This window comes from Sciurus carolinensis, chromosome 2, assembly GCF_902686445.1.
Source record: "Sciurus carolinensis chromosome 2, mSciCar1.2, whole genome shotgun sequence".
In the NCBI taxonomy this organism is placed as follows: Eukaryota; Metazoa; Chordata; class Mammalia; order Rodentia; family Sciuridae; genus Sciurus; species Sciurus carolinensis.
In genome coordinates, this window is record NC_062214.1 from 26,372,576 (window position 1) to 26,441,860 (window position 69,285).

At 58.2% G+C, this 69,285-nt stretch overlaps 1 protein-coding gene across 2 annotated transcripts; it reads right to left on the reverse strand.

Moving 5' to 3' along the window:
* Positions 1-22,585: 22,585 nt before the first annotated feature.
* On the reverse strand, positions 22,586-59,891 carry Angpt4 (angiopoietin 4). Of its 2 annotated transcripts, XM_047541077.1 has the most exons (9): positions 59,396-59,891; positions 40,331-40,477; positions 39,164-39,285; positions 35,937-36,181; positions 32,918-33,033; positions 30,699-30,800; positions 28,995-29,161; positions 24,101-24,231; positions 22,586-23,020 (listed from the first exon to the last, which is right to left on the reverse strand). In XM_047541077.1, the coding sequence occupies exons 1-9, from the start codon at positions 59,702-59,704 to the stop codon at positions 22,860-22,862; spliced, it is 1,500 nt and encodes a 499-aa protein (XP_047397033.1). In that variant the 5' UTR covers positions 59,705-59,891; the 3' UTR covers positions 22,586-22,859. The 2 variants fall into 2 exon arrangements, with proteins under 2 accessions (XP_047397033.1, XP_047397034.1); XM_047541078.1 differs by lacking the exon at positions 40,331-40,477.
* Between the last annotated feature and the right edge of the window lie 9,394 nt (positions 59,892-69,285).

Below are 69,285 nucleotides of genomic sequence, written 5' to 3' on the forward strand. Positions count from 1 at the left end.
ACAGCTGTGCAGGCAGTGCTGGAGGCTCTGGGGACAAGCAGGCCTGCTGGCCGCCCGGCCGCCCCGTCCTCTCCCGAGTGATGGACGTGGACGGACTAATCCCTTAATCCCCACACACTGCACGCCAGCAGCCTTTGCCTGAGTGGATTTCACCCCGCAGGGCAGCCACCTTACTGGTGGGGACCCTGAGGCTCAGGAGGCCAGCTGGCCCCTGAGGCGGCATGGCCAGGGTGGATGCAGTTTCCTTGGAGTCCAGGTGGGACCTGGCCCTGTCCGTGTGCGTCGCACTGCCCGTGTCCCCTTGCTGGGCCTCTGCTGGGCACTGTTGGTCCTGAGAATGTGGAGCGGGTCTGCCCGGGTTCGAATCTCGCCTGGCCACTTCCAAGCCTGATGCGCTGCCCCGCCCCCCGCAACTACCCCAAGGACAAACCCTTAATCCCGGACACTGGCAGGACCCACATGTGCTGCACAGGTGTTTAGAAAATTTCGTCTGTTCCGATATTTAAACATTTACGCCTTCAAAGAAAGACGTTTCCAAACCAACTAAGGAGCCGCTCTCAAGCCACAAGCACCTACTGGGTGCTGGTAGGGAGCCAGGGGCTCCAGGGTGGGAGCTGTTCGCCTCTCTTCCAGCTGCTCTGAAAGGGGAAGCTGTTTGCTCAAGGTCACACCAGGGAGGGCAGAACCCAGCACGCAGCCTCCCAGGCCCAAGACCCTGTGGCATTTGAGCGTCCGCAGGCAGGTGTGCCGCTCTGTGTCTGGGTCTCACGTTCCTCTTGACACACTGGGGGTGGGAACAGAAAGGCCCTGACACAGCCCACCGTCACCACCCAGGAGCATGGGCTCATCCGGGCCGGAGCTGCCAGTTCTCCTGAGAAGCAAGGCCGGGACACGGTTGGGAGGCGCTGTGCCCATTGTTTCCAGCGAACGATGCTGTTTATCACGCTGTTGTTTGTAAGAGCCTCATGTTTGTAAGAGATGTTCATCTGTGGGAAATGGTTAGGTAAACTGGGGCCCAGCCTTGCCCTGGAATTCTATGCAGCCATCAAAAATGCATCCTGCACAGTCGGGATGTGAGATCACAGGGTACCCAGGTCAGTGAGCAAAGCACAGCGTGGAGCCATTGCGGTGTCTGCTGTTTGTGGAAACAGGACCACGCGCCCATAAGCCCCAGGACTGGCACGGAATCTCCCCGGAGAGTCCGTGACACAGGGAACCCCACACTCCAGCGGCCCCTGGGGAGGGGACCCGCCTGGCTGGGGTCGGGACACTACTTACTTTTTAGCTTTTGTTCCTTTTGAATTTTGAATCATGTGCATGACTCTTTATGCAGAAAAACTAAAAATGGATTTAAAACAAAGTGAAAGAAAGTAGCCAAGAAAACTGACCCCGGTGGACCAGCACCAGGCCTGGAGACCAGCGGGCCACCTCCGGGGCTCTGCCCAGCTTGGGTTGAGGCTCCACCCTCTGCAGGGGTGTTCTGGTTTCCACAGACCCAGCACCACGGGAAACCCCGGCGATGCGTCAGGTCGTGGGCTGGGCCGCCCGCCAGGGCCGGCGGTGGGCACGACGCGGCCCGGAGTGGCGTGTCCAGATGCCTGAGCAGTGAGGCACCAGGCACAGGCCACGCCCCAGAGTCCGCCGCCGCCCGTCCTGATGTGGGCAGCCTCCCCTGGGCACAGGGGCAGCTCAGTGCTGCAGGATGGACTCGTTCTCATTCATGGGGTCCCTCCAGTACCCAGGGACCAAGTGACCCTCTAGGTCCTGAAGACACAGCAGAGGACAAGACAAATAAAATGCCTGCCCTGCGGAGCTGGCATTCCAGGGGACCCGGATGACACCCACCAGAGTGGACGTCCCGGGGACAGGAAGCGGAAGGGCAGAGGAGACCCAGGGTTTTTCCTTTCAAGGGACAGACGTCGACATGCAGCAAGCCGGGGTCACGCAGGGCCAGTGCGGCCGAGACTCCCCACCGTCTCCGCCGGTCCCTGAGGTTCCCTCCCACCCCTTTCCAGTGACTCCCGGCTCCCGCCCGGCTCCCCGCCTAGGAAGCCTCCCGAGTCCCTCTGCCGAGGGACCATGACCGGAGTCCACGTAAATGCCCCCGCCTCCTTCAGGCGGCCTCCTTGGCCTGACCTGCAGCCAGTTCCCCGGCAGAGCTGAGTGGCCCGTGGGGTGGACGCCTCGGTCCGTGTGTGCGTCCAGCCCTCGGGAAACTTCTGGCCCGTTTCCTCTTTGGGGCTGATAGGAGACAGCCGCTGCGGACGCCTGTGACTCCCCGTGTGGACCTGGGCTTCCATTTCTCTGGAGTAAATACCGAGGGGAGGAGCCGCTGGGCCGGGTGTATGTTCAACTTCTAGAACTGAGGACGGTGCTTTTGACTTAGGTGGGCAGGGCGGGCTTTGCCAAGGAGGTGACATTTCAGTGGGGGGGGATGTCCACAGGGAAGAGTGTTCTAGGCACAGGGAAGTCAGAGGAGCATCTGAGGAACAGCATGGGGGCTGGTGTGGAGGGCGGGGTGGGCAAGGGGACGGGGAGGGGAAGGGGCTCCATGGTGCCAGGCCTCACGAGGACCTGGGCTTGTTCTGTGGGAACAGTGGGGAGGTTTCTGAGCAGGGGTGGGCAGGATCCGGCTTGTCATTTAGTCCCCTGGTTGCCAAGTGGAGAAGGGCTGCAGGGTAGCCAGGGGGTCTCAGGGTACTGCACCCGTCCTTGCAGGAGACAAAGGAGCTGGACTGGGAGGAGAGGAAAGGGCGTTGGATTCTAGATCCACCCAGAAAGGTGGGCCACCAGGTGCTGTACTGAAGGTGGACGTGAGAGAAATCTGGAGGAGGATGGGTAGGGACTGTGGTGGCCTCGGGGGCTGAGAGGGGCTTCCAACCAACCCACAGCCAGCACACAGACAGGCACTCGGATGGGGAAACCCGCAGACCTGGGCTTGCCCACGACCTGAAGGAGCTGGCAGCGGTCCCTGGGCCTCCACCAAGGACAGCGGCCCGCCAAAGCCTTCTTTCCGCCTGGCAAGACCCTGCAGAGGCTGCCAGCAACCTCTGGCCTGCGGAGACGGTGACGGGCTACGTGGGAGTTGTTACTGAGTTTGCAGCAGCAGATGGCCATTACACGCGTCCCCAGAGCCCACGGTGCCAGAGCTGAAGGGCTCCTTAGCAACACTCCCGTCACCCTCTCTGAGCATAGGGAAACTGAGGCCCAGAGGACCGACAGGATTGGCGGCTTGGTTGTTGCGGGAGGGTCACCCCCAGGAGCCCAGGAGGTGCAGCCAGGCCGGCTGCTGGTCTCCTCTCAGGCTGTACACCTGTCCCTCTGCCAGCCCCTCCTCCGGCAGGGCACTGGCCACCCCCGACACTCAGCTCAGAGGCAGGAGGGAGGTGGACTGCGGCTCCACAGCAGAGCTCGGCCGGGTGCAGGAGCCCGGCTGAGGTTGGGACCCCAGAGGAGGGAGAGTCACGGGTTCTGGTCAGCGGCCCCTGGACAGAACCCTGCTCTGCCACTCCCGGCCGTGGGACCCTGGGCAAGGGACTCCCTTTGCTGAGTCCCAGTGGCTACAGCTGCGCAGCTGGGATGGTGCTGCTTTGCTCCAGTTGGTCTGGGAGCTCATGTGCGTGAGCCTCGTGGCAGGGGCTCCACAAAGGCCCGTGCCCACCTCTTCCTCTCCACCAGCCTTCGGGTCCCCTCTGTAAGCCGCCTTGCACCCTAGCCCTGTTCCGGGCCACGCTGCTCCAACGGTTGGTCATTGGAGGATCCAAATCCTGGCTCCGCTATGCCACTAGCTGGGTATCCTTGGAAAAGGCATGTAAGCTCCCTGAGCCCCAGTCTTCGGGAAGTGGGGCTCTTAACAATACCCACCTTCCGTGAGGGCTGCGGGCCAGATTCCTAGCAGGGTGCTCCGAAAAATGTCGGCTAAAGCCAGGGGTGGTGGCGCATGCCAGCCATCCCAGCCACCCAGGAGGCTGAGGCAGGAGGATGGCAAGTTTGAGATCAGCCTCTGCAATTTAGTGAGGCCCAAGAGGCTTAGCAAGGTCCTGTCTCAAAATAAAACATAAAAAAAAAAAAAAGGTTACGAGATGTGGCCCAGTGGTTACGCACCTGGGTTCAACCCCTGGTACCAAAAATAAAAAAAAAAGAAGTCAGCTGGTTGTGTCATCGTCTTCATTATCATTTTATGTCACCTTGCTTGCTGGAAGGGACAGACCTTCCCAGGGAGGGGAAGTGGTTTCCTGGGAGACCAATGTGGGCTGGGCAGCGAGTGCCTTTCAGGGGAGACCTACCCAGCTTGTTGTCCCCCAAGGCTCCTGGGCCGGCCTCCGCCCAGGACCAGGCCTGAGGGTCACAGTGTGGAAGCCGCGGCCCGGGCAGGTTTGGGGAAGGAAACTGCATTCCTCTCTGTTCCCAGATGTGGGAAGTACCTTCACTTCCCTCCAGGACGGTGGCCATCCCTGGCGCAGGTGTGGGCGTGGGAACGTGCGTCACGGACAGCGTGGCCCTGGACGTGGGCACCATGCCCCGCGGCCGAGCGCCCTCCTCCGACCCCAGCTGGTGGCGCATGTGGCAGCCCTGCATTCCTGCTGGGCAGCCAGGCGTCCAGAGGGAACCCGGGTGGAGACCCATCACCCCTGGTCAGGGCCCAGGAGGGGGCCCGGCTCCCCTCAGGTTCCCAGGGGCCTCCCGGCCCTTCCTGAGGGGCACCTGCCTTCCCATCAAGCCACCCTGGGCTCTGGGCTGGTCATTTCTGGAGCTGCCAAGTCCCCTTGGCCAATAGGCTGATCGGGGAGACCACACTGTGGGGCCGGGGCAGCCTCGGGTGAGCGGTGGCCCTCGGTCGCATGCCGCAGCTATCGGGGCCTCTGGGCAGAGAGAGCACTGGACTCGGGGTCTGGCTCTTCATGATCAGTGCCGCTAGCCGGCTGTGGGCAGGCCGCCTGGCCTCTCCGTGAGGGATGGGGCGGAGGTGAGGCGAAGGCAGGCCTCAGTGAGCAGATGGGAAACAGAGGACCAGAGAGGGGAGGCGCTTTACCTAGAGCCACACAGCAGATGTAGGACAGACCCGGGAGAGCTGAGCCTGGAAGTCCCAGCCCGGGAAGGGGCAGTTCCGGGGTCAGGAGGCTTTTTTCTAACTACCTGCAGGGTCTGTTTACCCCAGATGGGCTCGGGTCCCCCAGTGCTCCACGGCTCACCTGCCCTTCCCTCACGGTGCCACATCTGTCCAGGCAGCAGTATCACTGTGCCACTGGAGGGCCGGCAAGCCAAGTCCAGGAGGGGCAGTGACTGTCCAAGGTCACACCGCGAGTTCAAGTTCATGACTGCATCAGAGCAGAGCCAGACCTGAAGAGCTGGTGCTCTTTGCTGTCACTCAGGCTGGGAGCAGGGAAGGGAAGGGGGTGGTGGTAATGGGATCCCCACAGGCACTGTTTAGTGTTTTCTTCTTCCACTGTGAATAGGATCCGAAACGGTAACGCAAAGGTACGTAAATCATCTGCATGGCCACACGTGAGTTCTCCCTGACCTTGAATTTGAACTCGGGAGCACCCTGTCCCCAAAGACAAACGTTTGCTGAGAACTGACGGTGGGCCGGGCACTGTTTCCCATTGAAACCTCATTCGACCCTATAAGAGAGGTAGTATTAGCTTCCTCTTTCATAGATTCAGGCTCTGCACAGAGAGGTTGAGTAACTGGCAACAAGGTCAACAGCCAAGATTCGAAGCAAGAACTTATGGTCATGACTGGGCTGGGTTATGGGGAAAGGGCAGAGGGTCTTTGACATGTGACGATGACTTCCTGCTGAGTGAAGGCCAAGTCACGCACAGACAGAGGGTGGGAAGGGATTTCTGTGTGGCGCAACACGGCCACGTGTGGGGACAGTCATCCGCCCAGAGCTGGGAGAAGTACAGGGGGACCCAAGGCAATGGCCTCGCCCTCCAGGGTCTCCATGGGCTGCCAGTGGCAGTTCAGGCTCGGCAGAGCAGCCTCTCCCATATCTCACAATCAGCCTCCCTGCTTGATGATAAGGTGGCATAGCCTAATGGTTAGGGCCACAGGCTTGAGAGTTGTGATTTCTGACTTCAAGTTCATCTTCCAGAAATTCTTGCCTGGTCCTCAGGCTATGGGCAAGCACTCAACTCTCTGAGCCTCAGCATGCTTATCTGTAAAATGGAATTTATATCAGCCCTGAGAGGGTGCGAGTTGCCTATGCAATTCCTTTCTTTCCTTTTTTCTTTCTTGACCAAAACCTGATTTTATTCCTGGTGGTAAATTCCCGCTCCAAGACTATATTCCCAACCTCTCCTGAAGCTACTTGTTAGGGGATACTTCTGGGTAATATCCTTCGATGATTTTGATACAACTTGGAGGAAAGCCCAGTTTCCCTTATTTCTCTTTCTTCCTATATGGGACTCAGATATTATGACTGGAGCCCCAGCAACCTCTTGGATCAAGAGGTAACCTTGAGGATAAAGCAACATGAAGAAGGTAGATGGAAGCTGGGACATTGATGACACCATGGGAACGGTACCAGCCCTGGACTATAAAGGTTTATTTATTTTTTATTTATTTTATTTTTGTTAAAACACTCAGTCTTTGTTTTTTTGGGCTTGGCCTATTTCACTTAGCATGATATTTTCCAACTTCATCCATTTACCAGCAAATGCCTTAATTTTATTCTTTATGGCCAAATAATATTCCATTGTGTATATATACCACAGTTTCTTTATCCATTCATCAATTGAAGGGCGTCTCAGTTGGTTCCACAACCTAGCTGTTGTGAATTGAGCTGCTGTGAACATTGATGTGGCTGCGTCACTGTAGTGTGCTGGTTTTAAGTCCTTTGGGTATAAACTGAGGAGTAGGATGACTGGGTCAAATGGTGGGTTCATTCCAAGCTTTCTGAGGAATCTCCACACTGCTTTCCAGCGTGGCTGTACCAATTTGCAACTCTACCAGCAATGTACAAGTGTGCCTTTTCCCCACATCCACGCCAACACTTATTATTGCTTGTGTTCTTGATAACAGCCATTCTAATTGGAGTTAGATGAAATCTTAGGGTGGTTTTAATTTGCATTCCTCTAATTACTAGGGATGATGAGCACTTTTCATATATTTGTTGATCACCTGTATTCTTCTTCTGTGAAGTGTCTGCCCAGTTCCTTAGCCCATTTATTGATTGGGTTCTTTGTATTTTGGGTGTAAAGTTTTTTAAGTTCATTCATTTGTTTTTTAACAGTTCTTTTTTGAATTTTAGAAATGTTTTAGCTCTAAGAACTACAGTGAAGGTAGCACAGCGCTCCTTGTGGGGCCACCCGTTTCCGTCGTTAGCAGCTTAGGTCGCGTAGCACACATGCCCCACTCGGCGAGCCCACACCAGGGCGTCCCTAACTGCAGAAAGTCCACACTCCTTTCGGGTCTCCTGGGCTTCTCTCTGATGTCCCTCTGCTGCCCCGGGAGTCTCTCCAGGACACCACACTAAATTTAGCAACCACGTGTCCTGAGGATCTGATCGGGTATGGCAAGTTCTTAGGCTTTCCTTGCTTTTGATGAACTTGACAGTTCTGAGGATTACTGGTCAAGTGTTTGATAACGTGTCCCTTGACTGGGATTTTTCGGATCATTCCTTCTGGGCCGATGGGTGACGTGTTTGGGAGGCAGAGTGCAGAGGCGAGGGCCCCTCTCCCCTCGGCATCCGGCACATTCCCTGCGGTGCCAACCTGAGCGCTGGCCCATTTCTCCTCTGACGGTGACTCTTTTCTTCCTTCCTGACTGTGCTTTTGGGAAGAAAACCTCCTGCAGCCTAACTTGAGGAGTGGGGATTACCGTCCACCTCCTTAGGGATGGAGAGTCTTCATGGATTATTTGGAACTCTTCAGCGTGGAGAAGATATTTCTCTCTTCTCACGATTTATTCACTTGCTCATCATTGATACTGGCGCAGACTCATGGGTGTTCTGTATCTGGGCGGCTACAGTCCAGCACTACTTTATTTTCTTGCACAAACCGCCCCACCTGGGGTCTTCGGGAGCGCTTTGAGTTGGCTCCCAGACTTCTCCATGAGAGAAACCAAACCAAAGAGGCTGTTCTGCAGGACCAGATCCAACTCCTCCACTGAGAGTCCGCCCGGCGCCGCAGGACCTCACAGATTCTCCCGTGAAACTCGCCCTTCCTCCATCCCTCGGGCTGGGCTCCGTGACCTGCTTTGGTCAGCAGGAAGTTTGAAGAGGGCTGGTACCTGGAGCTGGGCTCTCCGGGCCCCGCTGGGAGCTGCATCTGCCGGTGAGCCAGCCCGAGCTCGCCTGCTGGAGCACGGGAGGCCGCACAGCCCAGCCACCTCCATTCTCCTGCCGACAGCCAGCCAGGGCCGAGCTGGTGCAGATGCGTGGGGACCACATAGGTAAGCTGTCCCCAGTGAGCCCAGTCGGAACTGTCAACGCACAGAATCATGAGCGTCAGTGGCTTTGTGTTTGCCGTCCTGGGGATTCAACCCTGGGGCTACATGGTACAAACAGGCTCTGCCACTGAGCTGTGCCCCTCAGCCCCCTCCGTGGCTGTTTTAAGTCACTAAGTTTTGGGGGCAGCTTGTGATGTAGCAAAACCTAACTTAAAACAAACCCCGTTCTTATGTATGTGTCTCTTGAATTGCCTGTCACATGCAGTCAACCCTAAACGGCGACAGCACCCCAATACGTAATTTTCTGCTGGGGACCTGCAGCCTGAGCCCACCTGTGGTTAAACGAGAGGGTTCATGACTCAGAAGCAAGAGGTTGCCTGCCGGGGCCCTGGAGGCCATCAGCAAGGGAGCTGGAAGCCTCTCATTATGGGATTTGGGCTGTGCGGGTGGCTTCGAGGTGGGCTGAGCTCTTTGCTCTGCCGGGCTGATGCGCGGGGTAATGATCCGTCTAGAAGGCAGACGGGAGCCAGGCCGTCCAGTCCCTCCTGAGGTCTGCCGCGTTTGGGGCCTGGGTCTGTCACGTCTTGCCTATGGTCACCTCGATGGCAGCGTGGGCTAGTTTTTATCTTGATCTGTCACTCAGAGGGCCTTGTCTGATGGTGTCCCATGATGTCCACAGGACAGGGCCAAGGCTGTGAGCCTCAGGCCGCAGCATCGCCCGGCCTGGCCAGTGCCCTTCCTGCTGCCCAGCTCCGGGAACTCGGGCGCTTTGCCTGTCTCGGCTGACGTCGGCACGGAGGCTGGAGGGCCTCCTTCCCTGCTCCAGGCTCCGAGTTCCCACTGAGGTGGGAGCCAAGAGCCCAGGCCTGCGCCAGCCGGGCAGCGGCCTGGGAGGCGCCTCATCTCCTGGAAGCTTTCCTTTCCTGTCTGTTGGATCTGCAGCTGGTCTCTGGAGGGCGCAGTGGAGCCAAGGGGTCCTTGGGGAGGTCCTGGGAGAGGAGGGATTTCAGGATTCCTGAAGGCCAGGGGCGCCAGGGTGCCCTGCCCAAGCCTCCATTATCCAGATGGGGAAGCTGAGGCCCAGGAGGGAGGGAAGGGCCTTGGGTCTGGGTCCCAAGAAGTCACTCCAGTTATCAGCCCCTCCCCACCCGACTAGAAGAATGTGTTGCTGCCAGTTTTCCAGAAAATACTGTCTGGATATTGATATATATATATATATATATATATATATATATATATATATATTTTTTTTTTTTTTTTTTTTTGAATGGAGCGTAGAAAGTTAGGGAGAAGCAAGAAACCTGACATTTTACACTCAGCATCCCAAGCCAGTTCTTGTGGTGGAAGAAACAGAAAAGGGAGAAAGGGGCCGGGTGCAACGGTGCAGCCCAGCAGCTCAGGAGGCTGAGGCAGGAGAGTGGTGAGTTCAAAGCCAGCCTCAGCAAAATCGAGGCCCTAAGCAACTCAGTGAGACCCTGTCTCGTGGGATCAATCCCTGGTACCCCAAAACAGCAACAGCAACAGCGAGAAAGGGGACAGAAAACACCCGGGGGCTCCGGTCATTCCAGATCCCCGGGCCCCACCGGCGCTCCGGTTGAGCCCGGGTCTGCGTAACTTCCGGGTCCCTGCGTACAGACGGGGACACTGAGCAGGGGCCACCCGGAGGAAAGCCAAACGCCACACTGCACCTGTTGGCGATTTGCAGCTGGAAGAAGGAGGAAAGGTTTCGGTGGGTATTTGGGGAGACAGAAGGTCTGGGAGCAAGCTGGCCCTCTGAGGTCGGCTCTCTGGGCTGGGAACGGCCTGGCCTCAGGTGGGGCGGAGTCCAGTGAGGCCCGAGGGGGGCGGGCAGTGCTGCAGTCGCCGCCCCCGTGAGCCAGGGACGACCAGCCCGCACGGGCCACCGGAGGAGGCTTCCTAGCCAGGGCGGGGCAGCCGCGGGAGGGCTTCACCTCAGGAGTCACCAGTGCCCCAGGCCCCTTCTGACCCTCCGCTTGGTGACCCACTCTTGGTGACCCAGCCTTGTCAGAATGTCCCGAATTGGTCCCCTGTGGCCTCGGGCATGGTCCTTCAGCAGGAGCGAGCGGGCGCTCCCGCATCCACCTCAGTCTCCCTCTTTAGTGGGGTGAACCGACTCATCTCACCTGGCCAGCCCGGCAGTCGGGGCCCTGGCCTGCGGCCCAGCAAGTGCTAGCTGCTCCGTGTCTGGGGAATGGGCTTGCTGGGCCCCTCAGACCAGAGGTCCAGCCCCGAGTGGGGCCAGCAACGGGAAAGGGGAAGGGTGGGCATGCGGTGTGTCCCTTGCTGCCCAGGGTCTTGCTGCGCGGGAGATGTTCCAAGGCGTGGGCTCAGAAGGGTGCTGATCCTCACTAGGAAGGACCCGGCTAGTGACACACCTGTCAGGACAGGGCTTGCACTGATGTCCCACAGCCTTCTGGGGTTCAGCTCTAAGGTCCCACGGGCAGTCCTGAGCTGAGTGGCAGCGTCTCCCCTCTGTGGACCTGCTCTCTGCTCCAAGCACTGTGTGCACAGGGGAGGGCCACTGGGATCTGGGGGTGCACACGTGTACAGGCATAAGCCACTGCACCTGGCAGGATGGTTTGACAGAGAATTTTCGACTTTACAATGATGTGAAAGGGATTCAGAGTCAGCAGAAACCACACTTCAGATGGTGAATTTTGGCTGGGCATGGGGGCACACACCTGTAATCCAGCAATTTGGGAGGCCGAGGTAGGAGGTTCACAAGTTTGAGGCCAGCCTTAGCAATTTAGTGAGACCCTGTCTCAAAATAAAAAATAAAAAGGGCAGGGATGTAGCTCAGCGGGAGAGGTCCCTGAGTTCCAGGGCAAAAAAAGAAAAAGAAAAACCAAGAACAAAAAAATAAAACCCATGATCAGCAGGAGGCTTAGGAAAAGCTAGGCGCACACCTGCAATCCCAGCAACCTGGGAGGCGGAGGTTGGAGGATTGCCAGTTCATGTCTAGCCTGGGCAACTTTGGAAGACCCGGTTCGAAAATAAAAAATAAAAAGGGCTGGGAATGTAGCTCAGTGGGAGTGCACCCCTGGGTTTAATCCCCAGTACTGAAAAAAAATTATAAATTTTGATCTTTTTCCAAATATGTGGTAGGATACTCTCTCACGATGCTGAGCCTCAATCATGAGGGAAAGATACCATCCCATGTGCCATTGCTAAGCTAGGGTCCCGCTTAGTAGGTCAGGTGTATTAAATGCAGATTCCATATTGTCAAGTTATGATGGGTCTGTTGGGAGGTAGCCTCTCAAGTCAAGTAACATCTGCGTCAGACACATTATTACCTTAATAATGATATTTGGCAAGTACCTGCTGTGTGCTGGGCACCGTTCCGAGCATTCTGTGTTTAATAATTCCAAGATTCCTAGCCAGGATCTTCCTGGGGTCCATGGATGGAATTCAACTTCATTCACTTTTAATCGAACGCAGCTTCACTTCCTTCAATTGTGATCCGAGGACACAAGCCACAGCCGAATCAGCGTGCCTGGAACTCCACCGGGAGGAGCCGGGCTGTCTTCGTATCAGGTCGTGGCTGGGGACATCGCGAGGCAGGTTAACCCTCATTGGTTCTTTGAAATCGCAGGGAATCCCGCTAGGTCTCATTATTTGAATTTGCTTTTGTCGCAGGGCTGGGGATGGAACCAAGGGCCTCCCACGTGCCAGGCAGGTGCCCTCCCCGGAGCCCCAGCCGCTGTCCTGGTTCCTCGGGATGTTAGCCAAGAAGCACCTTGAGGATGGTGGCGCCGTTTTGCTCTTTAAAAATATGCTGGTGGCTGCATTTCAAGTATAATTTGTTACTCTAATAATCCAGTGAGAAGCCATCATTCTGAAGAGGGGTCTTTTGCTCACCAGAGGCCAAAGGGGTCTGTGCTGCCATGAAGAGGTCATGGTTCAGTCCTTGATGCCACACGAGGCAAGTGGCATTAGGGTCCCTCTTCATCAGAGGGGTCAAGTCCCGAGACCCCCGGGACGCCGTGTGCCTAGATACAGTATTTTCCCTATGCCAACATGCCCACAGTCAAGTTCAGTGTACAAATCAGGCACCGTAGAAGGTGAACGAGTGTAACGGGAGAACGTGAGAATCATAACGCGCCGTAACGCAAGTCTTGTGAATGTGGTCTCCCTTTAGAAAGAGTCCAGGCAAAACTCGGTGGTTTTCAACTGGGGCTGACCTTAGGGAACTGAAGCTGAGAAACTCAAAGCCACGGGTAAGAGGGTCTTACTGCATTACTGACTTACAGAGGGGGACCTGAGGCACAGAGAGGTTGTGCAGTTCACTTAAGGTCACACAGACCCCGGGGGGATGTGCATTATTGGATCTGTTCCTGTCCTGTGTAGCCCGTGGCTGCTGTGGCTGGCCCTCTGCGTCATACCAGAGCAGGTCGGGTCAACTGCTTTCTTCACTAAGCTGAAGTGATAGTGATAAAGAAGCATTTGTATCGCGTGGCTCATTTGCTGAACCTCACACCTTGCAGGTTGGCCCGATCACCGCAGCTTTGCCAGGTCCTTTCCTGAGGAGGGTGGCGATGGGCACGCGGTGGCAAGTCACTTCCCCTCATTTACTCATTTAAGAAACACGGACTCGTTCTCGTCCTTGGTGAGGATGAAAGGAAACACCGCGTTTCCCAATTCCAAAGGTGGCCTCCCCGTCTGGGAGATGGGTGTCGAGGACCTCTGGACGTGGAGAGGAAACTGCACCTGGTGTTTTGTCAACTAATTGATTACCTTTGTGTTTTCTACAGCAGCTTTGAGGTGAAGCTGGTATTTGAGAAACGCACACACTTAAATAAATAATCTGGTACATTTGAACATATGTAGCCACCCGTGAAAATATCCCACCGTCTAGATAATAACCGTATCTAAGGGCCTACACGATTCCTCGGCTGTAATTTAGAGGACGGTGTCTCTGAGCTGGGCCCTGGGAGTGCTTTCTTGTCTGTGATTTACGGAAAAGATGATAACAGTGGTTCAGTGTACACTACCGTATCGTGGCTCGGCTGCTGAGCCTTGGGAGGACCCACGCCCTCAGACACCCCGCCATGCTCTGCCCACCTTGCTCTTATCTGTTTGGGCCTCTTTAAGCTGCAGGTGACACAAACCCAACTCCAAATTGTTTGGACAAAACAGGACGTATTAGTCCAAGGAGTGGAAAAGCTAAGCGAATTTGGCTTCAGGTACAGCTTGATCCAGGATCTAAGATAGCTCCAGGCATCATGGCCAGACCCTGCTTTTCTTCTCTGCACTGTTTTCACATACAACAGGTTCTCACCAGGATGCCAAATGGCAATGGTAGCACCAAGCCACTCATGGGATGAGGTTGGAGAGAGGGTGGGGCCCACTTCAGGCCTTTCTTTAATCTGAACCTGATTAAATTTGAGTTCAGAGATTATATCCACCGTGTGAAGCCGGAATGGTGATTTTTTTAATTTAAAAACTCCTTTCTTTTAAAAAAATCACAGCTGAGTTAGCCCCAGGCAGTATTCTGGGTCCCCTGTTTAAGATCTCATGTCTCTCACCAAGTCTCTGGGGAAAAAATACGTATCAGTTAAGATGTTAAGTCCCAAACCACAGTGGCTTAACCACAATAAAATTGGTTTCTCTCTTGTGTAAGGTGGGCCAGGGCTGGAAGGGCAGCACAACCCTCGAAAGAAATCCAAGCTTCTCTGCATTCTGTCCCATAGCCCAGTGTGGCTTCAGTCTTCAGTCTTGCCTCATGGTCCAAGCTGCTGGTGCTCCAACCATCAGGCTTGCATCTCATGCAAAAGGAAAAGGCGAGGACTCAGGACCTAGCCCCTTGTTGCCTGTTTCATGTGAGTAGCTTTCCCATTTTCTACTCATGTTCTTTCTTCTTCTATATCATCTCCAGAATCTAGTCACGTGCTGTACCTTAATAGCAAGGCATTCACGGAAACATGACCTTCATATCGTCACATCATCACCCACAATACTGAGTATGGGGGGGGGGTGTTTAAAGCGCTGCACACTCTTTGACACTCTTCTGAAGAGGTGGGATCTGCCAACTATCCCACTCCTCGGTTTATATCAAAAGATTTAAAATCAGCATACTGCAGTGATGCAGCCACATAAGTGTTTACAGCAGCTCAAGTCACAATAGCTGAACTATGGAGTCAACCTAGGTGCCCTTCAACAGATGAATGGATAAGGAAAATTTGATACATATACACAGTGGAATATTACTGAACCCTAAAGAAGGTCACTTTACAACATTTGCCGGTAAATGGATGGACCTGGAGACTATCATGCTAAGTAATAATAAGAAATAAGCCACTCCCCCCAAACCAAAGGTCGAATGTTTTCACTGATACGTGGAAGCTAACCCACAATAAATGGGGAGAGGGGAAGAATGGATATTCAGTAGAATAGACAAAGGGGAATGAAGGGAAGGGAGCGGGGATAGGAATGGGAAAGACACATAGAAATAATCTTCCTATGTACATAAAAGAATCCGCCACCGTGAAGCCCACGTGGTGTACCTCCACGAGAACCGGGTCCTGAGTAGACCGTGCGCGGACAATTAGAGCAGAATGAATTCTGTCGTGTACGACGAGAAAGAACCAATTAAAAAAGGGGGCGGGTTCCGTGACCACGCCTCCGTCTCCTCCCCTTGCTGGAATCCCGCCGGGCCCTGGGCGCTGTGGCCGCCTTGACCAGTGGAGTGGGTCAGTGACGCTGTGGGGGTGACTTACCGAGCCAGGTCATCAAAGGCCCGGCAACCCCTGCATGACTGGCCTGGAATGAGAGCCCTCTTCACGGGCGTGTGACCTGCTCCGGAGCTGGGGACCCTGTGCGCCCAAGGCCGTGCACTTGAAATGCTCTGCCCTGGTCCTTAAATGCTTCTGGTTTCACCCCTGAGCTTGTGTTTTGCAAGTGAAGCCTGATGGACAGGCGCCGGCGCCTCTGCAGCGGGCGTGCTCTCCGCGTGGGAGGCCGGGCGGGCCGGGCGGGCGCTCTCCTCCTCTCCCAGGGCCCTGCTGCCACCAGCTCGGAAATCTTTCCGTCCACATTTTGTATCGGTGTATTGACGTCCTTCAACTGGACTCTGGAAGTGGAGTCAGACGGGGCCATGGTTCCTGCAGGGGCAGAGACGCACACGATCTCCTGGGGCTTCAGGGCCGCCCTCCCTAAGCCAGCTCAGGTTGGGCCCGCTCTGGTGACCTGGGCGGAGGCCCAGCCGCGGGGGCAGAGGCAAGCCATCCCCAGGAGCACCGTAAAATGCCCGGCGGTTGATTTCGCTACCAAAGGTGGGGGCAGTTTGGTATCTAGAAATGAAGCTCCTGGGTTCCTTGGTGTGAGTTGACGCCCATCGTTTTTGGTCTTTTCCCTTTGGCGCTGGGGTGGAGGCCGGTCGCGCTACCCCTGGGCACCTCCCAGCCCTTTCGTCTTGAGCCAGGGCCTCCTGCCTGTGAGCCTCCTGCCTCAGCCTCCTGCGTAGCTTGGATGGCGGGCGCGTGGCCATTCCCATCTTTCCTTACTGCAGATGAAGCTTCAGGGACCGGCTGGTGCGCCCGCCACGGATCGGGCGGTTTCCAGCCCTAGGACAGGTGCGGGGAGGGAGGGAGAGGGCTGCAGGTTTAGCTGACCCTGGATTCCTCCCCAGGCCCTGCTTTGCCTTAAATGGCTTTAGTTTTGCTTCCAGTATATTCGTGTACACAGGGCCCCCCCCCCCAACGCTCCGCAGAGAAGAACCCCGACAATTTCTCATGAATCAGACACGCGCTGTGACCCTCACCCAGGCCCAGAGACCCCTCTCCAGTCCCTTACCCCCTCCTTCACCAGGATCCCCCACCGTGTTCCCACCACCGCCTCCTGCCAGGCGCCGAGAGGCTCTGTCCTCTTGGGCTTCCGTCCGGTCCCCAGGCACCGCTGCACAGACGTCAGGTTTGTTGGATAGTCCTTTAGCTGTCTGCTGGGCTACTTGTTCTCAAACTAGGTTCCCGGGGAACCCCGGGGTTCTTTCCTGAACTATAAGAAAAGAACAAATGCACAGACCGGCTCCTCAGTTTCAAATTTGCCCCCAAACCTTCGGGACAAACCCGCTTGTCTGCTACCAAGTTTCAACCATGACAAAAGGTCAAGAAACAGGACATCCCGGGAAACCCCGGAAGTGCCACAGGCTGCACAGAGATGGTCCCGTTATGCAGAGGCTCCTCGGGATAGGTCTCTGGTGCGCAGTCGAAAAGATCTTCTCCAGTCTTCAAAAGCCTTGGCAAAAGAGGTACCAGGGTGCCGACTTCCTGAGGAGTGAAGGCTGAGGTCTCGACAGGGACAGTGACTTGCTCTAGGTCACCCACTTGCACAGGGGGACAGGAAAGCTGACCAGAGCTCTGGCCACCCCTCCGCACAGGCCTCTTTCTGTTCAGGCTGCAGCCCCTGTTCTCTTCTGGCACACAAGGCCCTGCCCACCTGACCCCCGCCAGGGCCCAGCCGCCTCCCCTTCCTGCACTCTCTGAAGCCACCCCCGGACCTTTGCATGTGCTGGTCTCTCACCTGAAGCCTCCTTTTCCCTCTTCACCTCACCCCTCCTTGTCCTTCAGGCACACGTCCCCAGCTTCGCTGGTGCGCTTGCTCCAACAGTCATAGCTCCCTGTCACATTCGCTGGTTAAGTTCTGTCTCCTCCCGCCCACCTTGGACCTCAGAGCAGGTGTCCATCTGTCTTGCTCTTGGCCTCGTCCTCAGTGCCTGCCGCAGTCCCTGGCACACAGTTGGTACTCGACAGATGCTCGTTAAGGGAAGGATCTTATTTGAATCTCATTGTAACCCTGTGAGCCAGCAGAGCTGGGCGGCTCACTCCCATTTTACAGATGGGGAAGGCGAGGCCCAGAAAGGGAAGGGCTGCTCCCGTGTCCTGTGGGTGGTGGACACAGCCAGGCCTGGACAACGGTGGTCCTGACACCCTGCTAGACCTGGGAGTGGGGAGGGGCAGGAGCCAGTTCAGGGAAGGGGCCTCGGTCAGCCAGGGCTTCCAGGCCCCCACAGCCCTCCTGCTCCCAGATTAAGGTGGACACCCTTGACCTGTCCTTGCCTCCCCTGCCCAGGACCTGGCTGGGGAGGCTGGGAAGGTGGACAGGGATGACCTTAAGTTCTATGTAAGAAAGAGCAGGGCGGCCTGCTGGTCACATGTCAGGAAGGACAGTCAGGAGCCCAGAGGCCTGTGGGCTCCTGTCCCCCAGCGCGGCCCAGCAGGGACTTCGAGCCTTTAGCCTCCTAAACGCTTGCTCGGCGCCCTGGCCTGGCGGATCAGCCGCTGCTCAGGTATTTCCAACCCTGGTCACGAGGGACAACCATCAAGATAAAATGCGCCCTGGGGCAGGCAGTTTGGGTCCAGAGCCACTTCGGTAACTCACTGTGCGACTTGGGTCACGTGACCTCCCTTTTTTGGCTTCAGTGTCCCCACCTGTGAAAGGAGGTGGCGATGCTGACACGTGACCTGCAGCTGGGTGGGCGGGGCTGCCGCGGGTCCCTTCGGGGCAGCTCGTGGGCGGGGCGGCCCGAGAGACGCCTGGAGACACCCCGGGGGCTGCAGGGGGTCAACGTCCCTGCAAGGGGCAGGAACAGGGCTTGGACGGGCCACTGCAGAGGCCCCGGGCACTAGGAGGCTGGGCTGAGCGGAGCTGGGTGAGGAAGAGCCCCGCAGCAGAGTGTGGGTGGGCTCTGCCGCCGGTGCCCAGTTCCAGAGTCGCTGCTGACCACAGCGTTGGTGAGCTGGAGTGGCCGCGAGGGTAAAGCTCACTTTATTCTCCGGGCGCTTGGGAGCCACTAAGTCTCCTTGCGGGGGAAGTGACAGCATGAAAGCCCAGCAAGGAGAGGACTTGGAGAGCGACTGTCCGCAGGCTCCTGCCATCTTGCAGGAGAAGTGCTGAGGCTGGGTTTAGGAGGTGCTGGAGGTGGTCTGCGTCCCTTCCCTGGCGCTTTTGGGTACAGCTCCCCTGCCCCAGAGAGGCAGGCTGTGGTGGGGATGGTAGAGCGAGCCCCCAGCCCCCAGCCACAGCTGCTCAGTTGCAGATTCAAGCGGGAGGTAGATCTGACCTACTGAATTCTGGGGTATTTTTGCCACGTCAGCCTAGCCTGTTTCCTAACCCGCTGTGTGACCTCAGGCAGGCTCTGCACTTCTCTGAGTCTCAGTTTTCACATCTGTAAAATGGGGGCAATAAGAGAACCTACTAGAGAGATGGCCTGGAGTTAGAGAGTAGGGTTAGCCTGGGGCAGGCACAGGTGGATGCCGGCTATTCAAACCCAAGTCTCCCGGCGGCTGACCCCTGTGTAGGAGACACTCCTCTGTCCCCAGGAGCTGAAGGGCAAGCCACTTTGTATTCTCTCCCTTCTAGCTCCACCATTGGCACCCACTCAGGGTCGTGGACCTAACAGGCCCTTGACCCAAATTGCTACAGTGCCAGGATCTCAATGACTTTCAGATGGAGGTGACTGGTGCTCCTTCTCCTGCATCTTACAGATGGGAAACTGAATTTGCCCCAGAAAGAAACACAGCAAGTCAGGGAGAAAGGTGGCTGGATCCAGTTGTCAGTGGGCATGGAGGCAGTTCAGTCTCGGACGCAGGCCTTGGGAAGCACGCACCCACCCTGCTCACTGGGCCCCAGCCACACTGGTCTCCTCCCAGTTCTTCAAATTAATCAAATGTGTGGCTACCTCAGGGCCTTTGCACCTGCTTTTCCCTCTGTGGGCCCACAGCCTGGCTGCTCACCCACAACCGTTTAGCCCTCCATTTAAATATCTTCTGCTCAGGGGGGGTCTTTCCTGAACACCCAAGTTGGACCCTCCATAATTCTCTTATTTCTCCCTCCTGCATATTGTCTTCATTTGCAAAATGTTAATTTTGTATTTTAAGCTATTAAAAATCTTTTTGCCAGTCTCTGCCTTAGCCCGTGCAGCTCAGTGCATACACGCAGGATTGTGTACGTCTGTCTTGTTAAACGTCCATCTCTAGCCCCCTGCCGGCCTGGGGCCCAGGCCCCGCAGGCCCACCGTGTGTGACTGGTACGGGGCTGAATGCATGGAGGGCTAAATGTGGGAGCAAACAGGCCGCGCCTGGGTGCCCGTGGCTTCCCCAGGCCAGAACGCATCCTCTGGAGGGCTCTCCATCAAAAGATGCTGTGCTGCTGTTGCCAAGGCGACATTGCTGGTTTCCTGGAAGCATCTTTAAATGGGAGAGTTGAAGGGCCGGTCAGGCACGGCGGAGAAGGAAACCCCAGCAGAAGGGCTCAAACCCCGGCCACCGAGACAAGCCATTCAGATGCTGGTCCCACGCCCTACCCCTGCCAGGGCCTCCTTCCGCCCAGCCTGAGCTGCAGTCCGGGTGTGCACAGTGACCCTGCCCTGCTGGGGACCTGCAGAGACTCAGGAACGATGTGTTCTGCTTCTCTGGCTCCATTAGGATCTACCAGGTGCCAGTGGGAAAGACAGACTGGTCTTGAGGCCTTTCCAGAAAGTTCCTTCAGCCCTTGGTACAGGGAGAGGACCCCACTTGAACACTGTTGTGCTAAGGGCAAAGATGCCTCCAGAGAGCTCTGGAAGAAAGAGAGGGCTCATAGACGCAGGCGCACTGGCTGGGTTGCCTTGTGCGAAGTACTTTCCGTCTCTGAGCCCTGATTTCTTCATCACTAAAATGGGGAGATCCCCGTCTGCTGTAGGGAGAGGTGACATAGATTTTGCATAGGAACCTGTTGGTGCAAGAACCTTAGGGCTAGCTCTGCAAGCTCTGGCCCCCAGGCACCCCAGCGGGCCCACGGCCGCACGGCTGTGACCCCCTCAGGGCCAAGGGCTGCCAGGGCTCTGGCTGGGTTTGTCTGCACCTTTCGGGAGTCAGAGCCACTGTCAGAAGGTGCTTCTGCCCAGACGGAAAGCCAGGGACCGAGCCGGGACTCTGCACTGGGTCTGTCATCTCTGGGTAGGACACATTTGTGTTCTTGATCGTCTGAGGCAGCCGGGGATGAGCTGAGGCCTGCGACCAGGATTTGAGTGCAGGAAGGCAGGAGAGAGGCAGAGATGGGGAGAATTTCCAGAATCAGAGACAGGGAAGCACAGGACCCCCTCCTGCCGCCCCACCTTCGTGAAGCCAGGACTTGGGCACAGCCGATCCAACTCCCCGGAGCCAGGCATGATCCTGTGACCCAGGTCTGTCCAATCAGAGTCACATGTTAAGTGCAGGGATGAGCCCGGGACCATCGGCTGGAGAGAATCATTCTTTTGGTAGAACCACTGGGTCCCGGGGTTCCCTGGCTGGGGATGCTAAGCCGGGAGGGCTGAGCCAGGGCTGCTGTGGCCGTCTCCTCAGAAGAGGGCGCTACGGCCAGGAGGCGGAGGCAGACATCATTGGAGCCCCTAGAGCTAACCATGCCTGAAGCTTGCTCTAGTCTTTCCAGATATGTGAGTCAACCCATTCCTCGGCATAGAGATCCCACGCCTGCGCCCAAGAGTCCTGGCGTGGAGGAGGAAGGTGAGGACAATGTCAGAGGGGAACCTACGTCACCTTCCTGGCCTTTTTGGAAAACTGGAGCAAAGGCAGGAACTTGGGCCCTCACCCGCCCAGTCCCTGGGGCTCGCGGCTCCGACCTGGTCTCCCCTCCAGTGTGCAGCCAGCCTCCAGCTCTGCGGTACTAAAATAACGTGTTGGGTGTAAAATCGAAGCGACCCCTCCTTTCCTGGGCCTGGGAGAGGGGTGCGTGCTGGGGAGGAGCTGCCCCCTCGCTCCTCTCCCCCTTTCAGGAACCAGCACTTAGTGGGCACCTGCTTCATGCCAGGCTCTGCTGAGGGCTCACAGCCGTGGTCCCATGTCCCCTCGTCCCGGCCTGGTGAGGAGCAAGTACCACTGTCTCCATTTCACAGAACCTGAGAGCTGAGCCTGTGGCCTCCGGTCTCAGAGCTGGAGCGGGTTTGTCTGATGCCAAAGCCCCCCGCCCATGACATCACACCGTACACAGTGGGCGCTAAATAAAGGCCTGCCGGCAGGAGCCGTGCATGACTGTTGGAGCTTTCTGGGCAGCGGCCCAGATGGGGTACGCCCCCATCCTCTTGAGACGTCCGCTGAATCGTGGGGAAAAGTGCTGTTTCCTTTGAAGGGAATCAAAGGGGACCTTGCTGTGTCTCCTCGGGGTGGCCGTGGCACTCGGGGGCAGAGCCACGAGGGGACAGGTGACCATTCCTGCTGGCCTGGCCTCATCCAGGAGGAAGCCTGAACTCAGGTGCTTCCCAGCAACACTTAGTTGGGTCCCACCAGGATGATGTGACAGGGCTGGGGGCCTCATGGGGGCCGAGGAGGGGACACCGCCATGGGGTGGCCACTTCCTGATTCCAGGCCCTGGGTCCCCGAACTCAGGGGAAGGCCCAGCCCCCCGGCCCCTGCAGACCGCAGTACAGACTCGCTGGGGAGGGGGTGTCCTGCCCGGAGTCCCTGGACCTGAGCCCAGGGGCTGGGCTCACAGGGAGCCCTGAGGGCATTAGCTCGTGGCCTTGGCAGGGGCTTAGTCCTGACCTGCCTCGGGCTGGAGTGTGCGGGTTTTAATTTAGAGTTCCTTCCGTTGTCTTTAGAGACTGAGGTCCTTGTAGCCAAAAGGGTGAGCACGGCCGGGTGGGGGATGGGGCTCCGGGCTCCTCCTCCTAGGAGGGAGGAATGGCTTTCTGCACGGGCCTCGATAGCTCAAGGGTGGCACCAGCAAGGCCCATTTTCTAATAGGTGAAAGCCGCTCACTCCAGCCCTCTCACCGGCAGCCACCAGGTCAATGGCCACATCGAAGGCTCTGACAAGTCCTGCGGTTCGGAGTGCCTGTTCTCTGATTTAACCTGTTTGTCTCCTGCTTGACCATGCTCCTCGAGAGGGGAGCCCTGGCTCTTACTTATGGAGCACACTCTGGGACATGTTGGGGGCAAAGGAACCCCTCTCAGACCTCCTGAGACCCCTCAGAGACCAGGTCTGATCACCAGTGAAGTGTGGGGACAAAATAATGAGCACCGGGGGCAGCTTTCAAAATACAGCTGGAGGACATGTCAAGCTGGGTGTGCTTGGGACAGGAGCTTGGGGCGGGTGGAAGATGCCCTCCTGTCCCCCAAGAGTCCAGGCGGCTTCCTGAAAACTCCTTCCCGGTGGCCACCAATCCCATTAGCCAGGTTTTCCTTTGAGAAGCCCTTTAATCTGTCCTTTACTCATTCGGGAGGCTGTGACCCTCGAGCTGGCCAGGAGTCCCTGCAGAGGCAGGGGAGGATGAGGAGTGGGCATGCGGACAGGGACCCCCACGCCCACTGTGTCACAGGCAGGGGAGTCGGGAGGCAGTGGCTCGTCTGGATTTCTGGGGCCAGAGGCCCGGCTCAGGAGATCCGGGTACGGGGGAGAAGCCCCGGGCTCTGTGTCCCTCGCTGGGTCCACGCCGGCCCCTCCTGTGTGCTCCAGCGTCGGGTGCGGCCGCTCTTAGGCGCCCACGGGCCGGATCATCATGCGGGTGGCCCGCAGGGAGTAGCTGGGGCCGCGGAAGTAGTGCCAGCGGATGCCGTTCATCCTGCGCACGTGCTGGCCGTCCTCGTAGTAGACGCCGTTGAGGTTGGAGACGCCGCAGGCGTCAAACCACCACCCTGGTGGAGGAGGGAGAGCAGAGGCGTTGGGGCGGGGTCCTGCCGTGGGGTGAGCGCAGCCCCTGCACCCCAAAAGGACAAAGGTGGATCAGGGCTGCTCCTCTTGCTGGAGGTGGGCAGGCTGCGTGCGGGCAGGGGCCTGGGGCTCCGGAGGGCGCGAGGGCCTGGGCCACCCCCGGGCCCTCTGCTCTGCCCACCGCCGAAGCCCAGCCCTCTCCCCACCTCCCATCCGCTGGCCTCCTGAGGACCCCTCTCTTTGCCATTGGTTCCCAGCCGTCTTGGCCTCTCCCTGAGCCGTTCACACAGAGGGTCTGCCTCCCTCTCTGGCCTCCCTCCCCAGCTCTCCTCTTTCTCTGACAGGCTCTGGCTCTGGTCCCCGTCGCCCTATCTTTCCCTGACTCCTATGCTGCTCCCTCCACTTCTCCCCCTGACTTCGCTGTCCCTGCGTAACTCTTCCTACCTACCACCCTTGTTTCTGTCAGTCCTGGTGTCTCTCTCTGCCTCCCTCTGTCCCTGTCTCTGGACTCAGGTCTCTAAATCCTTCCCATTCCATCTCCTCCTCCTCCTCCTCCTCCTCCTCCTCCTCCTCCTTCTCTTCTTCTTCTTTTTGTATCAAGGATTGAACCCAGGGGTGCTTAACCACTGAATCTCACCCCCAGCCCATTCTATTTTTATTTTGAGACAAGTTCCTTTGGGTCTCACTAAGGTGCTGAGGCTGGCCTTCAACTTGTGATCCTCCTGCCTCAGCCTCCCGAGCTGCTGGGATTACAGGCGTGCGCCACTGCGCCTGACTCCCTCTCTGTCTCTTGCTCGTCCTGTTTCCTGCTCTCTGCCTTCTGCCCCTGCCAGGGAGCCCTGCCTGAGCGAGGGTGGGTGGGGGCTGCCCCTGCTCTCCCAGATCCTCTCCTGCCTGGCCTGGGGGGAGGGGAGTTCTCGGGCCTGGGGCTGGGGGCTGACCCTGCGCTGTGCCCGCCTCTGCGTTCCTCCAGCCGCCTTCTGAGGAGAGCTGGTGTGCCAGCCTTCGGAGGAGGTGCCAGCCTGGAGGGGCCCTGGGCGCGGCTGGGAGGCCTGCGCACTCACCTCCCGACATCAGGTGGGCACACTTGCAGAGGCAGTTGTCGTTGTCTGCGTCCCGGGTGCTGAAGTTGGTGCCCTGCAGGCGCAGGCTGGTCTGGCGCCCCGCTGAGCCGTTGTACCCAGTCAGGGAAAGGCTGGAGCCACCGAGGTGGTGTTGGCAGAAGGACCCAGAGTCAGGGTGGGGCTGTTGCGGCAGGGCCTCCGCGGGAGGCTGGGTGGAAGGGACCCGCCTGCTGCCACCCTCCCTCCTGGCTGCCTCCCTGCCTGGGGCCCCTGGCGGCAGTGCCTTCCGCAGGCAGGGATTCCTGTCCCACGGACCCCGGGGCTCGTCAGGAGTGAGAGGATCATCACAAGGGTGGTGGCTAACGGTCCTCTGAGCACCTACTATGTGCCAGGCCTTCTTCAAAGCACCCAAGCCTCAGAATCAACCAGGGCCGGTGCCAGATTCCAGCTGGCGTGGCCTGACTGGGCGCCTACGCACATGGCGCTTGCCAGTGACTGTCCGGCACCCCGGCCCTGACCCGCTGCTCGTGTCCCCCCCCTTCCAGGAGGCCTTCCCTGCCCCCACCAGCACACACAGACGTGTCCCCCAGCCCCGTGACTGTGACATCTGCAGCCAGGGCGGTGGGAGGGTTGGCACGTCTCTGCCAGACTCTGGAGGGCCAGGACTCTGTCGGGCACATCCCAGCCTGCACGGTGACAGTGGCCGTGAACTCTGGGGGACAGAATGCCTGGGTTCAAGACCCAGCAGTGCCGCTCGGAAGCCGCGTGCCTGGGGGAGACGGCTTCCCCTCTCCCGGCCTCAGTTCCTTCCTGGGCGCAAAGGTCATGAAATGCTGTTGGTCTGAGGTCTGGTGACATCTGCAGGCTGGCGCTGTGATCTGGAGTGGGTGGTGTGCAGGGCAGCGCCAGCACGTGGTGCTTGTCATCGCCGGTCCCTTGGCACAACCTGAGCCTGGCTGGAGAGTGTCAGGAAGGGGCCGTGGGGCGGCTGAGGGGAGGGGCTGGACAGGGAGCAACGGAGAAGCTCCTACGGGTGGTGGCAGTGGCGGGGCCTGAAGGGAGCTCCTCTCCCCGGGCAGTGGGACCCGAGGGAACGAGGGGCTGGGTCTGTGGCCGGCTCGGGCCTCTGCGTCCAGATGGCCGTGAGTCCCACAAGCCCTGACCGTGCCCTTGAGCGGCCGCCTGGGCTGGTGGGGCTGGTGTTGCCCAGAGGCCTGCCTGGCTGGGCTCCCGGGGGTGGGACTCACAGGCGCCCACCCACTCCTGTGGCTTTGGCTTCCCATGGTCACCGGGAGTCCCCGGAAGGGCTCAGTGATGTCAGCACCCCCCCCAGCCGGAATGAGGCTCTGTGACCCCTGGGGGCTCCTGCTCATGGCTCGGGCCCAAGGAAACCCAAACACATGAGCCTCTTGGGGACCCCAAGTGAGTCCCACGAGGTGTTTCCCATGACCACAGATCTCTGCAGACGCTGCGCGTCCCTTGTGTGGTCCGGGTTTGACTCTTCATGCCTGCGTGTTCGCGGGCGTGTGGCTGGTGTTCGTGCTGGAAGCTCCGTCGTGGGACCGAGCGCGCTCTGGAATCTGCCTCTGTACCCCGCTGGGGCAGCACGTGTGTGTGTGTCCCTGCAGGGGCATTTGGGAGGCCTGGTGGCACAACCGTCCCGGTGCGTCTGTGCTTGGGGTGTGCTCATTTGTCCAGCTATGTGTGCGTGTGCGTGTGTGCGTGTGTGTGTGTGTGTGTGTGTCCTACAGGGCTGTGGAGCGCCCCTCCACTGTCGGGGTGGTCGTGTGCTTCCTGCACTTGTATCTGGGTCTGGGTCTGGGGGTGCCTCTGGGGTCTGTGTGCCCTCACACGATGCCTCATGCCCACTACACCTTGTTTGTGCCCCCCACCCTCCTGGGGCCACTTCCTCTCCAAGCTCTGCATGACCCCCTGCTCAGCACCCCAGATGGGCTTCAGGAGGACCCCATGACTGCATCTGGCAGAGAAGAGTGCCCCTCCCAGCCTGGCGCCCCCTCCCCTTGCTGACCCCCCGAGCGGCCTGCCTCTGGGCTTCCTCGTGAGGACCCTCGCCTCCGCAGCAGCCCATTGACCCTGGAGGGTGGAGCCAGGGGCCAGCGCTGGTCGTCCTTCCCCTCCCCCGCTTCTGGCAGTTTCCAGGCCACCCTTTGGTTCCCTGTATCCCCAAGCCCAGTCCCCCAGGCTCTTCCTGAAGAGTGGACACCAGTTAGGAGCCCAGCAGCCCTTGCAAGAGTCTCCCTCTAGTGTGGGGCACGCGTGGCCCAGCTGGATGCCAACTCTGTCTCTTCTCAGAACATTCTCACTGCCTGGGGTGCTCTTGGAGCCCCCTCGGTCTGAAGAGCATACCCTCATTGCAGGGGTCACCTCCTCCTGGAGGGCTTCCCTGAATGCACACGGTACACCACCCCCTCAGCGGCTGCTGTCTCCCCAGGGGTATGGGTGGCCTGCGAATGTGCCCACACCCCCACCCAGGACTGCAGGGGCTGGCCCGGGTCTGATTCCTCCCCAAATGACCAGTGCCAGTGTATGCATGGCACAGAGTAAGTTTTCAATTCACTGTCATTTAGGGTTCTGCAAAGAGTCAGCCAGTGTGGGTCCTTTGTAGCCTGGGACCCTGAAGCTGTGGGCAGGGAGCTCCGTGGCTCAGATGAAAAGCCAGAGGGAGCGCGTCCAGTTCAAACAGGAGAGCAGGCAGGGGCCCAAACCCAACGCCCACGCTGGAATGGTGGACACAGACGCCTGGTGGAGACAGGCCTGGAACGTCATCTTCTCCCTCTGAATATGTTGTCTGCATATTTCCATCCTTTGTATTTTCCACTTCTCATATGCTAGGGGCCTTACTGCAGATTACATCAGTTATGACAGAGATGCTATGTTTTAAAACTGGGTAACTGCTGAGCATGGCGGCACACACCTATAATCCCAGTGCCTGGGGAGGCTGAGGCAGGAGGATCGCGAGTTCAAAGCCAGCCTCAGCAACACCCAGGCAGTAAGCAACTCAGTGAGACCCTGTCTCTAAATAAAGTACAAAGTAGGGCTGGGGATGTGGCTCAGTGGTCGAGTGCCCCGAGTTGAATCCCTGGTACCCCCCCCCCCCCAAAAAAAGGGGAAACTAGGGCACCAGGTTTTGTTTTTTGCTTTTTTAAAATAACCTTCTCTGGTTCTGGGGATTGAGCCCATGCTTGCCCGTGCTAGGCAAGCCCTCTCCCCTGAGCTCCATCTCCAGCTCTTAAATCACCTTTTTATCGTTATGAAGCTAATGAGTCCAGAAGTCAGGATTCAGACCCAGGTCATCTGGCTCCAAGGCCTGAGATCATTAGGGCAAGGAGACACTTCTCCTGATATTTCTTCCCCAAGGCAAATGGTCACAGAAGTCGCTGACCAACACCTGGGTCAGAAAGATGGGACTTAATTTCTATGCGTGCAGGAAAGATTTTGAAGGTTTCCTGCATGCTCTTACCATGTACCTGACCCGGAACGGGAACGTCAGTGAACAAGGTAAGCCTGGCCCACAGGGAGCGGGCCAGTGAGGGTGCCGCGGGCTCTCTCAGGGGCAGCAACGCTAATGCTGCTTGCTGAGCATATTTTGCATGCCAGGCCCTGGCCGACAACTTACGAGCTGCATCTTGTTCAAGCCACAACTTCCTGAATGAGGCAGGCATGCCTACGACAGCCATTGTACAGATGAGAAGCTGAAGGGACTTGTTCAGGGTTGCTCAGGGAGAAAGGGGTGGAGTTAAGACTTAAGTCTTTGCTTCAGGGGTCAGTGGCTTAAACAGGAGCCAGCAGGATGTGGTGGCTACACACTGTCCACTGAGCAGTGGGGGCACCCAGCTCAGCCCCATCCAGCCCAGACCCAGGGAGTGTTTCACCCAACTCTGCACCAGGCAGGAAGGTTATCATATCAGGGTGGGTCCCCTAGGGAGGGAAGCAGAGCATTTCATTGGAAGAAAGGGGCATGGGAACACACCCCTGGGAAGTCCCTAGAAGTAGCATTAGGCGTAAAGTGCAAGGGGGCAGAGAATCATTCAGAGATTCCCCATCTGTGGAATATTCCAGCATGCTGGAAGATGACTTTGGCTGTAGAGAAGATTCTAGAATCATCTGAAGAACCAGATGCCATGCCAGGTCCTTCGCAGCCCTGTTCCTGTGAGTCTGAATGGTTCTGTCTTGGTTCCAAGACAGCCAAGATCCTGGCTTATTGTCAAGACCTGCGAGTTTCTCAGAGGGCAACACCATGGCGTGGTCTGGCAGCAGGAAGGCCTGAGCCCAAGCTGGGTGCCTCAGTTTCCATACCACTAAAGTAGGCACTCTGAGGACGATTAAATAGAGTGCATGGAGCATAGTAGGTGCTCAATAAATGTTCCTTCCTTTTCTTAAACACACCAAGAACCAGGGATGGGAAAACCTGAAGATTTTACAATATCCTCACCTCCGAGCCCACGGAGGAAGCAGAGGCGCAGAGAAACCTGGCCTCGACTTGCCCAAGATCACAAAGAGGGACAGCAGTGCCAGAAAGGCCCGTTGTCACCCACTTCCCAGCACGGGGACCTTTCTACCTCACCCCGGGATGTAGGACTGGTGGGTCAATTCCCCGCTTCTGAGTCTCTGTAAAATGAGTGGCTTGGGGTGAGTGACCTTGAAAGTCCCCTTCCTGCTCCCGGGACAGCAGCATCAGTGATATTCTCCCCACCCTGCCCAGTGGCCAGGACGTGCTGAGTGCTAACTGACCGCCTCCAAGTCCCGTGACGTGTGCTCAAATGGGGGACAGATGGTAAGCATGGGAGAGGCCCAGGGACTGACCCCTGGTGCGGTCCCTGCGGCCACTAGCCCAGCGCCCCAGCCCACCCACGGGCCTGGGCCCCGAGCCCACCTGTACAGCTGTGCCTCGCTGCCCAGCTGGAAACGCTCGTACTGGGCATAGGTCTCATGGTCTTCCCAGTCTTCAAGCTCCACACGCAGAGAGTAGGTCCCCCTGCTGGTGAGCTGGTGTATGGCCTCGTTGCCTAGCCAGTATTCCCCGGCGGGGTCTCCGAAACCCTACGCGGAGGGAAGGAGAGGGTGGGCTGCTTGCCCAAGACAGCAGCCATGTCCCTGACTGAGTGGGTTCACAGGCGCAGTGTGGACAGGCCTGGGAGTGGGCGCCCCCACCTCCCTGAGGAAAAAGACCAGGACACTTGTCAATTGAGAGCTGGGCGTGGTGGCGCACGCCTGCGATCCCAGTGACTCAGGAGGCTGAGGCAGGAGGATCGCGAGTTCAAAGCCAGCCTCTGCAACTTAGCAGGGCCCTAAGCAACTCAGTGGAACTCTTTCTCTAATAAAATACCCAAAAGGGCTGGGGATGTGGCTCAGTGGTTGAGTGCCCCTGGGTTCAATCCCCAGAAACCTCCCCCCCCCCAAAAAAAATTGAGATCACATTTCTTTGAAGTTCAGAATAATACAAAAATAATTGGTGACCACAGGATAGTGACTATCTTTGGGGGAGTACTGACTGGGAGGGGGCACACGGGAGTTTCTGGGGTACTGGCAGGATTCTCTCTCTAGCTCTGAATGGTGGTCAGATGGGTGGATACATATCTGAAAATTAATTGGGATGTACACTTAATTACTTAAGCCTTGTGCACTTTGCTGCACGTATAGCAAACCTCAATAAAAATTTTAAAAACTTAATCAGCTACCTAGATGGCACAACAAACTTTGTTCAGCGACAGGGCCACCCTGCAAGACAGAAATGTAGAGCTAAGAGCGCATGGAGTGTCTTGTCCAGGGTGACAAGAAACCAGTGCCAGCAGCAGAAAGGTAATTCAGAATTCAGCACCAAGGACAGGGCACGCCCAAGCCCCGCCCCCCACGTAAGTCCAGTGGGGGGGGCGGCTAAGGGTAGATCCAACCTACTTGGGTGTATTTCTGCATCTTTAGCGTTTAAAAATTTTTTTTAAAACCTCTATGGATTCAAGACCATCGTAACTTAATTTGGTATTGATTCTTAAGTATTTATTAAATGAACAGACAAATAAGATATTCCTTTTGAAAACTTTAAGGGTTTTTAAGTCCGCTTGCCCCAAATCCTTTACTCAAAATTCAATTTAAAAAGATGGAAAGACAAGCAGACATGATGTCTCATCTTGCAAAATGCATGTGGCCTTCGAGCCAGCAATTCACATTAAAGACTTTATCATTCAGATGTGGCTACCAACAGCACAAAGACAAGGAAACTTATCTAAGCAATATAGTCAGGTGGGTGGAGAAGATTTTCTCTTGTCTCCCCCACTGCATCACTAAAGCAAGTTTTGAAGCAGTGTACATGTATTGCTTTTCTAAAAGTTGAAACAAAAATAAAGTTAAAATTTCAACCTTAGGACATATATCAGAAATTTCAAAAAGCGGGTTCAATTTCAGGGAATGGGGTCCAGAAAGTGAATATGCGCTGGGAAAATCTGTTTGGCTTTAGACGAGCTGATTCCTGCCCCCCACCCCCACTGGGAAGAGATGAAGGTGCACCGGTCCCCTGCCAGTCACCCAGTGCCTGCATCAGCCCCTCCAGCTGCAAAGCCCCTCCCCAGGGTGGCAATGTCACCTCTTTGTACTCCTTCCAGCCCCGCTGGAAATTCTCACTGCCATTCATACGGCGCTGGATGATGGTCCACCCGCCTCCGTTGGTCTCCATGTCACAGAACACCTGGGGAACAGGGAGAGCAGCTGGAATCCCACGGGGGTAGCCAGAAGCCCTTCCTGACCAGAGTAAAAGGTCAACCAGGCTGTCAAGGGCATCGGTCAGGTGCAGGCTGCAATTCCCACTGGCTGTCATCATTTTCTAAAGCGCTAGGTAAGCGAGACCTTCCCAGAACCTTCCTCTCCTCGTTTATAAAATGCGGCTGTTCGCACCTTCACTCTTCGGGTCTCTGTTTCTCCTCAGCATACTGGTATGAGGGTGAGAGTTAAATGAGGGGAGTTGAATCTGCAAAGTGTTCAGAACAGAGTCTGCACCCGGGAGGAGCCGAGCAAACGGAGTCTTTACCAGTGCTATTGTTGCAGGGTTGCTAACCAGACTCAATGCCAGTACCATCAAGTGCACGGATGCGGTGTGGACTCGGGGAAGGCGAGTACTACTGTCACGCCGTGGGAAGATGTTTTCTGAGCACCTACTGTGTGCCAGGCTCTGTTCCAGGCACTGGGGATGCTGATATTGATAAGATAAAACAGAATCTTTTCTCTCAAAGACAGAACTATCACAACTAAGCCTTCCAGGCTAACCTGGGTTCACATATTACTTTTGCAGCCAGTTCTGCACATGTTTAATGTTCAGTGAATACAGATCTGGACTGATAGGTCATCAAGGAATTGGAGATCAATCGGCCCTCAGGGCTGGCTCAGTGTGCAGGAGGCTATGGAAGCCCAGACAGACTACTAATTGTGAACATCCGGGTAACTACAAATTGGGGGTAGGTCCTACTTCTGGAAGGAGGTCCCAAGAAGGAGTCACTGGACAATCTTGGAAGGCGCTGGTGTCAGAACGAAGCACTGAATGATGATGAGCCTGCTGGAGAGTAACGGGTGGATGGCATTTCCAGGGGAGAATGAAACAGGACTAGGGGCCACAAGATGGGAAAGGCCCGAGAGAAGAGGTGGCACCTGTTCTGGGGGTAGCAGTGGGTACAAGAAGGGACACTGAGGCTCAGCAAGGGGAAGCAGCTGCTTCAGGCAAGTGAGTCAAGAGTAGAGCTCAGGTGTGAGCCCCGGTGTCTCATCTCCCAGGCCAGCTCTTCCCTGTCTGTCACTGTTCCCCAATCCCACCACAGTGGGATTCACTTACTTTCACACAGCATATTTACTTTAAAAAATAGCATCCTTTTATAAGAATTTAAATAAGCACTTAGGCTAAAAGAAAATCTTTCAGGTCCCTTAAAGAGAAAACTAGTTACACTTGCCTCTATTCAGATGATCTTAAAAATAAATCTATAAGTTGGGTGAGGTGGCCCAAGCCTGTAATCAGTGGCTCAGGAGGCTGAGGCAGGAGGATCAAGAGTTCAAAGCCAGCCTCAGCAACTTAGAGAGGACTTAAGCAAGTTCGTGAGACCCTATCTCAAAATAAAAAAATAAAAAGGGTTGGGGATGTGGCTCAGGGGCTCAACACTTCTGATTCAATCCCTAAACCAATCAATAAATCTACTGAAAAAAAAATAATGTTATGGAATTCTAGCTAGAAATTTATGCCAACACAGGACCCTGGGCTCGATCTCTCTTTTTAAGCAGGTGTGGAGGAAGTGCTAAAGACAGTCTGGGGACAATCTGGGCCACGGTCCTTCAGAGACTGCAGGGTCAGAAGGATCACGAAGGCTGGCCAGCTGTTCCCACACCTCCTCTTCTGGGCTGCCCCAGCCTCCCTCCTGACCCTCCCCACCTGAGGACTGGGCCTTAACGCTCAGGGCCACCTCAGAGCCACTGGTTGAAATGGGCGCCAGTTGCTAATTTCCCAGGGGAGCCGAGCCCAGCTCCTGCCTTCAGCGGGACTGCGTGTGAACTGGAAATACCCTTTGTGCTCCCCGGCACTTCCGGTTCTACTGGCTAGCATCACCTTTACCAACACACCACTGTTTCCCGCAGCAGGCGATGCTGGAGGATGCACTTCCGGCTCTGGGAACTGTTGCTCAACCTCGCCATCTGACCCCTGAGGGGGTGGGGGCTCCTGAAGGTCGGGCACCCCCACCTTCACTGGTAACTTGGAGGCTGAGGGGTCTGTGTGGGAAGCCCTCAGCTCTGCACCCTCCGATGCTCAGTCCCCGCAAGGCCCCCAACCTTCTTGGGCTCCGACATGTTGGCCACGTGGATGGTGTAGACGCCGCTGACTGTAGCTCCGAAGCGGTGGATCTCGGCACAGTCCTGGAACACCTGCCCAGCGGCCCTCATGGGGGCTACAGTGGGACAAAGCAGAAGTCAGTTGGAGGTGGGGAAGGAGAGGCAGGTGGGCCCAGCTCTGCAGGTTCTGAGCCGGGAGGGACGGGGGACAGGAGGTGGATCTAGAGGAGGCGATGGGGAACTGGACCTGGCCACGGCAGGCGCCATCCGGGCAGAGAAGGGGAGGTGCTCCGGACAGAGGGAACGGCAGCTGCAGAGGCCCTGGGTGGGAACAGTCCTGGTGTGTGCTGGGGACACCCGGGATGAGGCCGGGGAAGGACAGCGACTCACGCCCCAGGAACAGAGCTCTGGCATGTGGGGGGTGGGGTGAGGCTGGCACAGGGAGGGTGAGGAGCACAGAAAGCAGACTGAGTTTCCGCAGGGCCAGCCAGCCTTGAGTGGCAGGCTGAGGAAGAGCCCTGGGGTCAGAGTGGAGCAGGACTGGAGGAGCCAAGCCTCTGAGCAGCAAGGCCCCCGGGAAGGCTGCTCAGCTTTTTGGGAGAGGGACACAGGCACTGCCCTCCAGCGAGGTGCTTCCCAGTTTGCTTCCCTTCAGACCAGCACAGACCAGCTCACTGAGGCCCAGGGTGAGGCCCAGCTGGGTGGGACAGAGCCTTCCCTTCCTGGAGCTCCATGGAGTGGGAGGCCCTGGCTCCCTCCATAGTCCACCCTTTCAGCTGGTCTCTCTACAGCCCTGAGCAGAGACCCCGCATTCTGTCTTCCCTGGGAGCTGACCACTGGCCACCAAGGGCTTCCTTCCTCTGGACTGTGTTTCTGGGGTCAACATAGCAGTGATTCAAAGACTAAAACCACCAGGGTCCTTGAGCCTCCAAATCTGGCCGGGAAAATAACTGTTGACAAAATACAGACATTTATGCCTTTTTAAAATTATTTTTTTCCTTTTTGTGGCACTAGGGATTGAACCCAGGGCCTCATGCATGCTAGACAAGTGCTCTACCACTGAGCCACATCCCCAACCCTTTTTATGTTCTCTTGAGACAGGGTCTCACTAAGTTGCCAAGGCTGGCCTCCAACTTGCCATCCTCCTACCTCAGCCTCCCCAGTAGCTGGGATTACAGGTGTGCACCACCATGCCTGGCTAAAATGCAGAGATTTAAAATCCTCCCTCTGGTTCAGTTAGTAGGATCCAATAGAGGTTTGGGCTGTGATTCTAACAGAACCCGAACTCTCTGGGTAGGCAGGCACCTAAGGATGGGGCTGAAGTCCCAGAGGGATAGGGGTTCAATACCAATGAGGAACCAGGAGGCTATCAGGGGACTGGATTTCCTGTTTGGGCTTCACACGTGAACTAATCTTTCCAAATCCTGGCTCTGGGACACCTGTCGGAAGGATGCTGTTGTTCCCATATCATACGCAAGGTGACTAGGTCTCCAAATCCACCCTAGCCTGTGCATAACATTTCCTGGGGCAGGGTCTCCACTGCCCACCTGTCAGCAGGCTCCACCTCTGAGCCCCGACGAGGTGTGCAGACCTTTGTTTGGAACGCTGCCTTTCCCCGTGCACAGCCCAGGTCTCTCCCTCCTGTGTCCCTGTCCCTCTAACCTGCTGAACTAGATCCCCAGATGCCTGACACACCAGGAGACTGCGCTCTCCTTCCTTCATCAGCCTCTGCCCCCAGGACACAGCTTCGCAGAGAGTGGCACTCCCTTCCTGCTCGGCTGCCAGGAATCCTCCACCGGACTCTTTACCCTACACCTGGCGGCCCTGCCTCTTTATCAGTATTTCCATCTAGGAGGAAGGCGACAGCAACTCCTTCCCTGGTGACAGCGGGGCAGGAGGACAGGATGCTTGGCAAAGGGTGCCCGACACGACCTCCCACTTAGGCTGGACTCTGGGTGAACAGCGGGCCTGCAGGGAGGGGCGCCCCGCCCTGTGCCTTGGGCTGAGTGACGAGAAACACAAACGTGGGATTGACCGAGGCAGCCTCGCTGCCAGCTCTGCACAGCCCCTCATGGGTTCTGGTCCCTCCGCACCTTCTGGCTGGAAGGCATCCACGTCCCCACCTGTGGCTTTCTTAGAACTGCTGAACCTAGGATGGAGCCATGCAGTGGGATCCTGTGTCCCCAAATCCCTGCCAGCGGTGGTACCTGGAATCCCATCCTTACGCCTCCCGTCCTTCTGCCGCACAGCTTTCTAGCCGCCCCTGTGGTGGCCCAGCCGCAGGAGCCCCTTCTTTGCTCTTTCGAGCTCATTTTCCACCAAGGTTCCAGTCTGGGTGTTCTAAAAGGGGTTCCACGCTGTCCACGTCCCTCCTGTGCTCCTCCCTGGCTTCAGGTGAAGCCCCTCTCCTTAGCACAGCCCCTTGGCCTTCCGTGGTGTAGGAGCTTCAGGAACACTGTGAGCGGAGCATCTGGCCCCTAGCAGGCACCCCGCGAAGATGTGCTTCCTTCTCCTTTTCTCTGAGACACACAGAGGGGCTGGGCATTTTGGTAAGAGACAGGGACACGACTGCTGTGCGCTGCTGTACCCCTGGCACCCTGGCACTCGTGGGAGAGAAGCCCTTGAGAGTGCATTGCACCCAACCTCCCCCATCCCTTCTGTAGGGAGACTGAGGCCCCGGGGGAGCAGGGCAAGTCCAAGCAAGCCGGGTGCAGTGAATCCTGGAACCTGAACTTGCAGTCTGGACTACACTGTCCTTGTTCTTATCATGGCTCCATTAAACAGATGGGGAAACTGAGGTCAAGAGTAGGACGGGGCATATCCAGGGTCACCGGTGGAGTCAGGGGGCAGTTTCCCTGGGCTTCTTTTAGGACGCTGTTGCCGTTACTATCACTGTTGTTATTTCTAGTTTACACAGGTCGGGATGGGTGGGCGTTTTTCATGATGGGTCCTAGCCTGAGAGAGAGTAAGAGGGACTCTTCCCCGTCTCCCTTCCCGGTCGGTGGCCCTGCTCACTCACCGGCTCGCTCACCCGGGCCCTGCGCCATCACGTGCACCAGGCGCTGCATGGACTCCAGCAGCTGGCGCTGCTGGTGCTGCAGGAGACTGGAGTTGCTGCTGGCGATGCGCAGGCTGCGCTCCAGGCCGGCCAGGGCGCCGCTGTGGCTGCCCAGCAGGCGCTGCAACTGCTCCTTCTCCTCGCGGAGGCTGGCCAGATCCTCCTGCTGCTGCGTCTCCAGGGCCTGCAATCGCGTCTCCAGCGCGCTGCGGGGTGGGGCGCACAGGGGTGAGCGGGCCGCCCTGTAGAATACGCACGGCCGCGCGCTTCCCCTGGGCGCATTTGCGTGGAGGCTCAGAAACGTGGGGCGTTGGGTTCTGGGTTACACTGTAGCACAGACTGAGGAAGAGAGGAAGGAGACCGCCCCGGAGTAGTGTAGTTTGGGGTCCAGAAGAGGAAGGAGGTCAGGTGGGAGGGACACACCAGCAACCAGGTAGCCATTATGGAATCCCAAATAGGCTCATCCTTTGACCCCACAGTCCACTCTCAGGAGACACCCTCCAGGGAGCATGATGAGGGTGCTCTTGGGAGATCGCTAGTAAAAGAAAGAGAAAGGAAACAGCCCAGATGTTCAACAGCCGGATCCATCCAGTCTGTACTGCCTCGGCATCCCTACAAGTAAATGTCCCGCAGTCATGCAGCAGGCAAAGCGCACTGGCGCTGTACTGGGGAGATGCCCAGGGCTCCAGCAGAAGAACTGGGCACATCTGTGCCTCTAGTTCTTTTTTTGTTGTTGTTGTTTTTGTTGTTCCAGGACTTGAACTCAGGGACACTCAACCACTGAGCCACATCCCCAGCCCTTTTATTTTGTATTTTATTTAGAGACAGCGTCTCACTGAATTGCTTAGCACTTCGCTAAGTTGCTGAGGCTGACTTTGAACTCTCAATCCTCCTGCCTCAGCCTCCCCAGCCTCTGGGATTACAGGCATGTGCCACGCGCCCATCCAGTGCCTCTACTTCTACCCACAGGTGGGATGATAAAAAAGAGAGAAAGAAAAAAGGTATTGGTGGAAATGTAGAGATACAGGCAAACATATAAGGGAAGGAAGACAAGGAAAGATCATAGGGGATACCTGTGTCTTGAGACAGTGTGAAACACTGTCCCCACCCTGTCAACTTCTGCAGAGCAGGGTGGGCAGGGCTGACTTTTAATTTTATTTCTCTTTATTATTTATTATTATTCTTTGGTGCTGGGGTCAAACCAAGGCCTTGTGCATGCTAGGCAAGTGCTCTACCACTGAGCTACTCCCAAGCCCTTCACTTTGATTTTATACAGGTCCCTGTAATTAGAACAAGCTCAAGGTATCTTATGGGTTAAAAAACAAAGAGGCATTTTCAAAAAGAAGGCTTTCAACTCAGCTCTTCCCCTTTTGGCATTTCGTCCTCCAGATTTACTCCCGTCTGAGTGAAATGACATGTGGAAATGGTGGGATCCGCAAAGACTGGAAACAACCTCAGTGTCCATTAGTTGGGGACTGGGGAAATAAATACTTTGGAACATTGGGAAGTTGGAGAAAAGAACCAGCAAGCATGTCATGCAGCTGTAAAACCATTTCCAAGATAACTGGGAAAAAAAAATTTAAGTGTAGTAGGGGGTGTGCCTCTAGTGGGACTTAAAAAGGATAAAAAAAAAAAAAAGGCCTGTGCACATTTGCATATTCATAAGAAGCCCTGGAAAGTCACAGAGACAGAGACTTGCTCATTTTGAGTCCCCAGGTCCTGTGTGTCTGCGCAAGGAAGAGCTCAGAAAGTACTTGTTGACCAAATGCAGGGAGGACCCATAAGGAATGAGGGATGGGGGTGGCCTCTGGCTTGAGTGCGTTGGTGGTTGAGGGAGGGGACATTTGATTCTATATCCGGTTGTCCTGACCCATTCTGGACTGAGAAATGAGGTCAGCCAGGACAGAAGGAATTTCCCCAGGCTCCAGAGCATGCTGCAGGAAGACAGAATCTGGGCGCTCAAATTCTAAGACTCTAGCTTGAGGACCAGGGGCCATCAGCACAGATTCTCAGGCATCTGACGACCAATTTGGGATAATTGAAATGTCCCAGTTCTTGCCACCTAGACCTTGGGGTGGGGGAAGAGCAATAAGAACCACCATTCGCTGTATCCAGATCAGAGGGGGTGGATGATCTCGTGATTGTATCCAGACCAGCATTTATCAACAACTCCTCCTGTGGAGAGGTTGGTGGCTTGCTCAATGGGTGGATTCTGCCTCCCCCAGAACCCGACCTTGGCTGCCTTCTCCATTCAACTTGAAACCAAGATAAAATCAGGCTTCAGAGGTCAGATAAGGCCAGAGCACTCTGCCTTATCTATAACCCGTGACTATTTTTGCCTTTGTGATCGAAAGGGTGTTCCCCTGAAGCATAATTGCATGTAATGCAACAACTCTCTGATATTGCAGACAAGGAATTGGCCACTGGTTTCTTCAGGGAAGGTGAGCAGAGGGATGGATTCAGGTTTGTTTATTTACAAATAAGTAAAGCCAGAGCTGGAGGCGGTGGTGCATACCTGTGATCCCAGCCCTCTGGGAGGAGGCTGTGGCCGGAGGATCGCCAGGTTCCAAGCCAACCTCCGCATTTGATGAGACCCAGTCTCCAAAACTAGAAAGGGCTGTGGATGTGGCTCAGTGGTAAAGCGTCCCTGGGTTCACTGCCCAGGACCCAAACCAACCAACCGGCCAAATCAGGAAAGCTAAAAATTTCCAGGTAAGCTCTTTGGTGTGTCAATTTTATCTCAATAAAGCAGTTAAAATTTATGAAATAGAGATAGGGAGAAAGGAAGAATGAAAGAGAATGAGATAGGAGGGGAGAAAGGAGAACACGCACCAAGGCGACCAGAACCCAGGAAACGCCTATTCTCTGCTCTCACAGAACACAGGGGAGCCTGGCCCTGTTCCTCCTGCCCCAGCCTGGCCTCGCCTGGCCTCGCCCAGCCCCAGCCCCAGCCCCAGCCCCAGCCCCAGCCCTCTCTCCCTCCTTCCCTCCCGGCTTGTCTGGGCTCCAAGCGTGTGGCAGTCCCGACCCAGCCCTGGCTCTGAAACCCACCCTGGGTCCCAAGCTCCAGGCCAACCAGCCCTGCCCAGGCCGGCGGGGGCGGGGGGGCGGGGCCGGGGTGACCTGGGCGGGGGCGGAGGGAGGCGGGGCCGGGGTGACCTGGGCGGGGGCGGGGAGCCGGCGCCCACCTGCTGCGGCCCTGCAGGCGGTGTAGCTCGTCGCTCTGCAGCAGCAGCTGCTTCTCCAGCTTGTTGGTGGACAGCGAGGTCTCCAGCATCTGGATCTCCATGCGCGACGTCTGGTTCAGGACCTAACCCAGCGAGCGGGAGGGAGGCGCTGGGTGAGCCCCGAGGCAGCCCTGCCCAGCCACCTGCCACCTGCCTCCCAGGCCTGCCACTCCAGCAACTCCCTGACCCACGGCCACCCTCACTCCTGTGGCCACTCACTTGCTCATGACCCGGCCTGACTGTCCTCTGGCTGCTCAGGCCCTGGAAGAAGTATCCTTGACCCCCACGGCCCATCCATGACAAATGCGGGCAGCCTCACCTTCCCCCTCCATGGCCCCCTCATGGCCTCAGTCTCTGTGGTCTCTTGTCCAGTGTCCTATCCTAGCCTCCTTGAAGGGTCCCCTGCTCCCATCTTCATCCCCTACTCTCTCTTTCCTACTGAGCAGCTTGATGCAGTCTTTCAAAATATAGCCTCCACTCCAAGTCCTTCTGTGACTCCCATCTTGGAAGCAGAAAAGCCAGGTCCTCACCAGGGCTGGCCAGGTCCCATGACTCAGTCTTCCTCTGTTGCGTCTCTGGCTTCTCGCCTGCCTGTCTTCCCAGTCACTCGCACACTGGGCTCCTGGATGTTCCTGGAGCTGCCAGCACATCCCACCACTGGGCCTTTGCACATGCCGTTCTCCCTGTCTGGCACACTCTCCCCAGTGAGTAAGCATGCCTGTTCTGTTGACCGCTAGAAACGGAACCCAGGCATCTCAAGAGGCGCCTGGTGCTCTCAGTGGGGGTTCAGCAAACATGTGGCCAACCCTTTGTCTCTCTGTCCATCTCACTTGCTTCAGTCACAGGCTCTCTGGGATTCTTCCTCACCTGCTGTAAGCCCCCAGGGCAGGGGGTGTACTGCTCCCTGCTCCCCCAGGGCCCAGGGCAGACCTGGCCCTGCACTGGCCGAGGGGTCAACCCCGTGTCTGCCGACCCCACTGGGACTCACGGCCCGGAGGGCCACCATTTTAGGACAGGGTTTATTGAAGATGCTGGGGGGCTACAGGCCCAGGAGAGCCCTTGACCTCACTCAGAGGCCAGGTCCAGCAAGGTGGCCTGCCTTGCCTGTCCCCCGCCCTGGCCTGTTACCTTGGCTTCCACGTTGTAGGTCTGGGCCGTGGTCTGGTTCAGGAGGTTGGAGCCCAGCTCCAGCATGGTGGCCGTTTGGTTCTGGACCACGTGCTGCTGGGCCCGCGCCAGCCTGGCCCTCAAATTCATCTGGATGTACCTCTCTAGCTGTGGGGAGACCATGGCCTGGGGTCACGGGGTGGCTGGGGGAAGCCTCCTGTCCCTCCCACAAGTCTCCATGGAGGCTCGGCACGTGCCAGGTCGGGCTGTTCCCTCTCACCGCGACTTCCCTGGAGTTTTCTCCTGGCCTCTGTGCCTCTGTCCTCTGCCTGGCAGCCAGAGGGATCCTGTTAGACCAAGTCAGGCCATGCCCCTCCCCACTCGGTACCCTCTCAGTTCCTGTCTGGTCAGAAGAAAACCCAGTCCTTATCATGACTGCAGTGTCCTCCACAGCCAGTCTGGTCCCTCCCTCCACTCCAGATGCACGGCCTCTATGTCCTCCCTCCAATGTAAGCAAGCATATGCCAACCTCAGGGCCTTTGCATACCCAGGCCCCTCCGTGTTCCTTCTAGAACCTTCCCCAATCCTGTCGCCATCCACGTGGCTCTCTCCCTCCCATCATTTCAGGTCTCTTCATATACCTGTCACTCCCCGACTCTATCCTGTTGTCTCTTCTCTGCCAAATGTCAGTTTCATGAGGCTAGGGACTTGATATTGCTCACCGCTTCATCTGGCACAGCGCTGGCGGCCCAGTGGGTACTTACAAATCTCTGCTCAGTGAACCGATGCAAAGGGGGCGGAGGTAGTGGGGGTCGGAGTGCGGCCCCGTCTCCTGCCCTTTCCCCGGCTTCCCAGGGCCGGGCCAGTCAGCAGGGCTCCCTTGCACAACTTCCAAGGCCCAACGGCCAAGCCGCGTCTTCTACCTTCTGTCCGCCTCGCCTGCCAAACAGGGCCCGACTCGCGTCTCCGAGGGCTCTGAGGTCCCTCGTGCCCATGTTCGCTCCTGTGACAGAACTGCACTTTCCTGAGAGCCAGGGACGCCCGTCTGGCACGAGGCCAGACCAAGCCGTAAAGGTGGACAGTGTGTGCCCGGGCTGCGTGCCCGCGGGCAGAGCGCCGGCACCCGTCCTGCACATGCTGCACACATCATGGCCTCTGGCCATCGTCCCCACCCCGAGCCTGGCTCCTTTCCTCGCCCTCTCACTCCTGAGGTCCAGCGGGGCAGCTCCCAGGGTCCCTGGGAATGCTGGTCTCCCCAGGGGGCGGTGGCCCTCGGCTGGGGCCAGGCCCTGCTGCCCCCTCATGCCCTCTCCTCCTTCCTCCCATCTCTCCCTCCCCTGGGGCACTTTTGGAGGAGCAAGTGACATAGTCAGATCCCAGAGCCGGTGCAGGGGGCAGGGCTGGGGTTGAGGAGAGCAGCGCTGTTCTCCCAGTGTGGTGGCTCAGCGTCCCCGGGGAGCACACGAGAGATCACGGTTCCAGGTCACCAGGCCCAGCGGTCTGTGGCTTTAACAAACCCCGGGCTGAATCTGGCGCTCATGCTCACGTGACTGTGGGAGTCCTCGGGATGGAGACGGCAGCAGGACAGAGGACCAGACAGACAAACGGGGGGCTTCTCTGGGCGGTGGCCCCTGGGCCCTGTCCTCGTCCTCTGCACCATCCTCCCCACCCCCGCCCCGTCTTGTCTAAAAACAACCCCCCTCCGGCCTCTGCCATTTCTCTGCTCCCCCAACACGAGACTTCTTGAATGAGCTCTTCTCTCCTCCACGCCCACCCTCCTCTTTTAAAATTAATATATTATTATGATGCATTTGCACGTACGAAGAAATACAAAGACCAAACCCAGCCGTGAAGGTGGGCTCCTCTGTGCTGCGACCCCCCAGCCCCGGGAAGCCCCTTCCCTCTAGTCCACCTTGCCCTGGGCTCCCTTGACACCTCCCTCAAGGGACGCTCCGTGTCCTGTCCCTTGACCTGTGGGGTCATGGCCACCGGAAGCCCACCCTCTGCGGCGGTCCTTCCTCTCCTGGTCACCCTCTCTGACTCCTCCTTTATCAGGTTGCTACACTCTGGGGCTCTCAGGGCTCTGGCCTGGGCCCTGGCCTTTCTGTACCTCCTCCAGGTCAGGGGTGGGTCCTCCGCAGGGACCGCGAGGTCTGTGAAGAGAATTCAGAGGCTCCATGAACTTGAGAAAAGAATCACATCTTGGGTCCTCCCACTTGTAATTAAAATTTTGCATTTCCTTCAATTAAGAGCGGAGGCCACAAACCAGAGGAGTCCTAGTCGGTCCCCTGACTTTGCGGCCAATAGGAATTACGAATGGCTTCATACTTGACGCGGTTGGCAAGCGCATCTTGCAATCTTGTTTTTTTCTCATCGTAATTGTGAACATCATTAAGCCCATCATGTTATAATTTTATTAAAGATTGGATCTTTAATATTTTTATTATAATTTCAAAATTACTAGATGTTCTCATGCATTTATTTTATGTGTTTCTGAGAAAGGAGCCACAAGCTTCACCCAGGACCAGTTGCCAAAGGACCCAAGGCTCCAAAGCCATCGGGGCCCTGGCCCAGGTGGCCGGCCCCTCCTGAGACTCCTGCATCCTCCACGCGGACGGTACCGTCACCGTCTCCACCTGGACTTCTCCCCTGGGTGTCCCACCCGCTCTCCTGACCCTGCACCCCCACCCCCAGCACACACTCTCTCCCATCGCAGTAAACGGCCCCACCCAGCTCTGGCTCCAACCCAGACCCGCACCTCCCCTGCTCCTTCTTACCCGCCACGTCCAACCCTCTGTAAGTCCTGCCCGCTGTGATCCCAGTGCGAATTTCACATCTGTTCGCTTCCTCCCTCGTCTCCACCGGCTGCCTCTTCTGATCCCCTCCTTCTAACTCAACTCCCCAGGAATCCTAGTGGGTGGCTGGCTGGGTCACCAGCAGAGAGGCCAGCAGAGCTTCTGAGGCCGGTTCTCGACTTTTCCATGCCCCCGGAACCTCCCGGATCCCAGGTGAAAACGCAGACTCCCCGGCCTGAGCGTCTGCTCCCGGGGGGCCTCAGCAAGCTCATTCCTGAGTCGGGACCTTCCGGGCACCTCTCCCTGGCCTCCCGGAGGCCTCAGAAGACTTGCCCAGGTCTCCACCCCCAGCCAGGTTCCAGGACTCCTCGCCCAGGGCTTCTTTAGGTTTTCTGGGGACTGAGGGTAGTCTGGGGTCACCTCAACTGACTAGAGCTTCCTAAGTACCCTCGCTGGTCCCCTACTTGTCCCGTGGCTCCAAGTGGCTGGGCTGGGCAGAGGCCACTCGCAGCTGGATCCCATCACCCAATTTGCCATGCCCGCCCACCAGCCTGGGTCCTGGGGTGGATAATCCAAGCCAGATGGGCCGGTGGCACTGGGCTGGGACTCTGGAGACCAAAGCCAGCAGGATGGGGGTGCTGGGTCTGACCGAGCACTGGGGCGCCAGCTGAAAGTGCAGGTGAAGGAGTCCAGGGAGGAGCCGGCCAGGTTCTCCAGACTCCCATCCGACCCGGGAATTGGACCCGTCCCTTCCTGTCACCTTCATGCTGGCAAATTCTCAGGCCCAGGGTGGGAACAGGGTTTAATCTCCACCACAGCGAGGCCTGTGAAGAGGCTGGGCGTGGGCCCTGCGCGGCTAGCAGCCCTGCCCTTGCCCTGTGTTCAAGTTCTGACTGCCACGCTCTAGCCGGGGCCCTTGGAGTTACCACGTCTCAGAGCCTCGCTTTACAAGCCTGTGAAAGGGGAAAGGAAACCCTGTTGGAAAGAGGGCATTTGGAAAGGGCCTTGAAGAAAAGGAGTTTTGACAAGCAGGACACGGAAGGGACAGAGGGTGCTCCTGACAGACGGCCGGGGCTCATCTGTGGCTGAGCAACCTCAGCGGCCAGAAGCTGGTTTTCTTCGGCATTATTTGTGTAAGACGGACTTGGGCGCGTGGATAAGTAACTGTGGTCCAGCCACTCAATAAGTGTCACTCACTGATGAACAGGAAGGACCGTTAATGCCTGCCGAAGCTGGCTGAATCTCAGACACGCTATGCGGAGTGAAATAGGTGGCCCGCGCCTGTCATCCCAGCAGCTCGGGAGGCTGAGGCAGGAGGATCGTGAGTTCAAAGCCAGCCTCAGCAACTTAGGGAGGCCCTAAGCAACTTAGTGAGACCCCATCCCTAAATAAATTATAAAAACGGCTGGGGAGGTGGCTCAGTGCTTAAGTGATCCCAGTACCAAAAGGAAAAAAATAAATAAATAAGCCAGAGTCAAATGGTTACACACTCGAGGGTTTCATCTCTGTGACTCTCTGGGCAAATTAGAATCTGCCATCGCCAGGAACTGGAACCTGGGGTTGGGAACTGACCATAAAGGGAAGCAGGGGCCCCCAGGGGTCCTGGCACCGTCTGATCATGATTGCAGTGGCGGTTACTGTCTGGGTGCGTTTGGCAAACCTCATGCAGCTGTATGTGAAAAGGGTGTGTTTTACCGCATGCAGACTATGCCTTATAAAAAGTGAACCCACACACAAGATTCTATAAAATGTCCCCTGTGTTAAATAGGTATTATTAAATATGTTTCTTCAAACGAATCCCCTTACCCTGGGTTATTCACGAATTCATCCCGTAATTATTTCTGGATCACTTCTCAGCTCTGTACTAGATCCTAGGGAATCCAGAATAAAACTAGCTACTTTTCTGATCCTAAGACTCTTCCACTAAATAAAGTAGCTAAACACAGTCGTTATGAGCGCTATGAGGAAAAGAAACAACAGTAATGGGTGGTGGGGAGTTTAGCCAGGGGGGCAGGAAAGCCTGACCATGAGACGGAACCAGCAGAGGGAAAGCCAGAGGGAGGGGATTCCAGGTGGAGGGAACACAAGTGCAAAGGCCCTGAGGTAGACGGCAGTGTGTCCACTGTCTGAAATTCAAGAAGTCAATAACAACACTGTGCTCTGATGTATTTTGCATATGGTTCATGGTTGGAGAAAGATTTGTCAACTGCAAATAAAAACAAATTCAGAGCACGCAGCACCAATGGACCTGGGTTTGAGATGCAGCTCTCAGCTTACTGACTGGGGGAACTTGGGCAGATGCCTCTGTCTGTCTGAACCTCTTCCCTCAAATGTGATAATCAGCGCTCCGATCTCCCAGGTCATCTGAAGCATTCTGCCATGTGAAAGGCCCCATCGTGGTTACACAACCAACATGTGACTCATTCTGGTTTGTCTGGGTCATGAGTCAGTACCCTACTGTTCCTACTGTTAAAAAGGACAAGGCTGAACTTCATTCCGCAGGTGGACTGAGAAGATGCCCCAGACACACTCCAGGAAAAAACAGCAGGATGCTAAGCATTACTGAGAGTGTGGACCCACTGTGTGTAAGGAAGATGCCTGTGTTTTTTTTTTTTTTAGGTATTGTGAATTGAACCCAGAGTACTTAACCCCTGAGCCACATCCCCAGTCCTTTTTATGTTTAATTTAAAACAGGGTCTCACTGAGTTGCTTTGGGCCTCACTGAATTGCGGAGTCTGGCTTTGAACTCGCCATCCTCCTGCCTCAGCCTCCTGAGCCCCTGGGACTACAGGTGTGCGCCACAGTGCCCAGTGCATTTAATTTTTTAAAAGCGTTCTTCTGAGAGGGGGTCCAGAGCTTCACCAGATGCCGGAATTTTCCCTCGGACAGACGCCTCCCGCAGGGGCCTTTCTTACTGAAATCCCCAGTGGGACCTGGAGGCCAGCGTGCAGGGCTTCGCCTGCCTTGGCTTCTGTCTGGTGATCTGTAGCTTCTCCATGAGTGTTGGAGTGAATGACTGGCACCCTCCCTCGGAAGAAAAGCCTACGACATGAAGGACAGCATGTGGCTCTGTGGTTCTGCCTCCAGGAAGCCTCACGACGGGCAAGGGGAAAGGGCCTCTAGGGACCCCAGCCTGGGCTGCCCCTCGCTGGTATCTTCCAGCCGCTGGGCCTTCGTGCCCCGTCCAGAGGTGGTGTGATAACAGGGCCACTCTGTGGGATGCGGTGAGGAGCAAGGTCATTGGTGGAAGTGTTTGGCGCCTCTCTGGAGGCCAGGAGGGTGGAGGCCAGCTCCCACGTGGGCAGAGCCATGCTGCATGGACAACTAAGGTGCCCGCAATGTTTGCTGGAGCCTTTGGGAGTCAAGGGCCTCTCCGCGGCGTCTAGCTGTGGGCTCTCGTCTGCCTGGGAGGGTGCGGGCTGGCCCCGGGGCGGGAGGGGCCCTGCAGGAAGGCGAAGCCCAGTAGGGCTCCCTCCAGACGGCGAGGTTTCTCCCTGGGGACTCTTGACACTGGTTCCCTAAGCTCACTGACAAGCCACGGGCCCTCAGCAGAGGGTCTTCTTCCCAAGCCTCAGTTTCCCTCTCTGTCAACTGAGGACCCAGCTTCTCCCTGTGGGATCGTCGTGGAGGCCAAAGGCGGTGCCTGGGAAGGAACGAGAATGGGGCCTGGCATGGAGCAACCTCAGCAAGGATCCGCGCTCTGCTGTCACCCCTGGAGAGGCTCTAGAAACTTCCTCTAGCTTTCATAATACTCTTTTCCTTTTTTGCTTCGTATTACCGGGGATTGAACTTGGGGACACTCAGCTCAACCACTGAGCCACATCCCCAGCCCTTTTTTATGTTTTATTTAGAGACAGGGTGTCCCTGAGTTGCTTAGGGCCTCGATACTAGCCCAGCTGAGGCTGGCTTCTAACTGGCGATCCTCCTGCCTCAGCCTCCCGAGCTGCTGGGTCACAGTGTGCACCGCTGCGCCTGGCTAATAGTACTCCTCTGCAGGCCTGGAGAGGGCCTCTGTTCACAGCCACCTGTGTGTCCCTCAGAGCCTCAGTGTCACTATCTGAAGAATGGGCACAGAGACAGGGCTACCCCACGGGGCTGTGCTGAGGTTGCCTGAGCCCACGCAGGGCACGGGCTGGGGTGCAGCGACAGGAGCTGCTGTCATCGTCCTCACTGCTGGGCTGCCTGAGGCTGGCCGGCTGCCCGCTCTGCTCTGTCACAGCATCCCCACGTACAGCACAGGCCAGAGCTGGCCTCTTGGCGTGGAGCATCTGTCCTGGTTGCCTGTCCCCCTTTGGCTGGTGGAACTGCACCAAGAGCAGGGGCGGAGGAGAAGTCGGGGGTCCCTGAAGAATGGCAGTTTTCCTGGTAATTCCCACGCAGCCCTACTGTGTGCCAGGAGGGCTTGGGGCCCTTGCAGTAGCCCCTCAATGGCTCCCCAGCCCAGTCCTCGACAGGGAGGCTCTGCTGATGGCCCCGCTGACCGAGGAGCAGGTCACGGTCGAGAGGCTAGGCTTTCCCCAGATCTGCTGGTGTGGACGGCCAGGTCAGGTGGGAGGGTCGGGGCAGGGCTGCTCAGGCGGAAGGGCGTCTCCCCCACAGTGCAGGACGAGGACCAGACAAGCCCGGCTGCGGGCGTCTACCTGTTGACCAGCTCCTGGGTCCCTGTCCCAGGCTTGTTCCTGAACCAGACCCAAGAGAACCAGGTTTGCGAGAGTCGGGATGTGCGTGAAGGTGGAGGAAGACCGGAGACTCTCCCGGAAGCCTCCCCCCGGCGCTGCAAGAGCTAAGACCACAGGACCAGGAGCCAGGACCTCCCCGCCCCCAAGGCTGCTCCCTGCTCCGCACCTCCGCTGTGTGACCTTAGCCAAATGACTCTATCTCTATCTATCCTTCCTGGTTTAGGCCCAAGCCCTCGGAGGGGTCCCCGGCTCCTCTGTCTCTCCCACACCCCACACCCAGTCTCGGCCACATGCAGAATCTGATCACCTCTCCCCACCCACCATCGCCGTCCCTAGTGGGACCCAAGTCTCCTCACTGCGCCCTCAGCCTCTGTCCTCACTCCCACAGCCCCTCAAGTGTGCCCCACGCATAGCCAGAAAGGCCCTGGTAAACCCAAGTCATTACGGCACTTTCCACCCCAAGCCTTGCTGTGACCCCATGTCACCTTGAATCAGGCTTCTTGCAGATTCTTTTCCAGGAAAACAGAAGTCTTTGCTTTGGAAATTTGCAAGACCACCCCAACAAGAAGGGTTCAAACCAGGCTGCCCTGGGGTGGGGGAGCGGGAAAGAGGGGGAGCCTTACTCTGAGCTCCAGGCTGAGCCAGGCCACGTTGGGGAGCTGGTCTGGGGTGGCGCAGAGGGCTCTAGGAGCAGCGCCCATGGGGAGGGACGTGGGGCCCCGGGAAGATCCACAGACGCCCTCAGGGACCCCTCAGCCCCCACCCCCTCCATTCAGAGACGGGGAAACTGAGGCCCCAGTGGGGAGAGTGACGGCCCAGGACGCACACAGGAACTGATAGCCACCTGGGGTGCAGATCTGTGAAAACCTGGAGGTCAGGGCTGGCCGTGTGGGCGAGTTTCAATTCACATGTAAATTTTCGTGATTTTCATTGTTTTGAGTGAGATACCAGCACATTGTTCAAAATTCCAAGGAGCCCAAAGGAATGAAACGAAAAACAAATTTCCCAGCCCCGCCCCAGCTGCGGTTCCTGTCCTTACAGGCCACCGAGGGAGTTTCCTGGGTTTCCTTCCAGAGCAAACTGCGCACACCAGGCGTGAGCAAGCCCGGCGCCCTGTCCCCGGCCCTGGAGTCTGCGGAGATGTGGGCTCACCGTCTGCGCCTGGCTTCGTTTTTCTTGGCGTCATCACGGAGATGGCGGCCACACATTTATTCAGCGAGCCTGCCCTTGAACATCCGCGGGCTGGTCCCCCTGGGCCACCGCCCTCTGCTCATTGGTCCCCAAGAGCCAGGACCTTCCATCACCAGGAGGTTGCATGAAGGTGCTTGTGCACCTGTCCTTTGTCACCCCTGCAAGGCCGCGAGGGAGACGGATCCCTCCAAGCAGAATGGCAAGTTCAAGGCTGTGCGCGCTTGTGATTGGGACTGTTGTTCTCTCCTCGGCAGAGGGAGCACCTGGGCGGTCCCTCCCTGTGCCCTGGAGGCTGCAGCGGTGACCGCAGGTACCAGAGGGCCGTCCACCGCACTGCTCAGTGCACCCACGCCCCGCGTCTCCCCCAGCCTCCCTCTGACTCCCAGTCTCCTCACACTCCTCGCCTCCTCTGGGAAGCCTTCCCGGACCACCCGCCGTCGTCCTCCCGTGCTGTCCATTAGGGTGCCCGAGCCGGGTTCTTCACGGCTCCTCTCCACGCAAAACCATCACAGCCATTTGTTGTCCGTCTGAGTCCCCCAGGAATATCAGCCCCGGCAGCACAGGACCTTCCCTGCCTGGCTCACGGCCACAGCCTGAGTCTAGAACAGTGCGGGGCCGTCGTGGTCCTCAGTTGATACCCGTCAAAAGAAAAGTCCAGCTGGTTCATGCACCGGCAACACGTTTCCACGGAACCGTGGTTTGGTTGCTAGAAATAAGTTTGGACCTCCACATCCCAGCCCTGGCCACCGCTGGAGCCCTGAGACAGGACAGCGGGGTGGAGCCCAGAGACTGGACAGGGAGGGGAAGGAATGCCAACAGGGAGACCAGAGAGTGGGAGGAGTGTTGGGGGGGCAGAGGAAAGTTCTAGAATGAATGAGGCACAGTCTCCATGCTCATTTGCTTGTCTGACAAAGTCATTCAGAGGCACCAAGACCTGTGCAGGGGCTGGGGAGAGAGCAGGAAAGGTGGGCCCAGGGCTCCCCAGGAAGGCCCGGGGCTCTGTGCACCCCACCTGGTCCTGAGGAACTGACCAACAGCCCACTCGCCCGTGGGGTCTGATCCACCCATTTTGCAGACAGGGAAGAGGAAGAGCCGAGAAAGCGAGCGCCTTGCCCAAGTCACAGGTGGCAGAGGGTGGACTTAAACGTGGGCACTTAGGTAGGAGAAGGCTGGATGGCCCGAGGCCACGCCTGGTGTGCGGGCAGTTGGAAATACCACTGGGGATCCCAGTGACCTGTGTGCCTACTATGTGTTAATGATCACAACAAAACCGTAGGCCTCTGGTCACCAAGGGCCACATTCAGCCACGAGGACAGGTCCTGCGGCAGCCACCCCGGTTGCCCCAGGGATCCCTCCCCTGGCCTTCCCCTCACGCTGCCCCCGTCCCACGGGGTCCCGATGGCTGAGGTGTTGGTGTGTGTCCAGGGGCCCGGCTGCGGCTGCGGCTGTCCTCTCCTCTCTGAGGCGAGCTCCAGGAGAACCGGCCCCGGGGCCTGGAGAGACCCCGAGGCCCCCCACAGGCCCCAGGCCAGTCGCAGGTGAGCAGGGCCCAGCTGGCCCCAGCTCGACCACCAGAGAAGACCCTGGGCGGAGCCGCCTAGTTCAGTCTCCTGGATCCCTCCTCACCCCAGAGACCAGGGACCGTCTGTCGCCATCTTAAGCTTAAAGTGTCCCGGAGGCTGGGTTTGGCGCAGTAGATAAACAGCGTTCTGCGTTTCCAGAGTCCACACGGAGCTCCCCTGCGTGGAGCCGGGCTCCCGTGGGCCCGCCCACCCTGCCCTCCCTGCCGTCCCTGGGCACCCCGCCCCCTGCCTTCTTCAGCTGCCCCAGGCCCTCTGGGCCCGACCAGGCCTTGACCCTGTGTCCAACGCGGACCCGGGCTTTGTCTCACCTTCGAGCAGCCAGGCGGGCCTTCCTCAGCCGCTCCCCTCCCTGCCAGAGGCCCGGTGGCTTTTCCCTGGGTCAGGCTGCGAGCAGGTGGGGCGAGTGGGCCAGGAAGCAGGCCGGAGCCGGGCACCGACAGGAGGGGTGAGCTCTGGCTCCAGCCTGACCGCACGCCCAGCAAGGGCCAGCACCTCCAGACTCCAGCTGTGGCCCCCCGTCCAGTCTGCTGGACCCGCTGAGAGCAGGCGCCTCCGGCTTTTCCTTCCTGTGCAGCGACGTGGCTTCTCAGCGCCACAGTGGCCTCGTTGGCAGAGGGGCTCTTGGTTCCCCACCCCAAACGGGCCGGGAGGCACAGGGAATGGCGCTGGAGGCTCTGGCCTGGGCACTCGGAGCGTCTGGCTTGTTCTTTTGGGTTCTAGCACAGGGCCTGGCACATGTCTGCAGAGTATCTGCGGCCATCCTGCCTTCTGAGTCTCACCTCTCACGGGGGGACGCTGTGCCCACCCCATGGGTAGCGTGCTGCCCTTGACAAATGGGTAAACTGAGGCCTCAAGAGCCCAAGCGTCATCCAGGGCTAGTAAACGCCCACCTTGGATCTGTGGCAGCCCAGGCAGTCCCTGCAGCTGGCATGGCAGAGACAAGATCAGGGTCAGGCAGGGAGGGAAGGACGTGTCCAGATGTCCACAGTCACTGCCCAGGTCAGGCTCAGTGGGGGCAGGATGGAAGCATGGCCACATCAGTTCCCAGTCCTCATGGTCCCCAAGAACAGAGTCTAGCCTGGGAAGATCTGGCCTGGCCCCTCTGGGCACTCTAGCCGCATCACGGCCAAGCTCTTGTGGCCTTGTGTCCTCTGACCTCATGGAGCCACTTTCACTTCCTTGCTTGGTTCTGCCCCAGGGCCTTTGCACTTGCTGTTCCCTGTGCTTAGAATGCTTTCCCCTTCCCTTCCTCACCTGGGAACCGCCAACCCGATCTTTAGGGCTCAGCTCCGCTCTCCTGAAGCAGACTCTCCCTCCAGGTCAGGTGCCCATTATATGTCCCAGCACACGGTGGTCACCCTGCCCCTGCTTTTCAGCACATGTCATGGTTGACCCTACATATGAGAAAGCTAGGTTAGTGTCGGCCTCTGCCCCAGGAGGGCCAGGATGTGCCTTCCTCGCTCAGTGCCTGGGCCCAGAGCAGCCCTCAGTAACCCTCGGGGGAAGGCGTGATTGATGAGCGCTCTCAGCCAGCAGATCAGGTTCAGAACCGCACGCGTGCGCACACGGGCACGCCGGCTGCGCAGGACCCCGCAACTGCAGGGACGTGGACCTTTCACGACGTCACAGCATGCCGTGCGTCCTGTCCCCTGGGGGGAGAAGCAGGAGCTCTGGGCTCTGGTCTAATCCCTGCCCCTGCCCCTGGAGTGGATGAGACCAGGTCACTCCTCTGCCCATCAGTGTCCCTGTCCTCCTAGGAGCGAGCAGAGGGGGTCTGCCCAGCGGGTGAGCCTGGGCCATGGAGCCGTCTGCTGGGCTTCCCAGCCACCCCCTCTCTTCTTTGGGCTTGGCTTCCCCACCCCAGACGAGGACCCTGCCAGTCCTCCTGTTTCGGGGTTTTGGGGGCTCGGTGAACTGAGCCAGTGCTGTAAGACACCCCGCAGGACCCGGCCCGGAGTCCCTGTGTGCTTCAGCAAGGGCGCGCCCACAGCAGGAACGACAGCACCCCACCGTCCGCCAGCCGAAGCCGCGCCAGTGACATCCCCAGAGCGGCCCCCTGGGCCCGCAGCAAGCCAGGGCCGTGTCTCTCCGGGACAGATGGCAAAACGGAGGCTCATTCTGCGAACCTTTGCAGAGATGCACAAACACAAGGTCCAGCGGATAAAAGTGACTCAGGAAGATGCTGGTGGCTGGTGGGACGTCATGTCCGTGGGAAGCACACCCGCCCCGGGTCAGGGAGGGACAGACGCAGGAAGAGGCGATGAGCCCCCAGCTGAAAACAGTTCTGCGGGGGGGAGGAGGGGGGGCTCCGGGCCTTGTCTTTTCAGCCAGGTGTGGGAACAGGGAATTTTTGTTTTTCTTCGTATATCTACAACCTTTCAATAAAAAATGTAAATGCCTAAGAAGGCCCAAAGACATTGATGAGGAGGTGGTCAGGGGTCAGGATGACAACTAATCTTTTCTCCTGGGTTTTCGTGTATTTCCATATGTACAGATGCCCTGCTCTAAATACACATTTTGTATATATATGCACATGTGTGTGTATGTGCGTGTATTCCACTTTGGCGGTACTAGGTGACAAGCTCAGGTCCTCACACACACTAGGTCAATGCTCTACCACCGAGCCACATCCTTAGCCCTTTAGATTTTATTTTGCGACAGGGTCTCACTGAGTTGCTGAGGCTGGCCTCGAACTTGTGATCCTCCTGCCTCAGCCTCCTGAGTAACCAGGATTACAGGCGTGCACTATCAAGCCCAGCTAAGATTTCCAAGTTCTGCACCCTGGAAATTAACTCAAAAGCTGAGCAAAACAACAGGGCTGTTGGCAAGAGGCACCGTGGGGACAGTTCAAGCCTGCGGGGCTGAGAGTGACTCCCGCCGTCTATTGGCTCCTCTCTCCCAACCCCGCAGCCCATCTGCAGTCCCTGCAGAGCTGCCTTACAGGGCTTCCCCAGGCCACTTGGAAACTGCCTTCCTTCCTGCAGCCCTGCGTGATGACCACAGAGTGTGCTATAGACCAGTGGACGTTGAACTAGGGTCAGGAGCCGGAGTCCTCAGACTCTGCTGGCCTGAGGTTCTGAGGCTCTGCTTCTCTAAGGGCTTCGCTTTCAACTCCGAGGAATCAATTCACCCACAGACGCCCCAGGTATTTTCAGGTTCTGCTGGGCTCCCCGGGGGTAATTATCATGATCCCCATTTTGCAGAGAAGGAAACTGAGGCCCAGGAAGGAGGAAGATGCTCTCCTATAAGTCAGGACGTGGAGAGGCTGCAGCGGACTCCCCTGCCGCTCTGCCCTGGGCTGCCTGTGTTCCCATCGACCTCGCCCAGCCTGTCCTGTGATCTTGGTCCCCTAAGCCTCTCGGTGCCTTGGTTTCCTCACCTCTTCATGCACAATCTCACTTCATCCGGGCATTTTGAGAAGCAAATGCAAGAATCTGCACAAAGTCCACAGGACAGCGAGGGGCACACAGTGGGCGCTCAATATGTGTTCGCCGTGATTCTTCTTGTCTTTCCTTATCCCTTCCTCACTCTGAGAGGCCAGAAGCAGGTTGGTTCCACTTCACAGAGGAGCCAGTTGAGTAGGTGACTTCCCCAGGGACCCACAGCGGGTCAGTGACCCCCTAGAACATGACCTCTGTTCCCAGGTCATTCTAACCCAGACTCCGAGGCAAGTCCATTCCAGACATTTCTCTGAGCTTAAGCAAATGCCCTGAGGCCAGAGTCTGGCTGGAGGTGTGGGCTTGTCCAGAGGCAGACCCAGGGCCTGATTCCTCACGTTCCCTGCCTGAGGCCACCGGGAGAGGGTCTCCCCAGCCCCCAGCCCCCTGTGCTCTCGGGCCAGGGTGGACAGAGCCAGAAACATGGGACCCTGCCCTGCAGGAGGACCCCTCCAAGCTGCTCAAACAAATAAACCCCGTTCCTCGGAGGAAAGCCCGAGAGGCGGCCGCCGCCCAGCCTCGCCCCAAGCACCAGCCGGCTGGTTGTCCCCGGGCTGATGGCATCTGGGTCCCTTCGGGCCAAAATCATCCTTTTCCTTCTAGAAGCAGAGGTTCTTCGCCACCCCCCACCCCCAGTGCCAGACTGCTCAGGAAGAAGCCGGCGGTGAGGTTAGGAAATCAAACCCCGAGATATTTTGTTCGGCAACCGAGATTCATTTCTTGTTTGGATAACCGAGGACCGAAAATGCCAAGAATTTACGGGCAGCCTGGGGGGGCCGGGGCAGCCGGGAGGGCCCTGGGCCAGGCCAGGCCCCACACTGGGCTCCCGCTGGGTGCTCTCTGACCCACGCCCGCCCGGGCCAGGCCTGAAGAAGCTGGGCTGAGGGGCTGAGTTATTCTGAGGTTTGACGTCAGGAACCTGGAGCCGACCGCAGAGCCTGGGCGGGTGCCAGGTCGGGAGGCCCCTGCCCATGACCTGACCCCTCCCTGCTTGGCTCTGGGTGCAGAACGGGAAGAGGGAGGCCCCAGCCAAGGGGCCTGGCTGCGGGGTGGGTGCCGACCCTGGGCCCTCGGGACCCAGCCCAGCCAGGGCCTGGAGGGTGGCGGGAGGACCTGAGAGAGACGGGAGATGCAGGAGACAGCCAGCCAGGCAGGAGAGAGAGGGGACCCCAGAGTCAGTGAGTCAGTGGAGGCTGCTGAGCCTCCAGGGAGGAGCCTGGGAGGCAGAGGGACATGAAGATAGCGAGCCCCAGGCCAGCCAATGCTTGGTCCAGGTGAGAGAGCAGAGGGACGCAGGTGTGAGGGTGGGCCGGCCCCTAGGGCCCGAGAGACGGGAGACGTGCCAGCCTGGGGCGGTGGAGGTGGGCCAGGGCCTGGGGCTTGTTCTGGCCCTGGATTTCCTCACCGTAGAAGGGGACAGAGGAGGAGGCAGAGGATGGCATGTCCTGACTGAGAACGCTGAGGGCACCGGGACCACAGTGACAGGAGGGAGCCACCGTGAGGCACCTGCCACTGCCAGGTGCTTTACCTGTCCCACGGTCAAGGTCGGGGTAGGGTCCTTTATTCTCCCACCTCACAGATGAGGCACAGCGAAGGGCCAGCCCGGTCCTCGGAGGACCCAGGAGGCCACGGCACTAACCACTGGACTGCACGGCCCAGCAGGGACCTGGGGCTCCAGCTGGCCTGCCCCCCCAACATTCCTGACCGCTGCTGCTTCTTCACCCAGAAGAGGGGGCGGAGCAAAGCCAGAGCTGATGAGTAGCCGGCATGGCTGCTCCAGATGTGAGTCACTGGGCAGGGGTTTTCCAGGGGGAGGAGGAGGAGGAGGAGGAGGAGGAGGGGTGCAGAGGAGGGGGAGGAGGAGGAGGAGGAGGGGGAGGAGGAGGAGGAGGAGGGGTGCGGAGGAGGGGGAGGGGAGGAAGGGGGCGAGGGAAGGGGCAAGGCTGGGACTCCCGCCTTTGCCCTCTGCGCAGGGCAGAAGGGCACCCGCAGCTGCATGCCCGGGACTCGGAAATTCACCAGAGGTTAAGGAGCTGCCCATTCTCTCCAGATCTTGCCTCCCTGCCCCTCCAGAGTTAGGAGGGAGAACCTGCCCTTGGACCTAGAATCCAGGTGGGCTTCATGACTGACCAGTCACGTCCCCCCAGCCCTAGTTTCCTCATCCGGACACAGAAGAACAGGGGGGAGGGGAGGGCGTGGACCGAGCAGGCTCTGGCTGCTGGGAACTCACCGCAGGGAGGGTCTCCCTGCTTCTCCCCAGATGAGCGGAATCTTTTGTTTTTTTTTCTCTTTGGTACTGGGGACTGAACCCAGGGGCACTTGACCACTGAGCCACATCCCCAGTCCTATTTTGTATTTCATTTAGAGACAGGGTCTCGCTGAGTTGCTTAGGGCCTCACTCAGTTGCTGAGGCTGGCTTTGAACTCGCGATCCTCCTGCCCCAGCCTCTAGAGCTGCGGGGAGTGCCGGCCTGCGCCCGGATGCCTGGCAGATGTGGAATCTTACAGAGCAACGGGGCTGAACAGGCTGTTAGAGAACGCTTCCAAACCCTTCTTTCCTTTTCCTTTTTTTTTTTTTTTTGTTCTAGAAAAATGCCAAAAAGAAGACTTTGCGTTTTGAAGTCTCTGAGGTACGTCCAGACCAGGAGAACCGGAGGGCGGTCCTGGCCACAGCCATCCTGACCCGGGACCAGGAAGGAGAACTCTGTTCCAAGGAACCAGGGACGCGTGTCTCAACGTGGCCGGGGAGGAGGGAAGACCCCCACACTGCACAGGCTGGCCCCTGTTTATCTCCAGGAAGAGCCCTTAATGGAGACAGTCAACGCTGCAGAATTTGCATGACGCCTGGCACCAGCCCAAGGGCTTCTAGGGCATCATCCCCTCAGAACCTCATTGAGGAAAATGAACCTCAGAGAGGGGAGGCAATTCGCCCCAAGTCACACAGCCAGGAAGGGGCGGAGCTGGAACTCAAATTCTGCCCCCTGGGCTCCGAAGCCAGGGCTCCCACCTCCCAGGGTCTGGGGTGGAATAAGACCCAGGGAGACTGACGCTCAGCTGTGCTCATGCAGATGGCTCTGATCTTCCGGAAGGCCCCATCCACACAGGGTGACCTAGCAGTGGCCTGAAGGTCAAAGGGCATGAAGGGGGTGCTCGACTTGGGATCGCCTACCCAGAGAGGGCGTGGCCGACACCGTGCGGCACAGTCTCGGGAGGGTGCATGGATCCTGCCTGAGACGCGGCAGGTTGGGGTCCCTCTGAGAGCTCCAGAGTGGGTGGTGACATTCTGAGGCCCAGGGACACATGCAATTCCTGACCAGGTCGACCAAGGTCCACTGGTGCCCGCGTGGTCTCCCCAAGGTTCCCAGCTGTCCCCTGACAAGCTGTCCCTTTCTCCGCTCGGCTCATCCTGATCACCAGGTCAGACGTGACCCAGGCTGGCTGGGTGCCCATCGGGCTCCTGGGCCCCCGGGTGCTCTTGATGACCCCCCAGGAGTGCTGGGCTTGGCGGACACCTAGAGAGGACAGTCCACCACAGGCTGAAGGGCGGGGTCCTTGGGGTCAAGTCCACCTGCTGGCTCAGTTGGTGTTCCCAAGCACCGGCCACCAGGGGACTCAGAGGGACAAGACGGTGACGCTTGGGGAAGGAAACCAAGCGTAAGTGCTGGCAGTGAGCAGCGGGAGGCCGTGAGGCCTGAGGGGAGTCCCCATGCCATGGCCTCCTCCTTGCCCAGGGAGGCCCTCCTTCCCTCTGAGCCTGAAGGAAGGCCCGGTGCCGGGCATGACCGTGGTCCCCCTTTGCCTCCACGCCTCGTTAAAGGAGGAGGCTCCTGTCTGGGCAGAGGCTGGGGTGGGGGCAGGTGGAGTCGGAGGAGGAGGGGCATCTCTGTCCATGGACTGTCTCACGGGATGTCGGGACAGCTGCCTGGGAGGTGCACACAGGCCCCTCAGGCTGGCCACAGGGTGGAGCCCAGAGGGCGTCCCTGGGGGACTGAGCGTGGGGTGGTGCAAGCAGGTGGGCCGGGGGACTGGCGGGGACCATGGAAGGCGGTGCAGGAAGCGGGGCAGAGGCAGGAGGCGGGCGTGCCTGTCTGGGGGACCCTGTGGGGGCGCCTGTGTCCTCATGTGCGGGGACACCCGTCGGCGCCCTCCTGCCCTGGGGAGGGATGTTCCCCGGGGTGCCCAAGACCAGCCTTTGGAAAACGGAGGAGGCTCTCAGGCCTCCACTGACACGGTTTCCTGTGATCCTTTCAAAGTTCCATTTTGTTGGTCACACCAGGTGACATCGGCGAGAGCCCGCGCGTGACTACCGAGCGGGTAGCCTGGTGCCGGGGAGCAGGTGTTTTCTGCGGCCGGGTCCTCTTTACACACCCCCTCCCTGTCCGGCCCGTCAAGTGCAGCCACTGCTAAATCCGAAAGGCCACCCGTCTGCCCGCGTCCTCCACCCGGGCCGCCTGGGCTCCTGGGTCTCATCTCTCCCCGTGGGAGCTCCTGCCTAGGGCCCTGGCCAGCTGCATGCTGGACCCCGGGTCCTCCCTGCCCGTCCTCTGCACCCAGAGCCCCACCTGGCGCTCAGTGATCGCTGGGAGAATGGGAGAGCGGCGGGGGACCCTTCAGTGACCCTCAGACTGTCCCCGCCATCCGCAGAGCCGGTTAGCGCCCCCTTCACCACATGCCCCTGCGCCTGCGCCCAGGCCCCTGCGCCATCACCGATGCCTGGTGGCCTCAGGGCCTCAGCGTCCCCCATGAGCCCCTGCCGTCCATCCTGCCCCCAGAGGTGAACCAGGGGCCTGGTGGCTGCTCAGAACTCCGCGGCGGCTCCCAGAACACGCGGAGCACAGGCCGACCGCTGCCCACGGGCCCTGGCGGTCGGCCCTGCCCTTGACTCTTGGGCTCCGTCCTGCACCCTTCTTGCTCTCTGGCCACCACCTTCCCCAGGTGGTGACCATGTCCCTTGCCCACAGTCCTGGCTGCTGCGGGTCCCTCGCCGGGTCGCGCCCTGTGGTTCAAGCACCAGCTCCTCTGAGGCAACCTCTCCAATGGCCTGACCTGCAGCGGCCAGCCAAGGCCACACTTGCCCCGCGGGCCTCTCACATTTGGGTCCCCATCGGACACAGTAGAGACACCTCTTAATCGCTTCTCCCCCGTCCATCCAGAGGGGACGTATTGTGCTGTTTATGTCGTACACCCCGCACCTGGGGCGGACCCAGCCACGGCAGGAGCTCAGCAAGGTTCCATTGAACGAATGAACCAACGGATCACGGACGGATGGCAGCAGAGAGCCTGCGTCCCTGTTCTGAGGCTGCGCAACCCTGCTGTGTGGCCTTGGCCCGCGCCTGCCCTCTCTGAGCCTCCCGCCCCGCTGGGTGATCGCCCACCGCGCTGGTCCGCGGGCCGGCACTCACCCTCTGCAGCCTCAGCGTGTTGTTCTCCAGCGCCTTCTCCAGCTGCCGCACCCGCTGGGCTCGCCACGCGCCCAGGCTCTCCGTGGCCGGCAAGTCCCTCTGCAGGCTGTTGGAGCTCCCGGGGGCCTCGGGCGGGGCCGGCGGGCAGGGCCGCGACTCGGGCAGCACGAAGGTGTAGCTGCACTGGCCGTGCTGGATCAGCTGCACCTGGCGTGGCCCGCCCGCCTCCAGTCCCCTCTTCTGGGCTGCAGTCACGGTGGCCGCCAGGAGGAGGAGGCCGCGCAGCAGCATGGCTGGCGGGGAGGGCATCCAGGGACGCGGCGCCGGCCAGGGGAGTGGGTCAGCCTGCCGCGTGGCCAGGTGCCTGCAGAGCGCACCGTGCCAGTCCCCTCTGCCGGGCGGCCGCTGGCTATTTATACTCGCTGGGCTTCCTCGGCCGGCCTGGCCCCCGGCGCTCAGCCCCAGGCAGCCCTCTCTGCCCGCTCCTGTCCCTTCCTTCCTCCCGCTCCTGCCTGCTGGCTGGCTCAGCCCTCCACGCCTCCAGGACCTTTTACTGTCCAGCGGGGGCCTGGCCTCCCTGCGAGAGGGGAGGAGAGAGCACACACCCGGCCGCGTGCACGCTTGCACACGCGCACTTGCACACGCACGCTTGCACACGCGCGCTTGCACACGCGCGCTTGCACACGCACGCTTGCACACGCACGCTTGCACACGCACGCTTGCACACGCGCGAGCCCTCTCTCCCGGCTCACAACTGAGCCTGTGTCTGCCGGTCTCTCTCCCTCCACCCCACCCCTGCCCCCCAAGGCTGGTTCTCAGGTTTCAGCCCCAGCGCCTCCCCGGTCCCAGCCTCCCCTGGTCCCCCTCCAGTTCCGTGTTCCAGCCTGGAACTCAGGGGAGGGACCCCCAGAGGGGAGGGGGCAGTGAGTCCAGTCCAGGGGGGCGGTGCCCTGGGGACGCTGGCTGCTGGCCTCACTTTTCCCTCGGGCCTGGGGGATGTTATGCCCTGGGGTGGTCCTGGCTCGTCACTGTGACGGTAATGAGTTGTCACATCCTGGGGCAGGTTGTCCCGGGCTGCCGGTGGCTAGTGAGGCAGTGGATCTTGGGAAGAAGAACTCGGGCTGCTGAAGTATCCTGGCCAGGCCCCCGACTCCCACCACCCGGAAACAGAGGCAGCCAACCCTAAATCCCGCTGCCCCACCACTGGCCAGGCAGCTTTGCCTCTCTGGGTTTCCTCCCCCTGATTTGTAAACAGGCGGGCGTGACCCCCGTCTCTCCGTGGGGAGTGCCTGTGAGTCTTCAGTATGGTGACTGGGGAATTTTGTTTGTTGGTTAAAATCTGGCTCCACCACCTATCAGCTGTGTGACTTGGGGGAAGTCACTTAACCTTTCTGTGCCTTCATGGTGCATGCAAATCAAATGAGTTAGGGCGGTGCTGGCACCAGGTGGTCCCCCACCCCCGGAGTACAAATCCCACCACAGCAGGGAATTGTCCCTGGGGCCACTGTTGCCGTCAGACCTGGCCAGGACGGTGGGCTGCTCCTGGGTGGGCGGCCTTCCGGCTCCGCCATGGGCTGGCCTGGCCTCCCTCCCTGCCTGCTTTCCAGAGCAGCGGCCCACTGGGCTGTGTTGTTTCTCCCGTTTTCCCAGATCCTGGAATGGCTGTGCGCCTCGCGGGGGCCTGAGACCCTGAGCCAGGTGGGGTCTGGCAGGACAGCAGCCAGAGGGAGATGGGCCACCAGCAGGGCCCGTCCTCCCTGTGTGCTCCGCGCCCAGCGGGCCCTGCTGCCTCGGTTCCCTCCGCGGAGGACCAGGCCCTGTGAAGAGGAAGCACACTGCTACCGGTCAGCCGCACACCAGCGCCCGAGGGAGCGGCACGGTCACCACGGTGGTGCGGGCCCAGCAGGCTGACCGTCCCAGTGAGACCTGCGCTTCTTCCTCCCATCCTACACGGGAACACCGACCTCCACCCGGAGCAACCGAGCGGCTTGCCCAAGGTCACTCGGGGAAGCAGATTTACCCCCTGTAGGCAGGAACAACAGTGCCTGGTGGATGTGGTGTGCCCACACGGGGCCCAAGAGTCTCCGAGCCAGCCCTGCCCACCTCTGTGCCTTCCCTTTGGCACTGCCTTCTCACCTCAGGACCTTTGCACATGCCGCTCTTGCTTCCAGAGCTTCGCTGTCCACCCAGCCCTGCCCCTTATTTTCCTGATGGCTCCAGTTACTGTGGCTGCTGACAAATCACCTCAGTGCTTAGTGTCGCCAACAAAATGACCATTTCCTCCCCCCACCGCAGCACCTGGGCGTGCTTTGGTGGCTACAGGTGCCAGGTTTCTCACAGGGCCCCTGAGGGCTACAAAGGTGCTCCCTGCGGAGTCAGGTGGAGACCATATCGTCCTTCCTCATCTATTCAGAAGCCACTTGGGTGGCATTTCTGCCACTCTTGGTTTAATGCTCTGTCATGGGGCCCAGCAGATGGGGCAGCTGGCTCTGCCCTTCCCCTGTCCCAGGCCCTGCTGTCTGGTCAGACCTGTTCTTTCAGTGTGACCCTTAAACACGTCTGTCCTCTGCCCCCTCCTCACTGTCCAGGGTGGACCAGGGCCAGCCTGCTGGATTGGAATCTTGGGTGTGTCCTTGCTCAAGTTGCTCAACTTCCCTCTGACCCTCGGTTTCTTCTTCTGGCAAGTGGGGTTGATAATAGTAATTTCCTAATAATGTTACTTAAAATGTTAAAAAGCTCATCCTGGAAAGGGGTTACCACAGAGCCTGATGCATATGATGTGCTCAATAAATCCTCGTTCCCCCCTGAGGATCTGAGGGTTTGTGTCTACTGACACCTGATCCCCAAGGTGATGGTGTTGGAAGACCAGGCCTTTGGGAGGTGGTCAGGTGGAGGTGACCTAACTGAGAGCATTAGTGCCCTTATCGTAGGGGCCCTGGAGGGCTGCCTTCTACCATGTGAGGACCAAGCAAAAAATGCCCCCTCTGGAGCAGACTGTGGGTCCCCAGCACCGGGGCTGCTGGTGCCTCCATCTCAGACCCGACTTCCCAGTCTCCAGGTAAATTCCTGGTGTTTATAAGCCACGCAGCGGTGTGCCTTCGACCGCGTGCGGGAGGCCCCAGGCTGTCACCCACGCCCCGGGCTGCATGCCTGGCCCACGGTCAGGCTCCTTGATCCACCTTGGACGCTGTGGCCGGAGCTGACTATTTCTCCAGGTCACAGCGCTCGCCCGACTTCTCTGCTCAGAGACCTTCAGCTTCAATCCCAACCCCTTTCCGCCTCGGCAGCTTCCTGCAGGATCCGGCCTCCCTGGTCTTTCCTTAGAACTTCGTACCTGGTTTCCACGCGCTCGTGGTCTCCGAGACCCCAGGGCCTATGTGCTTACAGGAACGTCTGCTGGAGAAACACCTCCGACCAGGATGCCCCCGGTGATCCGTGGGAGCAGGGCTCCACCTCTGGGGACCCCATGTGCCGGCCACCAAGTCTCCATCAGAGCGCTCACCTGCCTTCTACAGACTCCCTGCTGGCCCCGCACCCTCCAGACTGAACTCTTCCCAGCTCAGCGGCCACTCCTCCCATCTGTGCGCCGGTTGACTCTCCTGTTCCCTGGGCTCCGCTGGAGTTGGCAAGAGAGTTTATGGAATGAATAATTCCCACTACCGAGCGGGGTGGGGAGCTGGAGCCCTAGTCCAGGTTTACTTTCACTTTGCCAGCCTCTTGTTACCGTGGGACAGAGCCTAGAGAACATACTACTAACCATCTGAAGACTTCCACTTTTGCTCAGATAGCTTGTGCAAAACGGGAGCTTATTGGCCAACGTAACTGAAAAGTTCAAGGGTTCTGGCTTCAGGTATGGCTGGATCTAGGTGTTTAAATGATGTTGGGATTTCTGCCCCCGTCTCTAGGCCCTGCTTTTCCTCTGTGGGCTTCATCTTCTGACAGTTCTCACCACCACTGGGAGCAGCAGCTGCAAGCTATCAATCCAGTGAACCCCCCTGAAATGGAATGCCTCTTCCTGATAACTCTGGGGAAAGTTCCAGTTTAGGTCACGAGGCCATTCCTGAATGGGTTACTGTAGCCGGAGGTATGGGCTAATCAGGCTGATCAGACTGGGCCATATCTCCAGGCCTGGAGCTGTGGGTTAGGGTCAACCTCGTGGGACCCAAAGAAACTGAGTGTGGGCTGGAGTGGTCAGGGGGGCATGGATGTTGGTGGGCACAGAGCTCCTATCCTCTGCTCGCTGCCCCCCAGCCTGGCCACTTGCCAAGGGAACACAATAAACCAGTGGAGCTTCAGAGTCGCTGGGGATCCCAAGGTCCTTGTGGCTCATTTAGCTCACCAGGAGACTAATGTCCACAGAGGGAGGCCACTGCCCAGAGTCACGCCCGGGAATCTCTTCCTGAAAAGACTGATCTTGTTTCTGGGAATGAAGAGTGGGACATGGTCATTCTTGGAGGATCACCTGCCGATCTGGGCTCAATGTTTCTGGGTCCCCACTGCTGGCCGGCTGTCCCCCTGCCGACCCTTGCATTCAGGGCCCATGATGGATATGGAGGGTTGCAAGCTGGACAGCTTACAGTGGACCCCAGGCCTCTGTGCCTTGCTGTTCATGTCCCTGAGGCCCACCTGGCACCTCCCACAGCCTTTGACAGGCACGTGGTGAGGCCCTAGCAGGAAGCCCTGGAGCTGAGAACAACCCCAGGGGGTGGCTGTCAGAGTCCCCAGGAGGCCAGGTGTGAATCTTGTGGAGCAAGCACCACAGTGTCCCTGTGAGTATTTCCACCCAAACAACAATCTGTCACCTGTCCCCTCTCTCTACCTTCCGCCACCCAGACCCAGAGCCACAGCACGATTTATGTTCAGGATGTCCTGAGGCTGGGCTTGGGCCTCAGCCTGTGATCCAGAGCCCGAGCTCAGGAGGCCCCCAGAGCTGAACCCTGTTCTGCTTTAGCAGGTGAGACTCAGCTTCTGCATCTATAAAATGGGGAGAAGCATCGTTCATGGGCAGGGCCCTAGTGGAGTCTTCCGGGCTCAGCATGGGTCACAAGCACCCCAGCACCTGGGGGTTAGACCATCGGCAACGCCTGGTTCACTCACTGGGATGGTGTGTGAGACCCTGTGCGATGTTCGGAGTTGAATTTGGAGAGCCGTGACCCATCAGGGGATTGGTCCGCTGATGTGGATTCACTGGGTGGAGGCTGTCCTCGGGTGTGGCTGGAGGATGGCGGTCCCGGCCCTTGGGGGTTGTGTTTGGCCCCTGGTGAGTGGCGCTCTCTCCTCTCCTCTGCTTCCAGGTTGCCATGTCCAGAGCTGCTGTCCTCCACCATGATGTTCGGCCTCAGCCTGTGCCCAGAGCTAGGGCGTCAGCTGACCATGGACTGAACCTCGGAAGCCATGAGCCCAAACAGACGTTTCCTCCTCTACGTTGTTCTTGTCAGGTCTTTTGGTAACTCAGGCCTCGCGCGGGGCTGTCACCCGGGCAATCATGTCCGCCTCCTCATGTGGCCGGGGCTCCCAGGGCAGGAATCTCCCGGGCACGGTGCGGCAGGAGACACCCAAGGCGTGCACGCCCGGCCCTCCGCATCCTGGTCCTGCAGCCGTCAAGAGACACTGCCAAGTGCAAGGGGAGCGGGGAGCCTGTGCCTCGATGTGAAGGGCAGATTCCCGAAGAGCACATGGGATGGAGCGGTGAGGCCCTCTTTGGAAAGCAGCTTGGGCCAGAGCAGCGTAGGTCGGAGAAAGCCTTTCGCGCGCTCAGCACCTGAGTTCTCCGTAGCGGTGCCATTATCATCCTGTTCTCGCTGCAAAGACCCAGCATCTCTGCACCAAAGCGTCCTTCAACCCTGTGACGGCTGAAGGTGCAGGAGGAGGGGGAACTATTTCCACTGGGGCTGCCAGAGAAGCTGGCCCGTAAATGCACTGGGATTTGTCCCAAGGCACCCCGCAGAGCAGCACCCAGTCCCGGCCAGACGGGCCTCAGACGCAGCAGCCTCTGCAGCGAGCCAGGCTGCCTCTTTCCAGGACTTCCTCCCTGGCCTCGGTTTCCCTCTCCACAACCGGATTGCCCGGCTCTGCTGCCCCGGGGGCCGAGGGGAACAGGGCAGAAGACCCGCACCCCCTTGGCTGTGCCCGGCCTGGGCCACCAGCCATGCCCGTCCTTTCTCAGGCCTGGGGAGCTGGGCCGTCCCCGAGCTGCCTCTGGCTCTCGCTCCAGGACGCCAGGAATGAGCCTGCCAGGTCGGAGGGCAGATCTATTTTGGAACCTGGGACCCTGTGGAGGCTCAGAGGAGCCTGTGACCCAGAGAACCAGCAGCCCCTCTGCATTTTGTTTGTTTTGATTAAACAAGCACAGCATGTCCCTCACAGAAAAGTCAGAAATCCACATTGGCAAGAGGGAAAATAAACGCGGCCTGTGCCATCAACGGCCAGAGGCAGGAGCACGGCTGATGTCCTGGGGTCTTTCCCTCCACCCCCGCCGCTGCCTGGAGATGCACATGGATTTTCGGTGGGGTTTCCAGCAAAAAAGAAAAAAAAAAAAAAAAAAAAAGAATAGGCTCTAAACCATTTTACCATTTTCTAAATTGTGTTTGACTTATTTTGGATTTATCTTTTGGGGAAAAAAATCAGACACAGGCACATGATAATACAATACCCCTCACATCCCATGATCCCAAGGGGCTGGTGTCTCCATTGTGCCTATTGGTCCCAGATTTGGAAATAAATGAAATACTACAGGTTGGGGTGGCCCCCCTGCAGACTCTCCCAATCCCATTTCTCTCCTCCGGACCCTCTGGACCCCTCGGAGTCCACCAGCTGTGCATAATATTCTTTTGTATTTTTGCAACTTAAATACATGCTATTATGCAGGATGCAGTGTTCTCCTTACACTCTGTGTTTTCCAGATTTAGCCAAATTACACGTATAGATCTTGTGACCAAGGTCATCTTCTCCTCGCTGCTGCGCCGCACAGCATCATATAATTATGCCACTGTTTATTTAGCCAGCCCCCGGCAGATGGAGATTTGGGTTGATTCGTTCTCTGGTTAGTCCTCTCGATGCTGCTCCTGTCTCCCCAGGCCCCTGGGCCCCGTGTGAGGAGTGCCCCCCGGGGATGTGGGGTCTTTGCAGGGCCCGAATGAGCAAACCACCCAATCCTGCCTCCGCATCTGTGTGTCACCTCCCGCGCATGACAGGAGGGCTCCTGTGGCTCCCCACCCCCGGCCCCCCATTCCTTGGTACTGCCAGGCTTTGCCAGGGTGCCAGTCTGCTGGCCAGAAAAGGGTACACGGGACTTTACAGTCACCTCTTCCTCCTTGATTCTGCATTATGAACTCCTCTCCTCAGCGGAACGTCTGTCTTCTCTAAGCGCGTTTAATGGTGACATTGGGTCACTGCTGGAATTTTCTTCCATGATCCCTCCTGGTTGGACACCCAGGTTTGCTTCCATGGGAGATTCGAACCGGACCCCAGATCCCGCCCCTGGTCCCTGCCTGCTCTCTGCTGCACTGCCTGCCCCTCCACTCTGGCTTTGGCCATGTCAACTAACTGTTCAGCCAACAGGACATTTTATCAACGTAAGGTACGCTGGGCCTTGGGAAGGGATCGGGCCCCGGGACTCTCTCTGGAGATCCTGTGACCACCCTGCGAATGTGCCCAGGCTAGTCTGATGGAGAACCGGACACGGGGTCACTCCATCCCTGGTCTCAGCTGACCAGCCCTGGGACCAGGCCTGAGGCCAGCCTAGCCTCGCCCACCCAGCTGAGCCCGCCCAGCCGCCCAGCCCCGCTGACTCAGAGAGTTGAGAAACCGTAATTGTTTGTTGCTTTAAGCCACCAGCCTGGGGCGGCTCGTTAGGGGGTAAGAGCTGCTGCCCCACCAGCTGCCCCCTGCTCATCCAGCTACTGGTCGTGACCCTCGGGCTCGATATTGAGCCTGTTTCCGCCTCAGTCAAGTGGAGGATAGGCTGTTTCCCGCAGGGCCATCGTGACTGAATGCGGTGGTAGACAGGCGTGTGCCGTCCAGCTGGGATGCCCCAGGGCGGTCAGCTGAGCCTGCGGGAGCCCCACAGGTCCAGTCTCAGGACTTAGCAGGCCCCTGCCCAGAACTTCCTTCTTCACCGTGGAACAGGGAACCATCGCAGCTCATGAGAGGGAACCTCAAAGAGTTATTAAAAGTGAGCGTATCAGAGAGAGAGGTTCAGGTATATGGTTAAGATTTAAAAAAATTCGGCCAAGATTTCTCAGATAAGGCAAAAGAATCAGAAAAGACGGATGAACTGAGCATCATCAGATTAATCATTTTTATTCTTCTGAATATATTAATAAGATAATAATGAGCAAAACAAGCCACAAACTAGAAGAAATTTGTAAAGCAGTTCTTCCATGAGGGGCCTTTGGAAGCCCCAAGCGGGTACCACTGGTTTAGGCCTCCTGTAGCCAAAGGGGCTGCTGTGCTTCCTGACTCGAGCCTCCTCCCGAAGCCCAGTTGCACTCTGCCACCTTCTCTGCCCTCGGGCCTCCGGCTGTTCTGGGTTAATCCTTCTCTGTGGTCCCTGCCATTCCACTCTCGGGGCCAGGGACGGTGGTGCTGCGGGGACTTGAGGCAGAGACTGATGTCCTTCCACTGCCTGAGCCCCCTTCCCGTGGGCCCCCTTCCTCATCCGGCACCTGACCCAGGCTGCCTGTAGTCCCCGGCGGTGTCCTTGCCCTGATGCTCAGCAGTCACAGCCCGACACCAAGAGCAGCCTCGCAGGGAGAGATCCGAGCTTAGGAGAACACTCTGGAAGCCAGGTGTGGTGGCGCCGGCTGCCACCCCAGGGATTTGGGAGGCCGAGAGAGGCGGATCACAAGCTCAAGGGTAGCCTGGTCAACTTGTGAGACCCTCTATCGAAATAGAAAATAAAAAGGGCTGTAGATGTAACTCAGTGATAAATCAACTCTGGGGTCAATTCCTAGTACCAATCAACAAATAAACAAAAACAAAAACAAAGAACAGGCTGAGTTAGTTGGATCTGACCTCTCAGACCCTCAGTTTCCTCACCTGTAAAGTGGGTTAGTCCAGCACCTATCAACCTCCAGGTGTCATTGGGGAATGAAACTGGATTGGACATACCACGGTGGCGCTTGCTGTGATCGCTACTGTTACTACTACAAAGAACATTTACCAGGGCTTCCCAAGGTCCAGGGACTATGCCACCCCCCGAGTAGCCAGTAACAGGGTCGTGGGAGACCCATTCTGAATGGCTGAGGAACACGGCTTCAGCGAAGCTGGGGGGTGGGCTCAGGGCACTTCAGTGTACGGCAGCCGTGGGTGACAGCGGGGCTGGCCCGAGGGTGCAGGGCGTGAGCTTATCTCCTCTGCGGCTGCTGCACAGGCCGCAGCTGGAGGGCAGCCCAGATTCCCGGCTCTGAGCTCAGACATCTGGGACTCGGTGCTCCGCCTCTCTGGAGGGAAGCTGCAAAGGCCCTTCACTGCCTGAGCTGAGCGCCCGCCTTTGGGGGGCAAGAGGAAGGTCCCTACCTCAGGTCGCCTTAGGTGAAGACCAAGGGGGCGCAGAGCCCCAGGCGCAGCAGGGGAGGGCAGAATAGAGCCAGGCCAGCCTGGAAATCCCAAGGCAGGTGCGGGTTGCCCACAAATGTCGCCTCCCTGGCAAATACGGGTTCTGAGCGCAGGCAAAGTTCTCCGGATCACTGCGCTGCTCACCAGCGACCATTGGCACGACCGTCGGCTGAAGCGGGCCGTTCTTCATTCACGTGGGGGCAAGAGGGACGGCCCGGGGTGCTGCGCATAGCTTCATTGCTTTCTTCAGACATCTTCTTTGCATTAGGTCATTTAAACCCAACCTGGGGGTCTTCGCAGGGGCTCTCCCCTGGGCCTGGATGCCCCTCTCC

Coding starts and splice junctions, on each gene's coding strand:
- Angpt4 (XM_047541077.1), bottom strand. CDS start 59,704: ATGCCCTCCCCGCCAGCCATGCTGCTGCGCGGCCTCCTCCTCCTGGCG. Junction 39,286..40,330: donor CCTACAACGTGGAAGCCAAG/GTAACAGGCCAG, acceptor TCGCTGGGTTAG/GTCCTGAACCAGACGTCGCG. Junction 33,034..35,936: donor GGGCCCGGGTGAGCGAGCCG/GTGAGTGAGCAG, acceptor GTCCCACTGTAG/CCCCCATGAGGGCCGCTGGG.